We start from the raw sequence: 72089 nt of genomic DNA, 5'->3' as shown, positions 1-72089 counted from the left end.
ATCTTGAGAAGGTAGAGGGGTTATTTTTGATAGATCCTCATTCAAGTAAAGTATATCAAAACTCAGATATGAAAAGCAAATACATAAGGATATAAAGGAAACAACATGTAATACTAAAGTAGAAATAAAATTTTAGGAAAGTAATTATAACAATATTAATAAAGAAACAAGATAAGCGTGTCTTTTTGGTTTTTTTGGAAGTTTTTTTAGGAAATCTATTTTTATTTTCATATTTTGTTTTGAAATTACTAAATATATTTTCTAAAAAAAAAAACTTCTATTGAAGATTGATAAAAAAGTATTAACATATTGGAAAGTATTTTGATGATATTTCTACATGTTAAAGTAAATAATAATATGTGAGTGTCATTAAAGCATTGATATAATACTCAAAGTTGACATGATTGTAAAGAAAAATAACTTTATATGGAAAATGAGAGAAATGGTCATTTTTCCTGCTCCTTTGGTTGAAATTTATTTTCTCTATAAATTATTTTCTTGGAAAATCAATAAACATCAATAAATAAATAATTTTTTTAATGGTTTAAACCATACCAAACACACCCCTTAAGGAAATATGAAAAGTTTGAAAAGGAGATGTTTCAAATTAAAAATTGAGAAAATTGTAAAGAAAAAATGACTTTCGAAATTAAACAAGTGATCATTTTTTGAGCCCATTAAAACAAAAAAAAATCACTGGTCGAACATGGATAAAATACGTATTATATATACTCCTTAAAGATTAAAAATTTTTAAAAGGCCATATTTCAAACATATAAACAAAGAAAAGAGATGGATGAACCCCTTCAAGATTTTTAAGTTTTTCAATAAAGCTTCCTTGAAGTGATGAAAAATTTGTAATTGATTCTTTTCTCACCTTATAAATTAAAATTCAAAAAAATAGTAAATAAATAAAGGGAATATAAAATCAAACCTCCTTTGAAATCATGCCTGGTAGGGTATGTTGAAACCATTTGAAAATTAAATCTCTCACACATCCTTTGAAGTGCAACAATCCCTCTTTTAGCTCCATATGTGTCACGACCCAAAATGGGTGTGATGACGCTCGTCTTATCCCACCAAGACAAGTCAGCCTAAAACCTAATATCTAACAAAGTGCGGAAGTAAATGACAATCCAACAACAATTTCTATTATGAAACCAAGTCATATTAATTCAATCCCCAAAACCAGGTTGTCACGTGCAGAAGCCTCTAATGTAAATATTAGAATTGAAACAAAATAGAAGTCTAAAATGAAGTTGTCTTTCAAGTAAAAACAAAGTTATAAACTGGAGTAGGAAAGTTCGCTGAGACGACAAGCAGCTACCTCACAATCCTCCACAAGATGCCTCGGAAATGAAGAGAATGGAAGGTATCACAAAAATCCGGGACCGTAACCTACAAAAAATTGTAGAAGCAAGGGGTGAGTACCAAATCATGCGGTGCCCAACAAGCAAACCTCTAAACACAAGTTAAATGAATAAATACGGGTACTCCTTGCTCTATCTAAACTTCCACGCTACACCCTAATAGTTTACCAAACACACAACTTAATAACCACACTCTATCAGTTTACACATTCTCAATAACAACTCAATATTCAACAATCACAAGCTTCACAGAGAAACAATCAAAAGATCAGCAAGACACGTGTTCAAGTTCATCAATAATAAAATGTGAAATGCCATGAGATGCAATGTCAAATATACTGATGCATGTAATTCTTAAAGAAACACACCCGCTGTCTCTCAGTCCGGGACCCATGGGGGACATATCTGTCCATGCATCTGTCGCAGCGCACGACACGACCCTCGATAATAGTAACCGTTGCGACGCGTGATACGTCCCTCGAAATATAATATCCATCGTGACACGCGATACGACCCTCGAAATTGTACATCCTCTTACCACAACCATGTCTCAAATACAATGCACATGATATGCTCAAATGAAAATGAGGAGATAACCATTTTGATAACAAAGCACAATTCACAACAAGGAATACAACACCAACAAACAAGCAACAAGTCTCCAAGTCATTCTCAACACCACAGAAGGAAATACACGAATTTCATAAGCTTAACAAGGATTTAGAAATCCACTTGCCTCAAATAGTCGAACAATTACTTCAAAAATTTAATCTTCCCCTTTCTTTGAAGTTCCAATTCAAAACAATCTATTCAAATAAATGTCCATAATAATATGTTTAGACGAAAAATATCCACATTACTTTGTGTCTAGTCTAGACTCTAAACTCACTCAAATATATAATCAATTTCCTATTCTCGATGTCAATTAATATGTCAACTCCTTTAATTTTATCCAAATTTCAAGCCTAGGGTTTAGTCTTAATTCCTCCAAATAACATAAGTTTTATTGTATTCATATAATACATACACCTCATAATTAACTATATATCTCAATATATCAAAACTTGAATTATAACATGATAACTATAAGAAAATCAAGAAACTCAACCAAATCTATAACTAAATTTAATTTAGATAATTAATTTAGCAATTATTTTGTCAAATTATTTGAAAACAATAAACAAGATACTTACTTTCTATATCGGTTAATTAGCAGATATGCACTTTGTACTTTCAATATCGTCCTGACACCATTATTACTTAATTATTATTGGCCAATTATGATATCAAACTATTTCCTCCCCGAAAGAACGATCTAACAACATTAAATGCACTTTAATTTTAATTATTAAATTTAACTAAATTCTATTACTGTACATTCTATATTTGTATGCATAATACCAAGATGAAACGTGAGATCAACCTTACCTGAAGCCAAATCGTGCTCGTGATGATAGGGCTATATGATATCGCCTTTTTTCTCCCTCTCGTCAGTTTTTGATTTTTTTAAAATAAAAACAAACAACTGTTTATTAGAACCCACAAAATCCACTAACTTATATTTAATACATGTACCTAATGGTATAAGGTATTAAGTAATTGATCACTTAAGTCCACTAACTATCAATAAGTAATTCAAGTTACACTAATATTTAAATTTTCCAAAAATGACTTTCCTGGTTATTACATTATCCACCACTAAAAATCATGTTCGTCTTCGAACATAAAGTAAAACAAAGTACCTGAACCTTCAAAAAGTTCAGGATATCTGGCACGCATGTCAGACTCTTTCTCCCAAGTTGCCTCCCCCGCAGATTGGTGCTTCCATTGCACTTTCACCGAAACAATCTCCTTGGTCCTAAGCTTTCGAACCTGTCTATCTAAAATAGTTGTAGGCTCCTCCTCAAATGTCAAGTCAGGACCCAACTCCACAGAGTCAAGTGAAAGCACATGAGATTCATCCATAATATACTTCCGAAGCATCGAGACATGGAAAACAGGATGAACTACCGACAAACTAGGTGGAAAGGCCAACTTATAGACCACCTCTCTCATTCGGCTCAAAATCTTGAAAGTTCCAATGAACCTAGGGCTAAGCTTGCCCTTCTTTCAAAATTTCATCACACCCTTTATGGGTGATACTCCGAGCCAAACATCATAACCCTCCATAAACACTAAGGCTCTAACTCTCCGATCTGCATAACTCTTTTTCGACTCTGAGCTATCAATAATCTATACTGAATTATACGGACTTTCTCCATAGCATCTCTAAGCAAGTATGTATCCAAAGAGTCCATCTTCGCCGAATCAAACCAACCAATTGGAGACGTACACCGTCTTCCATACGACGCCTCAAATGGGGCCATCTGGATACTAGAGTGATAACTATTTTTATAGGCAAACTACGCTAAGGATAAATGTTGATCCCATCTAGCACCAAAATCGATCACACACGCTCGAAGCATATCTTCCAATACCTGAATGGTTCGCTCAAATTCACCATCTGTCTGAGGGTGAAATGTCGTACTCATATCTAACTGAGTACCCAGACCATGTTGTAATTCCTTCCCAAAATGAGAAGTAAATAGTTAACCCCGATCGGATATGATAGAAATCGAAACTCCATGTAGTCACACAATCTGACAGATATACAACTCGGCTAACTTTTCTGCCGTATACTTCACCTGAACTGGAATGAAGTGGGAAGACTTGGTCATCCTATCAACAATAACCCAAATGGAGTCATAACCACTCGCTGTGGTAGGTAAACCCACAACAAAGTCCATAGTAATCCGCTCCCACTTCCAAGTAGGAATAGACATCCTCTGAGATACACCCCCGGGCCCCTGGTGCTCACATTTGACCTGCTGGCAAGTCAAACACCTCGAAACAATGTCTATAATATCTCTCTTCATCCCACACCACCAGTAATGCTGACTCTGATCATGATACATCTTCTCTACTCCCGGATGGATGGAATACTGAGAACAATGGGCCTCCTCAAGGATCAATCTAATCAAATCACCTGTCTTGTGCGCACAAATCCTGCCTCCGATCCTCAAGACACCATCAGAATCAAGGACAGTCTCCTTAGCTTCCCCTCTAAATACATTGTCTCGAATGAGACATAAATTTTAATCATTTAACTGGTGTGCATAGATCTGCTCGACTAAAGAAGATCGAGCCTCAATAAAAGCAATCATCCCATCACTCTCCTATGAGATCTGCAATCGGACAAGACTGTTAGCTAACAATTGAACATCTGTAGCCAATGGTCTCTCCTAAATACTAAGAGATGCAAGACTCCCCATGCTATGAGTCTTCCTACTCAAAGCATCGGCCACAACATTGGCCTTCCCCGGATGATACAAAATGGTCACATCATCGTTCTTCAGCAACTCAAGCAATCTACGCTGCCTCAAGTTCAAATCTCTATGACTAAAGATATATTGGAGACTCTGATGATCAGTGAAGACCTCACAATGCACTCCATACAAATAATGACGCCATAACTTGAGTACAAACACCACAGCCGCCAACTCCAGATCATGAGTAGGGTAGTTCTTCTCATTGGACTTCAATTGCCTAGAAGCATAAGCAATCACTTTCCCCTTCTGCATCAACACTCCACCCAATCCAACTCCTGAAGCATCACAATATACTGTAAACTCTACACCCTCCTCAGGTACAGTCAACACAGGAGCTGAAGTCAACAAAGTCTTGAGTTTTTGAAAGCTCTGCTCACACTCATCAGACCACTGAAAACGCACATCATGTCGAGTCAATCTAGTTAATGGAGCTGCAATAGTAGAGAAACTCTAAAAAAATCATCGATAGTAGCCTGCCAATCCCACAAAACTCCGAATCTCAGTAGGTGAAATAGGTCGCGTCCAGCCTCTTACTGCCTGAATTTTGGACGGATCTACTCTAATACCCTCCTTGGACACCACGTGTCCCAAAAATGTCACAAAAGTAAGCCAGAACTCACACTTTGAGAACTTGGCATACAATTTCTCTTCTCTCAACCTCTGAAGAACAATCCTCAGGTGTCGGACATGGTCCTCTTCAGTCTTGGAGTAAACCAAGATGTCATCGATAAAAACAATCACAAAAGAATCAAGGTATGGTCAAAACACCCTATTTATGAACTCCATGAATGTTGTTGGGGCATTAGTCAATCCGAATGACATCACTAGAAACTCATAATGCCCATATCGAGTTCGAAAAGATGTCTTAGGGATATATGATGCCCTAATCTTCAACTAATGATACCTAGACCTCAAATCAATTTTAGAGAACAATGATGCTCCCTGTAACTGATCAAACAAGTCATCAGTACGCGGAAGAGGATACTTATTCTTCACTGTTACCTTGTTCAACTGTCTGTAATCAATACACATTCTCATAGTCCCATCCTTCTTCTTCACAAACAATACAGGGGCACCCCAAGGTGACACACTAGGGCGAATAAAACCCTTACTCAATAAACCTGCAACTGATCCTTCAATTCATTCAACTCTGCTAGAGCCATACGGTATGGAGGGATAGAAATAGGTTTAGTGCACGGCTCCAAATCAATCGCAAAATCGATATCCCTATCGGGAGGAACACCTGGAAGGTCTGAAGGAAATACATTGGGAAACTCCTAAACCACAGGAACAGTGTCCATGCAAGGTGGTTCAACATTAGTATCCCGAATAAACGCTAAGTAAGACAAACACTCCCTCTCCACCAATCTCTGAGCACGGATAAAAGAGATAACCTTGTTAGGATAAGAACCACTAACACTCTTCCACTCAACCCTCGGAACACCAGGCATTGCTAATGTCACAGTCTTAGCATTACAATCAAGGAAAGCGTAATAAAGAGAAAGCCAATCCATACCTAAGATAACATCAAAGTCTACCATCCCCAGAATGATTAAGTCTACCCAAGTGTCATACCCAGCCAAAGAAACAAGACAGGATCGATACACTCGATCCACTACTAAAGGCTTGCCAACGGGTGTAGAAACACGAATAGTTACAGTCATGCTATCACATATCATATCAAATTTAGTAGAAAAATACGTAGACACATAAGAGAATGTAGAACCTGGATCAAACAACACAGACGCAGGTCGATGGCATACTGGGATGATACCTGTAATAACAGCATCAGAGGTCTCCGCCTCAGGTCTCCCTGGGAAAGCATAGCAGTGGCCTCCTCGTCCACCTCCAGCCTGGGTGGTACCTCTAACCCCACTCTACTTAGCTGCAACACCACTACTAGAAACTCTATCACCTCTACCTGACTGAACATTGCCACGACCTCTACCCTGTGGTGTTGGTGGTCTAGTTTGGAATAAAGAATTAGGTCGAGGCCCACCACGGCCTCTTTGAGAAGTACACTGCCGCATTAGATGATCGGGATCTCCACAAGTAAAAAAAATCTCTGACCAGGGAACTACTGTGTGGACCCTGAAAACCCACTATAATTGCCTCGCCCTGTAGGTCGTTGTTGTGAACCGTACGAGCCCTGACCCGGGTTATAAGAACCCCTAGATGTCTGGCCACCCTCAAATGTCGGCATAGATGCATGAATAGGTCCCTGCTGCTGAAAAGAACCACTTACTCTTTGTGATCCCCTACCTATAGATGAGGCACCATGAAACTGACCTGATATAAGGGCCCTTTTTGGGTCCCCAACTCCTCTCTCTCCATCAATTCCGCCTCTTTGGCGGCGCTAACAATGGACTTGAAAGAAACCCCCTCCCTAGATGTCCGAAATACAGCTGACCTGATAGAGAAAGTCAATCCCCTCACAAATCTGCGAATCCTCTCTGTCTCATTTGGAAAAATGGCCAACGCATGCCTAGACAACTGGCAAAAACGCACCTCATACTCTGTAACCGATAAACCATCCTGTCTCAGACTCTCAAACCTCAAGCGACTCTCCTCTCTCACGCTCCATGGGATAAAACGATCTTGGAATGCACTAGCAAACTGATCCCAAGTCACTAGAGGAGATCCAACTGGAAAACCCCCCGAATAAGTCCTCCACCAGTCTCTCGCTAGTCCACGAAGCTGGTGTGTAGCATATCGAACCCCATGTGAATCATCTAATCCAACCACCTCTAGTAACTCTCGACAGGTAGTTAGAAACTATGAGCATCCTCGCTCTTCCCACCCAGAAACTGAGGTGGGTCCATCTTTCAAAATCTCTCATACCTACGCTGCTCATCCTCTGTCAGAACAACCACTGGTGCAATTTGACCCCCAACTGCTGGTGCAACATAATTCTGAACCGCGGGATCTACTGGTAGTTTCCCCACCGCATCATGAACAACTGGAGCTTGCTGCTGCTCTTGGGTGTGAGCCCCCTCTCTAGTACGAGAGTTAGGTGGTGTGGTAGTCGCACCAACGCCCTGAGGAAAGCCCTCTAGCACACATAACACCCTCAATAGTGTATCCTAAAGCAAGGGTGTTACTACAGGATCTGGAGGAACCTCGTCCTCTCTGCCATCAATCTGAGGTTTTGTAGAGACCTCTCTAGCACGACCTCTCACTGGTGCTGCTCCACGTCCACGACCTCTATCTACTATCGTACTACTAGCACGACCTCTAGCTCAAGATCTACCCCTACCCCTAGCTGGGGCCTCAACAACTGCCTCGGGAAGTGCCTCCCCTTACGACCACTAACATTAGTTCTATTCCTCGTCATCTGTCAAAAAGTATACAACAACTCTGTAGTAAAGAAGTGACTACACACGATGAAAAAAAATGAACAAAAGAAAGTTTCCTAGTAATATTTAAAGCCTCTCATAGATGAGTACATACGTCTCCGTACTGATCCTTGAGACTCTACGTAGACTCGGCTTGTATACACGTGATACCTATGAATCAAGGGCTCTGATACAATTTTTTCACGACCCAAAATGGGTGTGATGTCACTCGTCTTATCCCACAAAGACAAGTAAGCCTAAAACCCAATATCTAACAAAGTGCGGAAATAAATGACAATCCAACAACAATTTTTATTATGAAACCAAGTCATATTAATTCAATCTCCAAAATCAGGTTGTCACGTGCACAAGACTCTAATGTAAATATTAGAATTGAAATAAAATAGAAGTCTAAAATTAAGTTGTCTTTCAAGTAAAAACAAAGTCATAAAGTGGAGTAGGAAAGTTCGCTGAGATGACAAGCAACTACCTCACAATCCTCCACAAGATGCCTCGGAAACGAAGAGCATGGAAGGTATCACAAAAATCCGGGCTCGTAACCTACAAAAATTTGTAGAAGCAAGGGGTGAGTACAAAACCACACGGTACCCAACAAGCAAACCTCTGAAGACAAGTTAAGTGAATAAAATACGGGTACTTCTGACTCTCTATCTAAACCTCCACGCTACAACCTAACAGTTTACCAAACACAACTCAATAACCACACTCTATCAGTTTACAGATTCTCAATAACAACTCAATATTCAACAGTCACATGCTTCTTACAGAAACAATCACAAGATCAGCAGGACATATGTTAAAGTTCATCAATAATAAAATGTGCAATGCCATGAGATGCAATGTCAAATATAGTGATGCATGTCTTTCTTACCGATACACACCCGCTGTCTCTCAATCTAGGACCCATGGGGGATATATCTGTCCATGCATCTGTCATGGCGCACGACACGACCCTCGATAATAGTAACCGTTGCGGCACGTGATACGTCTCTCAAAATATAATATCCATCAGGGGGCGCGATACGAACCTCGAAATGGTACATCCTCATACAAGAACCATGTCTCAGATACAATGCAAATGATATGCTCAAATGAAAATGAGGGATAAACATTTTGATAACAAAGCATAATTCACAACAAGGAATACAACACCAACAAACAAGAAACAATTCTACAAGTCATTCTCAACACCACACAAGGAAATACACGAATTACATACGCTTAACAAGGGTTTAGAAATCCACTTGTCTCAAATAGTCAAACAATTACTTCGAAAATTGAATCTTCCCCTTTTTTTTGAAGTTCCAATTCAAAACAATCTATTCAAATAAATGTCCATAATAAGATGTCAAGACGAAAAATATCCATATTACTTTGTGTCTAGTCTAGACTCTAAACTCACTCAAATATATAATCAAGTTCCTAATCTCGATGTCAATTTAGATGTCAATTCCTTTAATTTTCTCCAAATTTCAAGCCTAGGGTTTAGTCTTAATTCCTCCAAATAACATAAGTTTTATTGTATTCATATAATACATACACCTCATAATTAACTACATATCTCAATATATCAAAACTTGAATTATAACATGATAACTATAAGAAAATCAAGAAACTCAACTAAATTCATAGCTCAATTTAATTTACAAAATTAATTTAGCAATTATTTTGTCAAATTATTTGAAAACAATAAACAAGATACTTACTATCTTTATCGGTTAATTAGCAGATATGCACTTTGTACTTTCAATATCGTCCTAACACAATTATTACTAAATTATTATTGGCCAATCATGATATCAAACTATTTCCTCCCCCAAAGAAGAATCCAACAACATTAAATGCACTTTATTAAATTTAACTAAATTCTATTACTCTACATTCTATATTTATATGTATAATACCAAGATGAAACGTGAGATCAACCTTACCTGAAGCCAAATCGTGCTCGTGTTGATAGGGCTATATGATATCGCCTCTTTTTTTTTCTCCCTCTCGTCAATTTTTGATTTTTTTAAAATAAAAACAAACAACTTTTTCCTAGAACCCACAAAATCCACTAACTTATATTTAATACATGTACCTAATGGTATAAGTTCTTAAATAATTGATCACTTTAGTCAACTAACTATCGATTAATTAATTCAAGTTACACTAATATTTAAATTTTTCAAAAATGACCTTCCTAGTCATTACAGTATGCTTCACGATTACTCAACAAATCTCTAAACATATGATTAACCTGATATTTTTCATTTACTTGAACATGCTCCACCCAAGTAACCTGCAAGAGTAAAAATAATGAAGAAACAAGAATAAAAATAATTAACTGAGTTGGAAAATAATGAGGAAAGCGTGTTTGAAATTTATGTTTTTTTAGCGATGGATGTCATTAGGCAAGAATTGGAAAGGTGTTAGGATAGAATCCCCACACACACTTGATGAATTAAGAACACAAGAAATTTAAAGAGAAAGAGATGAGAGATCTAGAGAGAGAAAGAGAGATCACTATTTCGTGGTAACACCCCATGAATAAATTTCCACAGCGGTGGGGTATATATATTAATAAATCATAGTATTTTTGGTTACAGAGAATAAATGGAGAATAAATAGTTATATATATTAATAAGGCTCCACAACCTAACAAAAGGACCATATGAGGAGAAAGAATAATCCTTGCTCTTTTGATTCAAACATCTGGGACATGAACAATAGTGTATTGGCCGGAGTTCAACATAAATATGATGACTCACAACTCTGATAGCATGTTCAAAGGATAGTTATTGAATCGAACCCAATCCTAAAATAATACTTATCAGGTTGTGGGAGATTTTCTAAGGTTATACACAAACGGAAAGAATATTTTCTAAAACAATATGGGGACACTTAAATATCCCCCCATGCAAGTCCCAAAGATGATCATTTGGAGAATAAATTAACAACATAACATGACGACCCAAAATTGGATAAATCGAGAATAAAGATAGTTTGACTCTTATATAATATTAGAAACAATAGACATCATGAAATAGGCATCACTACGAGTAAATTTGTACCTATGTAATATACCCTTTGAAAAATAAGCTACATATAAATAGTGATATGTATGTTACCCGTTTGACTTGTAGAATAAGGTTGCACTACTCAAACAACTGTAAAATATAGCTAGAAAGAAAGACTCTCTATGGATCCAATGGGTGCATACTTATTTCATAAAGAATAGGGGGATTGAAACTGTCACTTTACCTATTGTTGCTTTATTGGTAGTGCGAAAGACTTTGAGTACAAGAGATATGATAATCCCAAGGCATGATGGGCAGGGTGAGTTGATGATGGACTTTGCAAAGGTACAGAAATGTGGGAAGTTTTCTACCAAGAAAATGAATAACTATATCATGCCTACTTTTCCAAGAGTAGAATGGAATAGTATTACTTTGCAATGAGGAGTACATCCAAGATTCAAATTCATCTTGTGGCTAGATGTGCAGAAAACATTAGCAATTGTTGAAAGACATGAAAAGTTTGGTATTCAGGTGTCATCTGAATATGTGTTCTGTAGTAATAGAAAGGAAACCTTTGAACCTATTTATTTTGATTGCCAAGTGACAAAGCCATTATGAGAAAGAATGTGCAACTGTATAGAAATCGAAGATGTATTCACGACTGAATCAAGACTAGTGTTTTTGTGAAGATTGCATATATCACTTAGATAAAAAGAAACAAGATTATCTTCTTTCGACGAAGATTATATGCTGATAAGGTCTTTAGAGAGATTGTACTCCCTATTCATCTAAGAGGACAACACAAGGCAAGATGGAAATCTATTCTACAAAGACTTTATAAGTATCCTTAGAGTACCATTTACTTTGTAATAGATTAGTTTCTTGCTTAGTTTTATGTATGAGTAGGAAGTTAGATGGTAAGAAGAGAAGCTGTTATGGGTGTTTCTATGTAATGATTTGTTAGTACGTGAAAATCCTTGTGATATAAAAATAAAATAAATTTGAAGAACAAATGCATGATCAGACTACATACAATTGACCCAGTAATATGGACCACGTGTATAGAGGGAGCTTAATGTACATAATTTTCCTATTATATAAATATTGATATATAGAGAGGATATGATTCTTACCTTACTTTGGTCATTGCCCATATCATGAATTGCACAACCAGATGGGAACTTCCAAGAATAACAAGGTACACCACACTAAATGTCGTTGAACATATCATATGAAATATCCACAATGATCCATGTTGTTTCATTAAGTTGTCTACAACAACGTATGAAGAAAAATTCTCTAGCTTCAACTAGAGGAGATAAAATATGCAACTTTTCATACATCTGAATTCAAAAAACAAAAAAATGATCATTTTATGAGTCAATTTCAATATTGATTTAATTTCTAGGGAGAAAAATTTAAAAGATGCATTAATATTTTACCAATTGCATAGAGCCTCCCCAAGTACCAGAATCAAGAACTTCAATAGTCTTAGCTTTTGTGACTATAGTAGGAAACAAGTTCATCCATTTGACCTACATATAAAAAAATAATTACTTTTAAGCATATAATTAATTATTAAACAATAAGAATGACAACTATGTTTAAAATTAAGTACTGATTGTCCATGTCCATCACTCAATATAAACTCATCTTAATCAATATTGTATGGGAGAAAATTAAAAAGTGAAATGGTATCAACCTTTTGAGAAATCGCCAATTTTTGGAATTCATGACATTGAGTTAGATTTCAAAATATCATGACAGTTTCTTAGATCTCTCACTTGCTCAAGTTCGAAATCCATGATATTGGCATGGTATGTTTCCACAAGAGATGTGGTAAGTTTCCAACGAATTCTCACATACTGGCTACTTTTCAAAAATCAACTAGCACGCCCAATCTTTAATATACAAAGCATATATATATATATATATATATATATATATATATATATATAACATGAAAGTGTTCATGTTACTTACAGGATCAAGAAAATTATGGGTCAAATCAATTGCAGTCATTGACACAATTCCACAAACCTTTGATGATTCAATTCGACCTGTTGATTTTTGGGGAGGTAGAACTTGATTTGAAAATTTTCTTTCATAAACCTCACGATAAATAAAACACCGCCTATCACTTGATGAATCTATCGAAAATGGATCATTCATTTTCCAAAGTTCAACTATTTCATTCATAGAAGCAACAAAAGTCTCAAACATAATTGTTTGCTGCCTACTGTCATGATGACATTCATCATGTTCTTGTGGTGATGGAGATATCATTGAATGTGTATGAACATTACTATTATTATGATTATTTTCTTTACGAAGACGAGGATATCTAATAGCAGAGCCACATATGTCTTGGTTCAACAAACTTCCATCAGATGAATTTGAAGATGATCCAAGAGTCGATATTTGTGGTGCAAAATTTGAATCCATCACAAAAGGTCTTCCAACAACATGTGATACGAGATTTGATACTTTTTCATCTTGAAAAAATAAAATTTTAAGTTAGTTTACTTAAAATAATAGGTACATATCTGAATAAACATATTTGAGAAGTGTATAATTTGCTATTAGTGTATATAATTTAAATTCTATCAATCAATAAATTAATTGTGAGATCAAGATTATCTCTCTTATCAAAGAAGGGTGCAACTCATATGCACGGGGCGGAAACAAATCCAAGATATAATTTAACACATTTAACACTAGTGTAAATCTCATTAAAAGTGAATCACTTCCTACCGGGATCTTTGTACTAGAGCTCAAACCTAAGACCCTTTGTTAAGGATAGATGAATCTTATGTATACTATAACAACCCTTGGTAGTAGGATTCCAAAGATTAATTGTTGTATTTATAAAATTATCGATCCAAACATAATATTTATTTGATCTGACACCTTCATTTTTTTATTATAAGTTATGTTCTAATACCTTAAATACTGGATTAATTCATCGAGTTCTAACCGTGAATTTGCCTTGTCTTTTGTTATATATAAGTAATTCTTTTCAGGATAAATAGAAAAAATAACATAAAAATAAAATAAATAGGATAAATAGAAGGTTTAATTACTTGTTCTGTCAACCATCGATTTGCTGTTTTCATATTTTCTAAATTACGTTCTTTCTTCTTTTCCAATAGGAAGTCCATCACATGTTGGACACATAATATTCTTCGTTGCCTCTTTCATTGCCTTATATTCACAAATAAATCTTTCTTATTATTTTCGAAGAACATTGCTAATGGATTTCTCAATTTTAGTCTGATGAAATATATATAACAAAAATTAATCACATATGGAATAACAATACAAACTTATTTAAACATATAGGTAACTAAATAATTGTACAAATAATTATTGTGTTAAATTTTTATTATTCACAAATAAACGATCAATAGTGCACATTCCAATAAATTGAAGATTTATGTATTGAGCAAGATATTACTTGTATCAGAATAAGAATATTATAATAATTGAAGGACAAAAAATGCTACTTAGCGTTTTTATAATGCTTGAAAAATATTTTTTTCCATATCTTTGCTTATAAATTCAAAATTCCATTCTAATTTGAACCACATATACATTCTTCCTCGTATAAGAAATATATTTCAAAGAATTTTAATATAGGTGAAAAAAATAATCCATGAAAAATTAGTTTACTCAACTTCGCCAAATTTAACTAGAAGTTCTGAACCACATATTATCTGAATCACTACTACTACGCATAGCTCCCACAACTAAAAACTTCTCTATGATATCTACAGCATTGGCCATATTAAAGCTTCACCATTTTATCCTCGCTTTGTTACCTAGTATCCTCTTCTTCCTCTCCCTTACAATCCAAAATTCAATAGATGGAGTTAGTATTAGGTCGTTAAATTCTCAGTCGGGATAACCAACAGTCTTTATAAAGAACTTTATGTTCCTTCCTAAGAAGCAAATAGTCTATATGAGTTTTATCTACCGTGCTATGGGAGGTTATCAAGTTCTCCCCCTCCTTCAAGAAACTCGAATTGACTACTATCAACCCAAAAGTTCTTAAAAAAATTCATAAGTGAGACTCCTCCACATTCTAGTTTCTGAAACTAAAACCTCCATTGTGATCACTACACCCCATCGGAGTAGACTCAATGTGACCATTGAAATATCCTTCTATGAATAACTTCTTTGTATTTGAAACACCTCCACCCATCTCGTCCAAATCCTCCCAAAAAATCTTCTAGTCCTCCTTGTCCAAGACTATTTGCAGATCGTAAGCACAAACAATTTTCAAAGTGGACCCTCCAATTACTAATTTAATCATCATAATCCTATCATTGATCCTCATTACCTCAATCAATTCCTCCCTAAACTCACAATCCGCTAAGATGCCTACTCATTTGGTTTCCTTGATACAAGTTATCCTTCTCTTTTTGAGAATCTTCACTAGCTCTATGAAATTTCCCATCAAAGACCATACTCTTAGTTTAGATGTGATAAAAAATAGTCATGTTAAGGAAATTACATTGTTTGGTAATTGAACATTTTACGAGAAAACTAATTTTTCGATAGAAGTCAAAAATTTGGGTTGTGGTCTATTTTAAGACCAACCCAACCCAAATAATTTATTCATCCGCTCATTTATTTATACAAATTATTTTGACTAGTCAGGACTTCATTAAATTGGTCCATTTAATATTTCAAGATTTCCTTCATTCATCAAATAATCTTGAAAAGGAAAATCATTAGTTTTGAGTGGCAAAACCAAATTTTTTTGACTTTAAATTCTCAAAACCTAGAAGAGATTCAATTTTTTGTCCATTTTGTAATTCCTTGATAATTATGGAACTTGCTAGGGAGTTCATGCACTTTGAATTATTTAAAATGATTCTATTATTGATTTTATTAAGCAACAACTTAATTGACTTGGAGGTTAGATGATGAAAATAATCTAAATGAAAAGAAATTTCTTTAATAAAATTCATATATTAATGAGAGAACATATTTTCAAATCTATTGAACAATTTAACATGAAAAATCAAATTAGTGATTTAGGAAAACAATATAGAAATTGAAAAGTGAAATCATCAATGACGGAAATTTTTGTACGCAGCCCGAGGGGTGGGTGATAGTGGAAGTAAATAACTTGATTATTAAGAGGAATACATTATCATATTTATTCATACATTCTAACAACTTAACAAAATTTAGAGAAACAATTTATCAATAGATCACTGCTTTTCATTAAATTGATTCAACTTTTGTCATTACTTTTTCTAGATTTTTAAAAATTTTAATTTAAAAACATATTAATTTGTTGTTGTTCATAAACAACACCAACAACACCATCGCCAACGCCAACACCAACAGTAACAATAACAATATCCAATGAATTAAGTACAATTGACAATATATAAAAGAATTAAATAATTAAAATTACCTTTGATTGAGCTTTCTATTTTGGAACCAAAACATGACCTATATATGGTCAAGCCCTGCTTCCCTACCCAATTGTTTTTGTTGATCCTCATCTGGATGCGGACATTTCTTGAAGAATCTTCATTCAAAAATTCATGAAGAAAAAATATTATTCATCACTTTGAAAAAAAATAAACCAAAAAATTAAAATAAGAAAAAAAATGTCATGAATACATGGTGGATTGAAAAGTATTTCTCCATCATTAATCAGGTCTTAAGTTGGAGCATTGGAACTAAAACATTGGTAAGGAACATTCAACAATAAAATGGGACTTGATTCCTTACTTGAATTTGAATTTGTCGGGCCCTAGATCAACTACCAGATACTCACTAAAGACTGAAGAGTAGTAAGTACTCTTTTATCCTTAACTAGAAGCCTCGTGTTGAGTCATGGGACAAGAGTTGTCACCATTGATTGGGAGAGGTTTACAAGTGAGACTTTCTGATGCAAATCTGAACTAAGCAAATCCCAAAGTGTTATTTTTCAATGCAAATCTAGATTAGTCGGTCCCAAATGATAGATTTTTTAAGTTATCTAGATTAGTTGGGCCCTAAAATGAAATTTCTCGAACAAAGTTAAATTAGTCATGCCTCAAAATGGGTATCAAACATAAAGGGAAATAGATTGTTTGTGTTTTTGGTACAAAAATTAGAAAGACATTGAACATTAACGAACTCATCTTCTTATGCTAATCTCATAAATAATAAACCAGTTCATATATATATATATATATATATATATATATATATGTATGTATGTATGTATGTATGTATGTATGTATGTATGTATATATATGTATGTATGTATGTATATATATATAACAGATTAATCATCAAAATAAATTATTTCAAAACCATTTTAGCAACTCAACAAAAGAAAACAGGAAATGCGAAATCAAAAGTACAAATCTTTTATTAAATATCGTGGACATGTGGGGAACAAAAAAAAAGAAAAATCTATAAAAATAAATAAATATCAATTGATGCACAAAAAATACATACAAAAAGAAAATCAATTTATTCTATCACTAATAAAATTTAATTTTAGCACTGATGTAGTTTAAGAAAATAACATCATCTCTTTGAACAAACAAAAAAATTAAACAGATATATCTAAAGGATCAAATGTTTTCTTTTAAAAAAAGTTGATCTTACTCATCAAGTCTTTGAATTTGTTCCATAGAATGTTTGTGGTATTGTCCATTCCTTTCCGATCTTTTTTGTGAATTTGATGATTCTCCAGCACATTCTTCCCCAAAATATGTCATATTTTGTGATAATTTTCTGTTTAATACAACAAATTAACAAAAGAAACACAAAAACCAAGTCTTAGTCTATTTGATTTATTATGTAAACAATCAATTGAAACAACTAAAATAGAACAAAAAGATAAGAAAATATAAGAGACCACACCTTTTGATTGATGAGCAGCGATAGAGAAAATGAAATATAAGTGGTCTATTTATATAGTAGTTGATTGTAAATTTTAAAGATATATAGAATTTGATATAAAAAAAAAAAGAAGGGGTGGGAAGGAGGGGGGTGGGGGGGACTCTAAAGAATACTAAGGGTTTGTTTGGAAAGGCACCATTGTAATTCAATTTGGTGTAATAACATTGTTTGACCTATTACATGTTCAGGAGGTAATTTCTCTCTCCAATTCCTAAGAAGGAGATGTGAATTGTTGATAATTACATGGTGTAATTATAAGATGATTATTTTTTAATTCTTCTTTTCATTTTTATTTTTGCATTTTAATTTATTTTCTATTATTATAAATTCTTTTTCTATTGTTCATAATTTTAGAATTTTCTAAAAGTTTCTTTTTATTGTATACTATTTATACTTTATTTATTTTTCATTCTCAACCTTTACTTCATGTGATTCTATAAAATTATATTGCATTCTCTATTTTTTTAAAATACGTATTTATTTCATTAACATAATTTTGATAGTATATTAATATTAAATTAGAATTCAGAGTTAGATTATAGACTTATATTTTCGTATTCTTTTCAATCATATGTATGAATTTTATGTTGAAATTAAGCATAAAAATATATATTAAACTTTTTTTGAGTCTAGAACTTATGTTATATTTTTAGTTAGTATTGATTTGAAACTTCACATTGCAAGTTATTATTATTTTAATAGACTTGATATATTATCTTTTTGTCACATATTTTAACATTTTATGTGTCACGACCCAAAACATGTCGTGAGTGGCACCCACATTTATCCTTCTATGTGAGCGAACCAACCAATCTAAACCTCAACGTTTTAACCATAATAAACAGAATATAATGCGGAAGACTTAAAACTCATTAACGACATCAATAAATAACTTCTAAAACTCAATACTTATTATTCCCAAAATCTGGAAGTCATCATCACAAGAACATCTATCCTCAAATTACTAATCTAAGAGTATCTAAGAAGCTAAAATAAGTAAAAAGCTAGTCCATGCCGGAAGTTCAAGGCATGAACACATGAAGAGGAAGATCCAGTCCAAGCTAGAAGCATTAGCTCACCCTGAAATCCGGTGTAATGAAGACTGGCTAGAGTTGCGGTTGAGTTGAAGATGACGCTACGTTTGCTGCACTCTACAAATAACAAAGAAAAAAACATACAAGTAGGGGTCAGTACAAACACAAGTACTGAGTAGATATCATCGGCCAACTCAAAATAGAAAACTGTATATATCAGATAATATCATAAAATCAACTACAATACTCTACATGCGGCATTTACCATTACCATAACCCTTGGTCACAACACAAAGCACATCAACGAGGACTCACGCCTCCCCATCATACTAATTTGGGAATTAGGTTCATTAAATTGAGTATATTAACATTCTTCAAGATTCATTATTTTTATCCTTCTTGTGTCAGTACGTGACACTCCGATCCCCTAATTCAACGTGTCGGTTCGTGACACCCGAACCCCTAATCTCATTCTATTATTTTATCCAGCCTTGTTTTATACCAAGGCATCATCAATCTCATTACTTTAGTTCATCAAGTCTTCTTTTATACCAAGGAATCATCAATCTCATTACTTTAGTTCATCAAGACTTCTCTTATACCAAGGCATCATCAATCTCATTACTTTTTTTCATCAAGCCTTCTTTTATATCAAGGCATCATCATTAACAAGGTAAATTTAGGATTAGAGATTCAATAGACTCATCATGCTTATTCAACACAATTATATAATCACATCATGTAAGCACACAATTAAGCATATATAAGGTTTTATAATACTACCCAACACATATCATTCGCTATTAAGAGTCTACTACGAATAACATAAAAACCATAACCTACCTCCACCGAAGATTCGTGATCAAGCAAGCAATTTCCAAAGCTTTGTTTCCTCTTCGTTTCCCTCTTCTCGACCGTTCTCTTTCCCTCTCCTTGTTCTTTATATTTTTCTTATTCAAACCCTCTTTGTTTTACCCTAATTAGCATATAATTAAGTATAAAAGATGATGAATTAACCCATTAATTAATTCAAGGTTATCTCTTTTAACCCTCAAGAAATTGGATTATTAATATTCAACCACTAACTTTATAATTATAAGCAGGAATAGTCCAAAACGCCCCTTAAAACATTTAACAGAAATCCGACCCAGCCTGAGATTACGCAGTCTGTGACGGTTCGTCGTGCCTGCGACGGTCTGTCCTGCTGCTTCTGTCACAGAGTTCAGAGACTCAATTCCTTGAAGAGTCTGTGATGGTCCGTCGTGCCCACGACGGTCCGTCCTGCCATGTCATCACGAAGTTCAGAGAGTCACTTTTTATTTAAGACCCTGTGACGGTCCGTCGTGCCTACGACGGTCCATCCTGTTATTTTGTCGCGAAGTTCATAGAGTTGATTTCAGTACCCAAATTTCAGAATTCTAAGTGTTTTGGAACGAGACCCCCTCGACGGTCTGTCGTGCCCATGACGGTCCGTCGTGGGATCCGTCGACCAAGATAATTTTTGCAAAATAAAATCTGCTGCTCAAAACAACTAAACAGGTCGTTAGAATAGATACTAATTTACCCATTGTTCGTCCCTGAACGATCACCAGAAGAAAAACAAGGGCGAAAAGGAGTACCTGAATCTGTAAACAGGTGTGGATATCTTTCTTACATATCGGTCTCCTTCTCCCAAGTGGACTCTTCGACTGGTCGATTCTTCCATTGAACTTTGATGGATGAAATCTCCCTTGACCTCAACTTGTGGACTTCTCTATCTAAAATAGCAACAGGTTCCTCCTCATAAGACAAATTCTCATGAAGAAAAACTGAATCCCAACGGATAATGTAGTTTTCATCACCATGGTATCTTTTCAACATAGACACATGAAACACCGGATGCACTCCTGACAGTCCTGGGGGCAAGGCTAATTCATAAGCTACCTCCCCCACGCGCTTCAGAACTTCGAAGGGACCAATATACCTTGGGATTAGCTTACCTCGCTTACCGAACCGCATCACCCCTTTCATGGGCGAAACCTTCAGCAAAACTTGCTCACCCTCCATAAACTCCAAGTCTCTAACATTCCGATCTGCATATTCCTTCTGCCTACTTTGAGCCGCTAGAAGCTTTTCCTGAATGCATTTCACTTTATCCAACGATTCCCTCATAAGGTCAGTACCCCAAGGTCTAACCTCAAATGCATCAAACCACCCAATGGGAGATCTACATCTTCTCCCATACAGTGCCTCAAATGGGGCCATATCAATACTTGAGTGATAGCTATTATTGTATGAAAATTCTGCTAAGGGTAAGAGGTTGTCCCAATGGCCACCAAATTCTATCACACATGCACGAAGCATATCCTCCAACAGTTGAATCGTTCGCTCAGACTGACCATCGGTCTGAGGGTGAAATGAGGTACTAAGATCCAACCTAGTACCCAATTAAGCATGCAATGTTTTCCAAAACATAGAAGTAAATTGCGTACCTCTATCTAATATGATGGAAAGTGGAACTCCATGCAATCGAACAATTTATGAGATGTAAAGTTTGGCTAACTTCTCTGCATTGTAAGTCACCTTGACCGAAATGAAATGAGCAGACTTAGTTAATCTGTCAACAATTACCCAAATGGAGTCATACTTACTCATTGTCTTGGGAAGACCAACCACGAATTCCATTGCAATTCTTTCCCACTTCCATTCAGGAATGGGCAATCTCTGATGTGTTCCTCCGGGCCTCTAGTGTTCATACTTTACTTGCTGACAATTTGGACATTTGGCAACGAAATCAACAATGTCGCGCTTCATTCTACTCCACCAAAAATGTTGCTTTAGGTCACGATACATCTTGGTTGCACCAGGATGTATAGAGTACCTTGAACTATGAGTCTCTGTCAGAATAGTGTTGATCAAATCATCAACGCGGGGTACACATACCCTTCCCTTGATTCTCAAAACACATTCCTCATCGATTTGTGCTTCCTTAGCCTCTCCTCGCAATACTTTATCTTGGATCCAGATCAGTTTCTCATCGGTAAACTGCTTTCCCTTAATCTTGTCAAGAAAAGAAGATCTCGCCTCCACACTGGCCAAAAACCCTCCCTTCTCATTTACTTCTAACCTCAAAAAGTCATTAGCCAGAGTCTGAACTCTCTAGCCAATGGGCGTCTAGAAACCTGCAAATGGGCTACACTTCCCATGCTCCCTGCCTTTCTACTTAAAGCATCTGCCACAACATTAGCCTTTCCCGGATGATACAAGATAGTGATATCGTAGTCCTTCAGTAGTTCCATCCATCTACTCTGTCTCAAATTAAAATCTTTTTGAGTAAAGACATACTGTAGGCTACGATGATCCGTGTATACTTCACACTTAACCCCATATAGATAGTGTCTCCATTTCTTTAAGGCAAACACTACCACAGCCAATTCCAAATCATGGGTTAGATAATTACGTTCGTGCACCTTTAATTGCCTTGAAGCATAAGCAATTACGTTCTTCTCTTGCATTAGCACTGTACCTAAACCCGAATAGGATGCATCACAGTAGACAATGAAATTCTTACCTTCCACTGGCAGGTAAGGATTGGTGCAGTAGTCAACAAAGTCTTGAGTTTCTGAAAGCTTTCCTCACATTCGTCCGACCATAGAAATGGAACATTCTGCTTAGTCAAGTTCATCAATTGGGAAGCAATGGAAGAGAATCCCTTGACAAATCGATGGTAATAGCTAGCTAAACCAACAAAGCTCCTAATTTCTGACACATTAGTAGGTCTTACCCAATTCTTCACTGTCTCAATCTTGGAAGGATCCACCATCACCCCATCCTTAGAAACCACATGCCCCAAGAAGGACACTGCATCTAGCAAAAACTCACACCTGGAGAATTTGGCATAAAGCTTTTTCTCCCTCAACATTTCCAATACAATTCTCAAGTGCTCCTCATGTTCCTTCTTGCTCTTTGAGTATACCAATATATCATCAATAAATACAATCACAAAGTGATCCAGATATGGCTTAAAAATCCCGTTCATCAAACTCATGAAAGTAGCAGGGGCATTCGTAAGACCAAAAGACATCACTACAAATTCGTAATGCCCATACCTGGTCCGAAAAGCAGTCTTTGGCACATCCGTTGCCCGTATTTTCAATTGATGATAACCGGATCTCAAGTCAATCTTAGAGAAGACACAAGCACCTTGTAACTGATCAAACAAGTCATCAATGCGAGGAATGGGATACTTTTTCTTAATAGTTACCTTGTTCAACTGTCGATAGTCTATGCACATCTGAATACTCCCATCCTTCTTCTTAACAAATAACACCGGAGCACCCCAAGGAGATGCACTTGGTCTAATGAAGTCTTTGCTCAACAACTCTTGAAGTTGGGCCTTGAACTCTCTTAACTCTGCGGGAGCCATTCTATAAGGGGATATAGAAATGGGGCGAGTGCCCGGTTCATGATAGATGCAAAAATCAATATCTCTATTTGGTGGCATACCAGGAAGATCTGCAGGGAACACATCCAGAAACTCACGGACTACCAAAACCGACTCAATTGAAGGTAGTTGGGTAGTGTCATCCTTGAGATGTGCCAAGAAAGTTATACACCCCTTACTAACCATTCTCTTAGCACGGAGAAAGGAGATGATACGAACTGGAGTGGAAGTGTAGTCGCCCTCCCACAATAACGGATCTGTCCCAGGCTTGGATAACATTACAGTTTTAGCATTACAATCCAGGATCGCAAAATTCGGAGAAAGCCAAGTCATACCCAGAATTACATCAAAATCAACCATTTCTAAGATAACCAAGTCTACATAAGTATTGCTCCCCACAAAAGTCACCAAACAAGACCTATATACTTTTTCAACTATCAAAGACTCACCCATCGGAGTAGACACACGAATAGGTATGTCAAGCAATTCACAATGTAAATTAAGATCAATAGCAAATGAGAAGGATACATATGAAAATGTGGAGCCGGGATCAAATAATACAGAAGCCATACAATCACAAACCAAAAGATTACCTGTGATAACAGCATCTGATGTCTCCACTTCCGACCGCCCAGGAAAAGCGTAACAATGGGCCCTATCACCTGTTTGTCCATTGCCCCTACCATGTTGCGCTGCAGTAGTTCCCATTTGTCCGTCACCCTGGCCGTTTTGGTGATCGCCATTACCTCGGCCACCATGTCCTCCAGAATAACGACCTCTACCATGACCACCTCTACCTCTAGCTATTGGGGGTCTATAACTCTGTTTTGGACAATTCCTCCTAATATGTCCAGTCTCCCCACATCCATAACACTCTCTGGAGTCAAGCATAGGTCTCTCAGAGAAGTGTTGACCGGTCTGAGGTGGACCCCCAACTACAGACTGTAGTGAAGACTGAATTGGTCAGACTGAGTAACCTTCTGAACCTTGTCCTCTAGAGTAAGAACTATTAAAATCACCTCCCTTTCGAAACCTTTTTGATGTCTATGCCATGGAGAAGTCATCTGTCTTCACTCCATCCATCTCTATCACGAAGTCTACCACTTCTTGAAAGGATTTTGCCGTAGCCGCTACCTGTAAGGCTGAAATCCGCAATTCTTACCTCAACCCCTTCACAAAATGACGAATCCGCTCTTGTGGACTGAAACAAAGTTGGGTGGCATACCTGGATAATGCACGAAACATAGCCTCATATGCAGTAACCGACATCCTACCTTGCTCTAGGCTCAAGAACTCATCTCTTTTCCTATCCCTCAAAGTCCGGGGGATATACTTCTCCATAAACAAGCTAGAGAATGATGCCAAGTCATATGTGGTGCCTCTGTTGGTTGACACTCAACATGTGACCGCCACCACATTTTGGCGTTCCCTTGAAACTGATAAGTCACAAACTCAACACCAAACCGTTCTACTATACCCATCTTGTGTAGTAGCTCATGACAGTCAACCAGAAAATCGTAGGCATCCTCAGATTCAGCACCCTTGAAGATTGGAGGTTTCAATTTCAAGAACTTACTGAAAAGTTCATGCTGATCATTTGTCATTATAGGCCCTGTAGTCAGACGAGGAAACATGTCTATTTCCAATGAGGCATCCATGCGGGGAACCACAGTAGCTGCATGTTGTACCTCCGGAACCGGAGGTGCTGGTGCAGAAAACACTGGAGGTGTCTGGCCCTGATCAGATAACCCGCTAAGATAAGCAAGAACCTTATTGATCATCTCTGGGGTAGGTTGGGGTGGCAATCCCTCATTTTGTACTTGTTCATTCTCCCCTTCCTCACCCTCTCTTACCACTTCCTCAGTCGGTGGAGGAGTCACCGCCGTAGTACCAGATGGGCTAGGTGCTTGTCCTCTTCCTCAAAAGGACGTCCTCCCACGACCTCTTCCACGGCCCCTTGCCACTACTCCTCTTCGAGCTACAGCCCCAATGGCTGGCTCAGACGCTTCTTGTCTTGCCGGTGTTGGTGTTGGCGCAGTCGTTGCTCCAGTTCTAACCATCTGCGAGATAGAGTGAAGATGGTCAGATACCAATTTTTATCGCGTAGATACCAATTGGACCCAAGTAATAGCACGAAAGAAAGAAATAAAGAATGGAATTTTTCCTAAAGTCTTATAGCCTCTCAAAGAAAAGTAAAGGCGTCCCCCTACCGTTCCTTAAGACTCTACTAGACTCATTCTTGTGTGCTGAGACCAACGAACCTAATGCTCTGATACCAAGTTTGTCATGACCCAAAACGCATCGTCAGTGGCACCCACATTTATCCTCCTATATGAGCTAACCAACCAATCTAAACCTCAACGTTTTAACCATAATAAACAGAATACAACGCGGAAGACTTGAAACTCATTAACGACATTAATAAATAACTTCTAAAACTCAATATTTATTATTCCCAAAATCTGGAAGTCATCATCACAAGAACATCTATCCTCAAATTACTAATCTAAGAGTATCTAAGAAGCTAAAATAAGTAAAAAACTAGACCATGCCAGAAGTTCAAGGCATCAATACATGAAGAGGAAGATCCAGTCCAAGCTAGAAGCATTAGCTCACCCTGAAATCCGGTGTAATAAAGACTGGCTAGAGTTGCGGTTGAGTTGAAGATGACGGTACGTTTGCTGCACTCCACAAATAACAAAGAAAAAACATACAAGTAGGGGTCAGTACAAAAATAAGTACTGAGTAGATATCATCGGCCAACTCAAAATAGAAAACAGTATATATCACATAATATCATAAAATCAACTACAATACTCAACATGCGGCATTTACCATTACCATAACCCTTGGTCACAACATCAATGAGGACTCACACCTCCCCATCATACTCATTTGGGAATTAGGTTCATTAAATTGAGTATATTAACATTCTTCAAGATTCATTATCTTTACTCCTCTTGGGTCGGTACGTGACACTACGATCCCCTAATTCTACGTGTCGGTTCGTGACACCCGATCCCCTAATCTCATTCTATTAAATCATCCTGCCTTCTTTTATACCAAGGCATCATCAATCTCATTACTTTAGTTCATCAAACCTTCTTTTATACCAAGGAATCATCAATCTCATTACTTTAGTTCATCAAGCCTTCTCTTATACCAAGGCATCATCAATCTCATTACTTTAGTTCATCAAGCCTTCTTTTATACCAAGGCATCATTATTAACAAGGTAAATTTAGGATTAGACATTCAATAGATTCATCATGCTTATTCATCACAATTATATAATCACATCATGTAAGCACACAATTAAGCATATAGAAGGTTTTACAATACTACCCAACACATATCATTCGCTATTAAAAGTCTACTACGAATAGCATAAAAACCATAACCTACCTCCACCGAAGATTCGTGATCAAGCAAGCAATTTCCCAAAGCTTTGTTTCCTCTTCGTTTCCCTCTTCTCTCGATCGTTCTCTTTCCCTCTCCTTGTTCTTTATATTTTTCTTATTCAAACCCTCTTTCTTTTACCGTAATTAGCATATAATTAAGTATAAAAGATTATGAATTAGCCCATTAATTAATTCAAGGTTATCTCTTTTAACCCTCAAGAAATTGGATTATTAATATTCAACCACTAACTTTATAATTATAAGCAGGAATAGTCCAAAACGCCCCTTAAAACATTTAACAGAAATCCGACCCAGCCTGGGATTACGCAGTTTGTGACGGTCCGTCGTGCCTGCGATGGTCCGTCCTGCTGCTTCCGTCACAGAGTTCAGAGACTCAATTCCTTGAAGAGTCTGTGACGGTCAGTCGTGCCCACGATGGTCCGTCCTGCCATGTCGTCACGAAGTTCAGAGAGTCATTTTTTATTTAAGACCCTGTGATGGTCCGTCGTGCCTACGACGGTCCGTCCTGCCATTTCATCGTGAAGTTCAGAGAGTCGATTTTAGTACCCAAATTTCAGAATTCTAAGTGTTTTGGAATGAGACCGCCTCGACGGTCCGTCGTACCCATGACGGTCCGTCGTGGGATCCGTCGACCAAGACAGTTTTTCCAAAATAAAATCTGCTGCTCAAAATGACTAAACAGGTCGTTTCATTATGACATAATATTAATCTTTTTGTCTAACATTCCTTTCAATCATTTTGTAAGTTTCTTATTTTTCTAATCTAAATTTTAAATAATTGATTTTTAATTTTAAAATTTAATATAACTTTAGGATTGCATTTGTCCATCCAAACAACAAATGTGTAATTATAGATTAATTTCACTGTGTCAAATAAGCAAGTCGATGTCAAAAGTGTGAAGAGTGAAGATAAGAAAGAAATTTGTATGTGTTTTTGTTTTCTCTCTTAAAAGATTTGGTTTGATATAAATAGATATGGTAAGTAATTTATAAATTTTCTATTTAAATTGTAAGTTAATTCCTTAAATGGACATTTGAGAACAATATTTTCCTTCAAATCACATAATTATTGTTCTATAGTAAAATCACAAATTTTTAAACAGATTTTAAAATATTTAATCTAATATCTACCAAACTCGATTAAAAGAGGATAGACAAGACTTGACCCCTGAAGAATTTAGGAAAATGGACATGGTATATACCTCTCAAAATCAAAATTTAGAGTTGATATATCATTTGTTACAAAAGTGACTCGTATGCACTCCTATTATTACATAAATAGCTCAAATATATCATATTTGTCTAATGGGAGTAAAAAAGATAATTAAATTTATTTTATTTTTTTGATATAATATTAAAAACTAGAATCTATATAGGTATATTTGATTTGTTCGCAAAGTTAAGAGTTATTTCCCAAAAGTTAAGAGGTACTCTTGATCTTTCTCAACTATGAGTTTTTTTCTACGTTCTTTAATTCAATGAATATTTAAATTTTACTATCTTAACTAGGTAATTTTTCGACGCTTCGGGCGGTCATAAATAATAATTGCATTGAACTTCCAAATAATTTTTTACTAATATTCATAGATTAAAAATAATAGAAAAATTGATTCTTAAAAAAAATTAGCAATATTCCGAAATTAATTTTATTCTTTGTCATTATCACATAAGTCAAGAACCTCTAATGAATGAATTATTCACGATATAATAAATTATTGGTTCTTTAATTAACATTGAAAGAAAAATAAAGAAGAAAATATGAATATATATATACAAAGGTGTTTCGTAACGAAAAGAAACATTTAAGTTGTACAGATTATACAATTGTGATATATGTCCAAAGAGAAAATTCAAAATTTTGTTAACATATTCAAAAAAGAAATTATGCTTACACATGAAAACAAGTATAACTTTTGAACTTGCATAATAAATTTCTTCAATTGATAAATTAGAAATTTCATATTTATGTACGAAAAGATAATATGTAAACTTATATATAGTACTTTTACAATAATTATTTTCTGTACAATAAATATATGTACTATATATGTATATTTTCAATATAACCGAAGAAAATAACTTTGCATACATTAAAAACAAAGTTTAAAATAGGTACTCAAAAACAACAATTAATATCATAAACATAAACTAAAGAGTGTAAAAAAATACCAAGATATGTATAAATAGAATGAAATATAAAGGAAAAAATCGAGTCCATTGAATACAGAATGTCACCTTAAGAAAACTATTCCCCTCGAATACAAGAGGTTTAAAAAATTATATCCTCTCACGATGAAATAATTTTATTCACCAACTAGTGGTGTTAGTAAGTCATTCAAATGGAGCAAAGTACAAAATTAATTTTGCGGATGTAAAAGAAGAAGATCAGAATGTTTTGTTATTTTAAAATGAGATGAAAACTTTCTATTTATTGACAATAAAGGATAGTGTGAACAAATATTTATTGTGCCTTTTATCAGAAAGATTACAACTATTTGAAAAAGTTAAAATATTTTCGAAAAATTAACAACCTTTAATAAAATTCACAAACTTTTCATAAAGTCACAACTTTTCATTAAAGTCACACACTTTCATAAAAGTCACAACTTTTGATACAAGTCACAACTTTTCATTAAATTTGCAACTTTCCATAAAAGTCGCATCTTTTTATGAAAGATGAAGGCTAGTTTTGAAAATAAATAAATTTTAAAAAAAATTATTGCTTGTAGAGGTGCCACGTAGGCGGGCCTAGGGTTCTCTTCTATATAAAGGAAATTATTGCTTATGGTGGCGCCACCTAGTCGGGCCTAGGGTTCTCTTTTATAGAAATATATGATATGATGATGATCAAATTTATGTCTACACTTATTTTCTTATAAACCCCCTCCCCCCCCCCCCCCCTTTTTTTTTGCAAATAAAATGACTTAAAATGTAGCCTCAAAAGCAATTGTTTTGTTCTTTTCCCATAACGTTTCTTTATTTTATTTCTCAGATTTTCAGACTAAAAATTAAAGGGAAAAAGATCAGATATAACCATCAACTTTACGATTTATAGTTAATATATCACTTGTTGCAAAAGTCACTCATGTATACTCTTACCATTACACAAATGACTCAGACATGAAAATTTTGTGAATTTAAGGGATACATTCGAATGGAGTGATAAGTAAAACATGCAGCGAAAAATTAAGTGTTGTCAAAAATGAAAATTAGTTAAAAATAAATGGAAGATATTTGAAGAGTAGAGAATTTTGGGCTCATTTTAGGCTTTTATTATACCAAAAGTAATTCTCAATGTCTATTTACAACTTATTCTGATCAAATATATTTGTATTTCAGTTATGAGATAGTAAACAAAAAAGATCAAAAGTAGCAAAAAAACATAAGGAAATATGCAAAGTCTACAGTGAGTGTACCTAAGTTGACTCGGTAAATCGCGGAAGATTACAATTCTTAACCCTCAAGTGTTGGGTTTTAGCAAGTGTGAATGGAAAAAGAAAAGAGAGAATATGAAAAGTGAGGGAACTACTTTAGAGGGAAAATGAAAAGTCATTTGCAATGTGCAAATGAAAAGGCATTTCTCCCATATCGGCAAAAGATATGGAAATTGTTGTCCTTATAGAAGGTTACACTTCCTTTACTTCTTAAAGAGCTAAGAAGGAGATGCCCCCTCGCGCCGTCGTCATCGTCGTTCGCTCAGCTCGGCTTTGGATTTGAATTTGGAAAATGATGTGATTGATTGATAAACGGTTATGGTAACATTCGAAAAGTCGTTACTTTTCTGAAAAGTTGTTACTTTCCAAAAAGTAGTTATTTTCCTAACAGATACATTTTTTTGAAAAGTTGTTATTTTTTCCAAAAGACGGAACTTTCTTGAATAAACGGGTCTGAACAAATTTCTTTGAACAGACGCGTTTCTTGCTGAAAATGGCTATAAAAGGAAGTCAATTTTCGATTTTTTAAACACTGGAAAAAAAATTCTTTCTCTGCATTTATTTTTCACTCAAATAAAATCAAAGTGTCGATCGACTGAGTCTGTGTGACTTGTTGCTGTTCTTAAGTTCGTTGAAGTTAAAGAAGTTTGAGGTACATCTATTTCTTTAACAGTGTTAATTCGTTTTATCTTGGGAGAATTAATCCATAACCTTGGGTACAGTGAGGGGATTAAATTTCTTAAGGACACAAAATAATTTTTGTGGACTCGGATTAATTCTTGTATTTTATATGTTTTCTGCTTCATCTTATTTCTGTTTCTGTTGATTAACCTTATAAATACAGGTTATTGCAAGAATAATAATCTTAAGAAATTTATCAGTTTCTGTATTTGAGGTTTCTGGATATTAAAACATTTATGATTTTCTACTCTGCTTGAATTTTTAAAATTCATTTGATTAACGATGAAAAGAACATAAAAACTTTATCGTTAAATCAGAAACAGTTTGTGTAAAGATTTGTTCTTTACTGTTAGTATTTCAAATACTTAATATATCTGCCATTTGAGACAGAAAAAATGACTTATTCAAGACAAACAAATGCTGGAACAGTAAGAGCTGCAACAACAACGGTTGCACATAATCGTTCAAATGTTGCCTTAGCACCGGCTTAGAAACCTGCAAAGTTTTCTAGAGTCGACTTTAAGATATGGCAGCAAAAGATGTTCTTCTATCTTACTACGTTGAGTTTGCAGAGGTTCATCAATGAGAATGTTACTGTTATTTCAGATGAAACTCAAGCTAATGAACGATTCTTGGTAACAGAAGTGTGGACGCACTCAGATTTTTTGTGTAAAAATTATATTTTTGAGTGGTCTGCAAGATGATTTGTACAATGTGTACAGCAATGCCAAAACCTCAAAAGAACTCTGGGATGCTTTAGAAAAAAAGTACAAAACAGAAGATACCGGAATGAATAAATTCATTGTGGCAAAATTTCTAGACTATAAGATGATAAACAGTAAGACTGTCGTCACCCAAGTTCATGAATTGCAGGTCATAATCCATGATCTCCTTGCTGAAGGTATAAATTTATTTAATGCCTATATTAGAAATATCATGTTTTATCCTAATATTCACATAACCTTTAATGTAGGATTGATTGTGAATGATGCTTTTCAAGTGGCTGCAATTATTGAAAAGTTACCTCCATTGTGGAAGGATTTTAAAAACTACTTGAAACACAAATGCAAGGAGATGACTGTTGAAGATCTCATAGTAAGGTTGAGAATCGAAGAGGATAATAAGCCTGCAGAAAAGAGGTCATGTGGTAATTCAACAATATCTGGAGTAAATTTTGTTGAAGAAGATCCCCCAAATTAAAGAAAAGAAAGAAAGCATCTGGTCCAAGAAGCAATCCTCCTAAGAAGAAATTCAATGGAAACTGCTTTAATTGTGGTAAACATGGTCATAGGGCTAATGAATGTCGGGGTCCTAAGAAGGACAAGAAAAAGAAGTATCAAGCAAACTTGGCTGAATCCAAAGGAGAAATGGACGATCTCTATGCAATTCTTTAAGAATATAACTTGGTTGGAAATCCAAGAGAATGGTGGATAGATTCTGGTGCCTCATGCCATGTTTGTTGCAACAAAGAATTATTTTCATCATATACTCCTGCACTTACAGATGAAAAATTGTTTATGGAAAACTCCGTTGTTGCAAAGGTGGAAGGAACTGACGGAGTCCTATTAAAGATTACATCAGGCAAGGTGGTGACTTTGAATAGGGTCTCATATGTTCAAGAATTGAGAAAGAATTTAGTTTCAATTCCAGTTCTGACAAAGAATAGATTTAAATGTGTACTTTTTTCTGATAAAGTAGTAGTAAGAAAAAATGATATGTATGTAGGAAAAGGCTACCTTAGTGATGGCCTTTTCAAACTCAATGTAATTGCAGTTGATATGAATAAAGATTTTACTTCTTCTTACTTGCTTGATTCTAAATGTTTATGGCATAAAGGTTTGGGACACATTAATAACAAAACATTGCGAAAACTGATTAACTTAAATTTTTTGCAAAAATTTGAGTGCAATAAATCAAAATGTCAAATTTGTTTTAAATCTAAGTATGCTAAGCATTCTTATAAATCTGTTGAAAGGAATTCAAATCCTTTAGAATTGATTCACACTGATATTTGTGACATGAAGTCAACACCATCACGTGGTGGGAAAAAGTATTTCATAACTTTTATTGACGATTGCACTAGATATTGTTATGTCTATTTGCTAAATAGTAAGGATGAAGCAATAGATGCATTTAGGCAATATAAAATTGAAGTTGAAAATTAGTTAGATAAAAATATCAAAATGATCAGAAGTGATAGAGGTGGAGAATATGAATCTCCATTTGCAGAAATATGTTTAGAAAATGGAATAATCCATCTAACTACTGCTCCCTACACTCCTCGGTCGAATGGAATTGCAGAAAGAAAAAACCGAACTTTAAAAGAAATGATGAATGAATTACTTATAAGTTCAGGTTTACCACAGAACTTGTTGGGGAAGCTATCCTTACAGCAAATCAGATACTTAATAGAGTGTCTCACTCAAAGACAAATGTTATTCCATATGAGAAATGAAAGGTAGAAAACCCAATTTGAAATATTTCAAAGTGTGGGGGTGTCTAGCCAAAGTCCAAGTTCCTATACCTAAGAGGGTAAAAATAGGACCGAAGACTGTGGATTGTGTATTCATTGGATATGCCACAAACAGTAAGGCATGTCGATTTTTGGTTCATAAGTCTGAACATCTGGATATTCATGATAATACGTTAATGGAATCAGATAGTGCTGAATTTTTTGAACATATCTATGCATATAAAACAAGACTTGAGTCATCTAGTGGGGGATCTAAACAACCCAGAGAAGAACCAAAAGAGAATGAACAAAATTAATAAAGTTCAAGACGCAGTAAACGTCAAAAGACATCTACTTCATTTGGATCAGATTTTGTAACATTTCTTCTTGAAAGTGAGCCTCAAACATTCAAGGAAGCAATGTTGTCTAGCGACTCAACCTCTTGGAAGGCGGCTGTTAATAGTGAAATTGAATCAATCTTAAGCAATCATACTTGGGATTTGGTTGATCTTCCTCCAGGGAACAAACCCTTGGGTTCAAAATGGATCTTTAAAAGGAAGATGAAAGACGATGCAACTATTGACAAATATAAAGCAAGACTTGTTGTCAAAGGTTTTAGACAAAAAGAAGGTCTTGATTATTTTGACACATACTTACTAGTGACTAGGATTACATCAATTTGGATGTTAATTGCACTAGATGCGGTATACGGTCTTGAACTTCACCAATGAATGTGAAAACAGCCTTCTTAAATGGAGAGCTTGAAGAGGAAATTTACATAGAACAGCCTGAGAGTTTTGTAATTCCTGGTAAAGAAAAGAAAGTGTGCAAACTTATTAAGTCACTTTATGGGCTAAAACAAGCACCAAAACAATGGCATGCAAAGTTTGATCAAACCATGTTGTCAAATGGATTTAAGATCAATGAATGTGATAAATGTGTTTACATTAAAGATACTCCAAATCAGGAAGTTATTTTATGCCTATATGTAGATGATATGCTTATAATGAGCAAAGACATTCCTAATATAAAAGCTACAAAGTGTATGCTTGCTAGTAAGTTTGATATGAAAGATTTAGGAGTTGCTGATGTGATATTAGGAATTAAAATTCTTAAAACTCCTAACGGTCTAGCATTGGCTCAAACTCATTATTTTCAAAAGATACTTGAAAAATTCAAATTTTTGAATTTTAAAAGGGCAAAGACTCCAATTGATGTAAATCTTCATCTTGCAAAGAATAAAGGCGAAAGTCAGTCTCAATTGGACAATGCTAGCGTATTGGGAAGCTTAGTGTATGTCATGAATTGTACATGACCAGACATAGCTTGCGCTATCACTAAACTGAGTCGATACACAAGTAATCCTAATCATAATCATTGGTTGGCAATGAAGAGAGTTTTGGGAAACTTAGATGACACTCAAAACTATGTCTTACATTACAACAGAGATCTAGCCATTCTTGAAGGATATAGTGATGCAAATTGGATTACTAGGTCAACTGAAACAAAATCCACAACTGGATACGTTTTTACTATTGGTGGAGGAGCAATATCTTGGAAATCATCAAAACAAACATGTATAGCTCGCTCTAAAATGGAGTCTGAATTCATTTCTTTAGACAAGGCAGGTGAAGAGGCTGAATGGCTCCGGAATTTCTTAGAAGATAATCCATTTTGGCCCAAACCAATGGCCCCTATATGCATACATTGTGATAGTCAAGCTGCAATAGGAAGGGCTGGAAGCATTATGTATAACGGCAAGTCTCGTCACATAAGACGAAGACATAACTCTGTGAGACAACTACTCTCTACTGGAATTATCACAATTGACTATGTGAAGTCAAAAGATAATGTGCCGGATCCACTTACAAAAGGCCTAAATAGAGAGGGAGTTGAGAAATCATCGACGGGAATGGGACTATGGCCGAGAACAAATCATTGTGGCGGTTACTCTACCTAGAAGACTGGAGATCCCAAGATCTAGGTTAAAGGAGATAAAACAATGTCATTTATGGTGGTTCAACATTGTCAAAGAAAAAAAATATTATTATTATTATTTTATGGTCCATTCTCATGATGAGACAATGTTTAGTAACCAGGATAAACACATAAGGACTTTTTAATGGTTTCTAAGTTTGATACAGGGAATATCAAATTGTGTATCTTTGGGATAACACATTTAGAAATCACATATGTAAGTGTGAAGTGTAAGCCGCTTCGAGGAAAATCCAGTAAGGCCAGTTCTTTAAGCACTTAATATCCAAGATGTGTTCATGGCTGAAACGAACAAAACAATGAGAACTAAAAACAGTTCAAGGGTTGATTGTGTGACATATGTTGTTTAGGTATACACCAAAGCTCGACGGTTCAAAGATATCAAATCTATGGATTGACCGAGTAAATCTGATATATGTTCACTAAGGAAAGTTTAAAGGGAAACCTACTTATGCAGATGCAATTAACCTTTACCTACAAGACACACAAGTTTTTTCATGCATATGTTTAAACAATAGCCTTCCCCATTCATGTGGGGGATTGTTGGGTTTTAGCAAGTGTGAATGGGAAAAAAAAATAGAGAATATGAAAAGTGAGGGAACTACTTTGGAGGAAAAATGAAAAGTCATTTGCAAAGTGCAAATGAAAAATCATTTCTCCCATATCGGCAAAAGAAATGGAAATTATTGTCCTTATAGAAGGAAACAATTTCATTACTTCTTAAAGAGCTAAGAAGAAGATACCCCCTCGCGCCGCCATCGTCATCGCTCGCTCGGCTCGGCTTTGGCTTTGGCTTTGGCTTTGGATTTGGATTTGGATTTGGATTTGGATTTGGATTTGGCAAATGATGTGATTGCTTGATAAATTTTTTGGACAAAATTTATTTAATCAGTTTTTGTTAAATCAAATAAATCTTGTTAACATTATCTCTTATAAATTTGCGGGTAACGGTAACATTCTGAAAAGTCGTTACATTTCGGAAAAGTCGTTACTTTCTAAAAAGTAGTTATTTTCCTAACAGACACATTTTTTTGAAAAGTTGTTATTTTTTCCAAAAGACAGAACTTTCTGGAATAAACGGGCCTGAACAGATTTCTCTGAACAGACGCGTTTCTTGCTAAAAATGGCTATAAAAGGAAGTCAATTTTCGATTTTTTAAACATTGAAAAATTTTCTTTCTCTGCATTTATTTTTCTCTCAAATAAAATCAAAGTGTCGATCGACTGAGTCTTTGTGACTTATTGTTGTTCTTAAGTTCGTTGAAGTTAACGAAGTTTGAGGTACCGCTATTTCTTTAACAAGTTTAATCCGTTTTATCTTAGGAGAAATTAATCCATAACTTTGGGTACAGTGAGAGAATTAAATTTCTTAAGGACACATAGTAGTTTATGTGGACTCGGATTAATTCTTTTATTTTATATTTTTTCTGCTTGATCTTATTTCTATTTCTGTTTATTAACCTTATAAATACAGGTTATTGTAAGAATAACGTCAAGTTCATCTCAGTTTGGAAATATCAGGGAGAAGTCTGCGTATCGTCAATGTGATTCGGCGATGGTCATTGGTGTCGTAAAATGTAACAGGAAAAGAAAGAAATTAAAGTTGAAAAGTCTGAGTGATGATGAACTTTACCATTTAGCGTATAACCCGACTACTTGGCTGTCCCGACTTAGTTAAGTGAAATAACACTGAAATGATCCATCTCCATCATTATGAATATGTTAATTGTGAAAGAATTTAAGTTGAAAGCTTTACGGATAGTGTCTCATGAATTTTAGGCTAAGTCAATCTTGGAAGAAATATGGACTAGGTGCACTCTAGGACCATCTGATAACGAGTGCATGAGTTTGGTAAAAGGTTTCTTGTAGCCAAGACTATAATGAACCCGTAGGGCTTCAAAAGTGATTGTAGTTCTATGTATTGTTTGGTGTTAGTCTAATGTAGTAAATTGGTTACACTCATATCTTGGACGGACTGTATAATCCTACTAATGGTTTGTATTGGAAAAATATTATTTTATATATCTCAAAAAGAATCATTTTATATCCTGTTATATTTTTGAAGAGAATATTATTTTATATCCTAAATATTTTCCCTCCATAAATAGCCTTTGATTGACCATTACTCCTAATCGGAATATAACATTTGTCTCCATCTTATTAATCATTCATGAATGAGTAAATAATGAGAAGACCGTTTGTTTAACCAAAATAAATTGCTCATTTTGCCATAATGTTGTTCATGTGAAGGATAATTTGTTTTCATTATATATATATTTCTAATCTTATTTGGGTGTAGATTGATAGTAAGAGAAATCTCTTCTTCCCTTCTCTTTTCATATTCTATTGTGGTGGGTTTTGTTTAAAGAATCTTTTTTTGGTTTTTGGCTCCTAGTTTTATACTAGAAGAGCTTGGTGAATCCCAAGATATAGACGAATAAAGGGTGAAATATCCTTAAGGACAGTATCTTTCGACACGTCTCAAGCTATGAGAATTTCCTACAAGAGTTCGTGGTGAAGTACAAATTTTGGTAAATTCGGTAAGTATTAGTGACAAAGGTATTTTCGTAAGAATTTACAATAATCTTAAGGATATTTTATACTTTAATTTTATGAAAAATACTACTTAAAAATTTGGCGAAAAAAAATATAAATTAAAATTGAAAGGAGATGCACTAAGTTGGATTTGGATGGAGGATATTTCAATCTAATATTATATGTGATATATTATATGTTCATATTTTAATTGTGTGTGAGAAATTAAGTAATCATATCCCTCATTATAGAAAAAGATTCGGAGAAATGATAATCCCGCTAAGTAAAATTATATTTAATTAAACGGATGATATAATTATTGTGGTCATTTCTCAAGTGAATCTTCTGACTTATTGTGAATTTGAGTTTTTGTGCCTGAAAAATTAAGTTTGTACCAAATTGGAGAAGAAGAAAATTTTATATATAATATTTGATTATTCTTGAACTACTTAAGTTCTTAGAATAAAAAATTCTTCATAAAATTCAAATTTATTGGCATTATCTGAGGTGGTACATTATATTTATATCAGTGCAAATTGATTCACGTGGAATTGGGAGAAAAAATTAATGAATATTTATTTTAATTTGATAAGATGTCAAATTTGATGGTATATATTTTCAACATTCATTTTCCTACTGTATTCCATTTGATAATAATAAATGGTAAAAAGAAAGGAAAAAAAAAACTTGTTCATAATTGCATTTTGTTTTATGGTTGCTGCTGACACATTGATTAAGGTTAGTGAACTACCTTTCTAGCGAGTTTTATGCTTTGGAATGGTATAGTGGTTTATTTGTACTTATTGTTTTGAGACTGCTTCAAGGCCATTAAACTATCATTTGTGAATATTTTCTCTACATATACAAAAGTGTTTGTTGAGAAATAAAGAGATGATGTTGTTGATGTTTTAATTTATAAATGTGTGTGAAAACTTTATGAAAGTCTTATTCCACTATTAAGATATATTTGAATGTTTTAGGGGTATGTTGCTATTGTTGTGCTAGATGCTCCTAAAGGAAAATGTAAAGAAAAACATGGTCGAAGTTTTTAAATGTTGTGCATATATATATATTTGTGGTAATCAATTGTGATTTGATTGAATGCAATGTTAGAGTTAGGAAAAATAAAATAAAGTATTGTTGAGGTTATAAAAGTGAAAATACTCTCACTGTTCGTTTTGTTGAAAATGATATTGATTCATTATCTTGAAGAGAGATAATATAATACATGAGAGGTACTATAAGTACAATACTGAATATTTAAATATTTTGTTGTACAAAGAAGTACAATATACAATGAATAGGTCAATGGTGAAAGAATTTGGGTTGAATGCTTTTTGGATAGTGACTCACAATTTTTAGGCTACGTCAACCTCGGAAGGAGTCTGGACTACGTGCAGTCTAGGACCATCTGATAATGAGCGGGATTAAATGTCTGGGCTTCGTCAAAGGTTTCTTGTAGCCTAGACAATAAGGAACCTGTAGGGATTCAAAAGTGATTGTAGTTGTATGTATTGACTTGTGTTAATATAATGTGGTAAATTGTTTACACTCTTATCTTGGACTGGCCATATAATCCTACTAGTGATTTGTGTACTGATATTGTTCATGTTCTTTTCTTTTTACGTACAAGATATCTTCCAGTTGAAATGAGACCTTTATTAAGAGACATTTGACTTTAAATCCATGGGTGAACTACTCTTTCATGTTGTCACAAATTCTTCTATTATTTCTGTTTGTTCTTACATTGGACTAGTACATTATGTTTTCTTAGTTTTTAGGGTTGCATCCCCATTATTGATTATATTAGAGTTTTGATACTACCATTATAATTTCTTAAGACTTTATTCTGCATGAACGTTTTGACTATTGATTGAGGTTATTCATATTCTTAGTTTCTTTTAAAACTATTTTCTTAATATTTATTTGATGTCTTGGTTTTAGAAATTACATATTGGTTTAATTGTCAGTTAGTAGTTGGTTCTACCGATTGAGTACTAAAGGTGCGAACAAGAAATGAAGGGTTGCGACTCTTCTGAAGGGTTGTGACTTTGCTGAAAGACCCTGACCTTTTGTGAAAAGTTGTATTATCTAAAGGGTTGTGACCTTTTGAAAGGTTGTGCCTTTTCCAAAGGGTTGTGACCTTTCTGAAAGGTTGTCTTATTTTTGAAGAGTTGCGACCTTTATCCTTTGTTGACTATAAATAGAGGTTTTCTCTCAGTTTTCGGCATCAAAATTTTCCTGTCCTTTGCATACATTTCTTACAAAATAAAATCGATCGATCGTGTCTATGTGTGAGATTCATTGTTGTCATTGTGAGTTCATTGAAACCATCAAAGTTTGAGGTACCACTACTTCTTTAGTAATTAATCCGTTTATCTTGAGAGTAATAAGTCTGTAACCTCGGGTACTTGAGGGAATTAAATTTCTTAAGGACACACAGTGGGTTCTGTGGACTCGGATAGTTCTTTGTGTTTTTTTTCATCTTTTATATTTTCTAGTTTGTTAATTTGAATAGAGCAAATAACACTCCCACGAGGTAATATAGTGTGTGTCACTCACGATGGTCTAGGTCATGACAGACACAAAGAGAAATTGTGGCGAAATTTGTAAAAGTATAAATAATTTTTTGAAGTGACAGGAAAACACTTTTTACCATTTTGAATTTTCTAGTACTCTCTCCAAAAACCTTACTATTGAGGATTAAGCTTGTACTTGAAGGTTGTATAGAACCTTCTTCAGATTGAAGGTCTTTTGGATTGAAATATTATAATTTCGAATCAATTAGCTAAATCAATTAGCTACAATGAATGATAATTTTAGTTTATTTCTTTTACCTTCATTATTAATAGCTAATCTCTCTATTATTAGGGTTGTATAATGTACGAATCATTAAATTATAATTAGTTTATATTTAATTTCTTTTAAAATGTTGAAATGATATGGGTTGAACTCTCTCTCTCTCTCTCTCTCTCTCTATTAAATGATATATGTTTTCATCTATATTTTAAGGTTGCAATGTATTGTTACTTTAGATCTCTAAAGTTGCTTGTGAAATATCATAAGTGATAATGGCGGGATATAATTCAACAGACAATTCAAGCTATAAATAATTTTGTTGAGCTAAAGTATTAGATTTATTTTAGTGAATTACATGTTAGATTTGAAAAAACCCCACATGATTTGTAATAGTTGACTGCTAGATAGGTATCATTACTTATAATATAGTCAACTTTTTGATATTCTACAGAATTTAGCAATTAGCTATACTCAATTTACAAAATTATTATCCATACCAGCACACACTTAAGAGTATTCAATTTTAACAATCAAATCCATCGGACATTTAATTTACTGATGTCAGCTAGACTACATCATCTTATTATACAAATGCAGGTAATCAAGATCAGCATGCAGCACCTTGTTGATCCAGTCGAGAATTTAGAGTCAGTTGGTGAGCCTCCTTATTTTCAAGAGGGCTCCTTTTTCTTTGCTTTCTAGTATTTCAATTGTTAGGATGGTCGGGAGTCTTGTCCAGGCATCTGTCTTTATTTTAGAGGTTTCATAGATAGATAGTTATAGTTCTTTAGTATTATTCATTTCAGTTGTATAAGTTTAAGACTTGAGTTTCTATTTGTGTTAAGATATCATTTTATAAGTTATTGCATGAGTTTTATTTCTTGTGTTTAAGTCTTCCGCTAAGTAAGTAAATCAGATCAAAGGTTCATTGTGTTTATACTATATGAAAACTAATACAAAACAAAATTACTAAAATTGTTAAGGGAATAAATCTCCCCATAAACAATCCTTTTAAATGGCTACATTCTGGACGCTATTGTATTTTGCTATGAGAATAAGATCTTCAATTTATATATTTCATAAGTTTTCCTCTAAATAAATAATAAATAAAATATGAAAGAAAATTATATTTTATTTTCAGGAAAATTTAAAACATTTATGGTAGTACATTACCTTTTCTTTTAGAAAAAACAAACTTTAATAATGGTAAGCAAATCAGGAAAATTTCTAACAAAAATAGACTTAGCTGATCAAGAAAACTGAAAAATCGAATAATAAACTAGAAGGCAATACTAAGAAGAACATAGAGTGAACAATCAACTATATTATTAAAGCAGTAATGAAATCTAGAAAAACTGAAGAAGAAGTAAAACCATCGGTATAAATGAGCAACAACTAGTAAACATATGCAATAATAAATATGAGAACTACAAAATATGACAGAGGAAACAAATGATTAAAAACACTAGAAAAACTACTGTGTTTTTTTCTAATACTACCAGTCTCTCCAACCTTTCTCAATTAAGGGAATGAAAAGGGGTTTATATAGAACGAATCAAGGGGAAATTATTGGATAATGCTAGGGCGAATTCCCAATGTCAAAATTTGAATTATTTATGACGGACAAAGAATATACCGAGACTATCAACAAATTGGAATGGCTTAATGAACATAGTCATCTGATCTTGGCCTCCACCTAGTTTGTCTGTATACAAATTAATAAGGGTGAGGAGAGGACACACTTCTGGAGCTTGTACTGTCAAGGTCGTTGAGAAGAAGATAACGAAGGTATGGTACTGGGCTTTGGTTGCTCGTTGCGTATCCTATCATATCATTGTTGAACGCATGGTATGTTTGAAATTTGTAGACGCCTTAGCCGTTCGAATATTGGTGGGTTGCGTTGGGCTGGTGAAAATGAATTTGGTCGGCTGGGTTTGCCCGAATTTGGTCTGAAGTTTGAGTTTCAAGCGAGGTAGCAAAATAGTTAGATTTACAATAAATGTTTTAGATTTGAAATTATGACATGACCAAATGAGTTTCAATTATGGCCAATTGTAATAAAGAATGTTTCCAAATATATATATATATATATATATATATATATATATATATATATATATGAGGATCTTTAATCTGCCTATGTGGCATGCCTCAATGTTGAGAAAAAAAAATATATATATATATTTTTAAAAAATAGTTAGATTATTTCTTTTTACACAATAATATTAATGTATATGTATATATTGCTATTAATAAGTAACTTAATGAGCATTACACCTCCTAACCTTTTAATAATATATATAACGTCTAATTCTGATTTAATAATATAACTCCTAACCTTTCATATTCATAACCTTCAAATATTTAATATAAAAATTATAACTCCTAAATATTACACCTATAAAAACCCACTTTGAGACATTGCATGATGGTCATTTTATTTGTATTTTCCTTATTCGTCATTTTTTATTCCTTTGATTTGTTAATTTTGTTTGTCTTCTTTGATCTAATTTATGCAGGAGAGGGATGTATGATGAAAAATGTAATATATTTTGCATATTTTTATTTTGTGAGGTAAAATGATTTGACATGTCTAATTATCATTATCACTTTTGTTCTATTATAATTACATATAGATTTGATATTATTAGGTTGGATTGTTAATGATACAAATCATGATTTTTTTATAGAAAAAATAATTTGTTAATTTTTTTTGCTTCTCTTTGTAGTTTTTTGATACTTTTTTTCTTATTCTTGTAGTTTCTACCGACATTGATTGTCTTTATTCACTTCGTAAATTTGAAGAATCGAATTATGTTATGTTGAGAACATGATCCTTCTTTCCTCTTCAAATCATATATAACTTAAATATTTTAAATATTTTTTCTTGATTAGTTAACTATAATTTTATGTCTTTTTGTTGCTATTATTGTAAGGATTATAATTATGTTTATGTTGAGAATGTGATCCTTCTTTCCCCTTCAAATCATATATAACTAAATATTTTAAATATTTTTGCTTGATTAGTTAATTATTTTATGTATGTTTGTTGGTATTATTGTAAGTATTGTTTATAGTTCTCCGGTAAAACCTCTGGTGCAATAAGAGTTGATTGATTCCTTATCAAATTAATTAGTTAATTGAAAAAACGCAATTATATCTTATTTCTAATTTCGTCTAACAATATCTTCCTCCTCACTAGCTATAAAAATGTTATACAAATATATAATAAATATAAGTAATAAAAAAAGTAATATATCACATCTCAATATAAAGTAAATAAAATACTAAATATTAAATACAAATATTATATAACTAAGAATCAAATAAATCGATTCCTCTTATAATTTCGTATCTCACAATACATAACAATGATATGGTAAAAATAATAATTTTAACGTTGCACTATTTTTTATATTGTTTATATATATAAATTATTTATAAGCCAAATGTTTCACAATTTTGAGAATTTATTGAACAAAAAATTAAATATTTTTTAATTTTATTTTAAAACATTCGTACAATTACTTTTTTATATATATATAATTTCAAAAAAATTTCTGATTCCTTTTGATTAACTTTTTAATTTTATGTCCCTTTTTGAATTTATTTTAATTAATTTTTCTCTTAATAGATATCTCTCCGATAATATAAAATAAGAGAAAAAGTATAAATTGTTCAAAATAATAGTAATTACTAAAAATAATGTTTATTATTAGAAGCATATTTGGAGACTTTTAATAATTTGAAATTTCTAAAATGAGGTAAAAACAAAATATGTCATATAATAAAATAAATCATAAAAATGGTGGAGGATTTTACTTAAACATATTTTTGTTTATTAAAAAAATATGTCACATTTTTTTTTACCTTTTTGCTCTTATTTTTATATATTTATTTTTAATTAAATTTTTATTATAAACTCACACCTCTTCATCTTTCAAAACCTCTATACTTACTTAATTAATACTTATTAGTAATACCTATAACTTCCAGCTTTATACCTTCGTAACCCCAAATTACTTAATATTTAAATTTGTGATATCTGGAAAGCACATCAAAAAAAAAATTCTAACCAAATATATTTATGTTTAGATTAATTGTCCTCTACTTTAATCTTGTAATGCAAAATCTATCGACAAAGACTTCTTTATATAATTATTTTTACTTCTAATAAGAATGATACAAAATAAGATATATAAAAGAGAATAAATTGATTTATTTATTTTTTTTGCATGAAATTATAAGGGCAAGATCATTACTAAAAGTAAGACAAAAACAATTCTTGAAAACATTAAAATGTATTTGTAGATACGCTTAGCGGTGGGAGATAATCAAAACTATTATGAAGTTATTTTTAAATTTTCAATAAAATATGAATCATGAAAACTATAATAAAATTAATTAAGAGAATTCATTTAAACATTTTGCTTAAATTAATAAAAAGCTTAAGACAAGCTAACATGATTATGTTAAGATTTGATGCTAATTGTTACTGTTTTAAAAATATATATATAAATTAGTAAAAATACTAAAGACGAGCAAACATCAGTCTTACGATGCTAATTGTTTGTGTTTTCTTAATAGAATTAATAAACAAAGACTTAAAAAAAAGGAGACTAAAAAATAGAGTTGAAATAAATTTTTTAAAAAAAACATAGAATTATCGAAAAAAAATTCTTAAGGAAAAAATTAATACAGATAATCGTTTCAAATATACTTATTACTAATCATTCATCCTCCATTATAATGATTCTAAAAATTTACTTAACTTTTTCTTCTACACTTTAATTATAAGAAAATATTATTTATCGTTAATAATTATAAATATTGATATTATTTGTGAAAAGTTTTTTTATGTTTACTCTATTTAGAAAATTTTCAAGAGTCTAATTATAAGTTTTTAGTAGATATATAAGTTTTTTTTTAATCTTAACATAAAAACTTTTATCATTCATCTATAATTGTTCATTTATTACTTATTTTATTATGCATTTTAACAATAATATATTATTTTTAGGTTAATTCTATATCACTAAAAATTATTTTATCGAACTAAAATCATGTATCACCCATTTCCTTCCAAAGAATCAATATATAGAGAGAACTTTATATTTTAATATATAAATATTGAAGTACTTTTTTAATTCTTCAAATTATAGGTAGCTTATCTATTACGAATAGTTTTCATATTTCTAAGTCTGTTTTTGAATTTATTACTATTTTAATTCTTTTGATATTTCTAAAAAAATTTGAAAGACAAAAAATGTCACTTTAAATTTTTAACATAACATCAAAGTTAACCATATTTAATTTTGAGGACTCATTCAAATGGATAATGAAGTCATAAATTCTTAAATAAATATTATAACTAACATAAAAGAATAGATACTATTCAACCAAAAAAAGTATAGAAATTTAACCGTACAAGTTTTTATTTTTTGATAAAATTAATTCATGAATTGAGTTGAAAATACAAAGCTAAATGATAAAATTTATTAACTAATCTATTTAGATTTAAAAATTAAATAAAAATAAAAACTTTTAGATACCGCGCATAGCACGGTTAAGTTTACTAGTTTTGGATAAGTTTAAAGAAGATTAATCAATAAACTTCTTAATCTTAACAAAATAAAATCATTTGCTCATTTATAAGCAGTAGTAAAAAAAATTAATTAATTCAAAAATATAATCTACTAAATAACTAATACTAATTTAACAAAATATATGAATGAAACAAAATCTTTTTGGAGACAATTTTTCAATATTCATAAAATGTACTAATTATATAAAAGCGTGCACATTATTTAAAAATAATAAAAAGTGACAAGAATATTTTAAATTACTTTAAAATATTGTGAATTTTAGAAAAATAAATTATTTCAAATACAATAAAATTAAAATCCAAATTTCATTAGTTAGTTGTGCTTAATTAATTAAAAATATGAAATTATAATCAAATTTAATCAGTGTTTGGCACAATTAGTAGGCAGCAAACAGAGTTTCTGATTCACAATATCATATCCAATAAGAAAATTTATCCGTGCCAGGTTTTTTGATTCACAATATCATTTCCAATAAGGAAATTCTTCCATGAAGTTTCCATAAACACTATATAGACCCCCACTCCCCCCAATCAATTGTCAAACAAGTCATATCTTTATCCACTTTTGAAAATGTATTCTTATATAACTATTCGATATTAACATCCATCAAATGAAATACAATCTTAGGAAAATTGACAACACTTTTAGTCCTGTAACATATGGAAAGTTCATTCGATGGATATTTTTTTCTGTGTCCGATCGAGACACAATATAATAATTAAATAACTAAAAACGTATACTTAAAATAAAAAAAATTAATTTTACCTTTAATCATTTCCAACAAAGTCGATTCCAGTTTGTTGTAAATTTCCTCAAGGAGAAATGTTAATGTCATTCTAGAATCAATTATAATATTCCCGAATCCACATGAGGCGTGAAGACTTAAACTTTAACTTCTTACCTCCGAGCACTTTCAAGATTTGGAAAGTAGAGTATGTCTGAAAAACTAAACGTTCTAAATTGTAAATATACAGTAAAATGCATAAAGATAACCATTGATAGAGTATGTCGTTAAAAGATCTGTAAAATGTGTTTATAAAAAAAGATGAAAAACCATTAATCATTAGATGTGAAAATATAGTAGTTGAATTAATAGAAGAGATATATGCATTTCTAATAGGTTTTCATTGATTGTCTCAAATTAATATATATTTTGTCGTTGTTCATGTCATTATTGTTCTCCCATATGGTTTGAAGTAACTAAAAAGAGGGTTTGAATCAATAAGAAAATCAATTAGTGTCGGATTTATGATTTTAATTTGATAAGTTTGATAAATCTTTAATATTTTAGCATTGAACTCATTATACTTTTAAGATTCTGAATTGAAATTTAATTGTTGTTGAAACTTCTGTCATTTCTTACATACAAATTTATACTCCAAATAAAAGATGTTGAGTTTTGTGCTATAGCGCAACTAATATTTTATTGAATTTTGCAAGGTGCATGGAACCAAAAATGGAAAAAAGTTTATACCATTCAATATAATGTGATAATTGATGACAAAATTTTAATTCATAATCCATTTGCTTTTTGGTAAAAATAGTTAGCATATCTTCACTTATGTTGGTTTATTTAATTTCTCATGAAATATTATAGTAGATTCAACAAAAAAAATAATTATAGGATTAACATGATAACAATTAAATTTGAAAATAAGTATTAATGAATAACACTACATTATCAAGATACATGATTATAGACAGTTCATTAGGAAAGTTACTCCTTCAAGAGAGAGTAAGAGGCTATAACTATTTTCTTTTAATTTAACACTAAGATGAAACATTGGAATCTCATTGAAAGCTTCTAGAAGAACTTTACTCTTCCTCAATCATTATTTTTGTACACTCGATAGCATTTATAACATTTAACAACTCTTCGTTTTGCAAAGAAATATATATATATATATATAAAAGATGTACGTTATCATAATGTTAGCTTTAATATATGTATGATGAGATGAAAACTAACCTCTTCAACCTGTTGGTCAACCTCCTTCGATAGTTTTTCTTCGTTAAAAATTAAATAAGTAGATATACTCCTCTTCTCAATCAACATCGTGTATCTCATGCATATATATATATATATATATATATATATATATATATATATATATGTATATATATATATATATATGTATATATATATATATATGTATGTATATATATATATATATGTATATATATATATATGTATATGTGTGTGTGTGTGTGTATATATATATATATATAATATCTACATTATACACAATGTTAACTTCAATATATATATGGTGAGATGAAAACTAACCTCTTCAACCTGTTGGTCAACCTCCTTCAATAGTTTTTCTTCGTTAAAAGTTAAACAAGTAAATATACTCCTCTTTTCAAACAACATCGTGTATCTCATGCAGAGTAATGAATGTTGAAGCATACATGCCTTCTTTTCTATTTCTTTTAACTCTATATAAATAAATAGTAAGCAACATAACAAATATTTTTGAAGAATGTAAAATAAATAAAATTTGACATAGAAATACTTTAGCCATCCATAAAAAATACATGTACTGTGATTGTAAAAAAATTAACTATATTTAATAATATATACATAAAAACAACTTTTTGATGCAGTATTAATGGATGTTATTATTAGTTATGAGCAAGACGAGGAGAGAATATAAAAAAAAACTTACTTGATAAGTGCCACCCGTCTTTCTAATTCTCTATAAATTTTAAGAAGAATAAAAAAAATCCAGGAACATATGAAATAAATAAGAGTAACTTATATACATTAATAATGTAAGGAAACACTCACTTGATGACAAGTTCATGTAGTAAACCCCTTTCTTGAAGGATCCATTGAAACAAAAGAGAAAATTAAGAATCAAAATGGTGTTCGTGTTCTTATTATTCGTATGACTTGGTTCTAGTGAGAGGATAAATCCATTTAAAATAAATAAAATTCGACATAGAAATTTTAGCTATATATTAGTTTACAGAAGATCTGAATTTAACTTATACAAGGAAACCTAACCATTTCCTATCTAGTAGCCACAAAGTAGATGTTAAAACTAAATAAGAACATGTGCCACTAACAACCATAAAAGGGGTCACTAATAACCATTAAAGGGGACACTAACTTCAGAAAGTTGAGAAAACAAAGTTGACTAATTCTAGCAAGAAAATAGAAAACACTAAACTGAAATAAGTAAGAAACAGTAAAAATAATAAGCTGGAAAAAATGTCAATTGTCTACACTCCTCCTTGACATTTTTGTGGCAAACACCACTTATTTGCATCATATCTTCAAACCTTTCCTATGACAATAACTTAGTGAAAATGTCAGTTATTTGGTTCTCAGATGAACAAGCAAAACTTCATTGGATTGGTGGAATTCTCTATTAAAATGAAACATGATCATGATATGCTTAGTTCGACTATGAAACACTAGATTTTTTTAGATTGAAACTGCAGAACAGAACTGTTGTCACACATGACCTTGATAGCGTCTTTTTGTTCATGGTCCAAGTCCTTCAACATCTTTCTTAGCCAGATAGCTTGATTCACAACAGATGCAACAACTATGTACTCAGCTTCTACTGTTGATTGAGCTGTAGTTTCTTGTTTCCTAAAGATCCAACTAAAACAACTTGTCCCCAAATAAGAAGTATATCTAGAAGTGCTTGTGGATCATCTACTTCACTACCCCAATCACTATAACAGTACTCGATCAGGTTCATAGTTACTTCGGCAGGTGTTGGGAAAAAAGTTCCAAACTTAGTGTGTGTATTTAGGTGAATGCGAAAACCTAGAGAGCAAAATTACAACAAATAGAATGCCAGGTCTGCTTGCGGTTAGATATAAAAAACTGCCAATTAAGCTTTTATGCATACTATCATCCACTCTCTTGGAATCCTCATCCTTGCCAATTTTCGCACTAGTAGAGATTAGAGTACTCACATGTTTGCAATCCTGCATTTCCAACCTGTTAAGAATATCTGAAATGTATTTCTGCTGACATATGAAAATTACATCATTGGACTACAACACTTCCATTCCAAGAAAGTACTTCATGACTCCAAGATTAGCCATTTCAAATATTTTCTCTATTTCATCCTTGAACCTTTGGATTATTTCAATTTTAATTATGTCACACACATGTTATCCACATGAATTGAGACAATTAAAGACTCACATGCAGTGAATTTCACATACAAAGTAGCTTTAATTTGACTTCTACTAAATCCAAGTTAGATGAGATGATTGTCCATCTTATCATACCACACCCTTGGGGTTTGTTTTAGTCCACACAAGGCCTTTGTTAAGCTATAAACTTAATCCTCTTTTCCATGAATTGAGAAACCATCAAGTTTCTCTACTTAGATCTCTTTAGCAAGCAAACGATTCAAAAAATCAAATTTGACATCAAGTTAATGAATCTTCCAGGAACTATGAGATGCAAATGCAAGAATAAGCTTGATTGTGTCATACCTTGCTACTGGAGCAAATGTTTCCTATAATCCATACCATTTTGTTTTGTGTATCCCTTCACTAACAATCTTGTCTTATGATTGCAAATTGTTCCATCATGATTGAGTTTTGTCTTGAAATCTATTTTACACCAATCACCTTAACATTTCTAGGTCTGTCAACAAGCTGCTAGGTTTCGTTCTTCTCGATCATGCCTGGTTCATCTTGTATAGATCTATTCTATGCCTGAGAGTCTTGTTCTTTGTCATAGATTGTTGGTTCATAGTAACCAAGTTATAGTGCTGATAGACATCTTATAAGGATCAATTTTCCCTTATAACACATCATCCACTAGTCCATCTTCAGAAAGTTGAGGTTGCTCTTTGAAAATAAATAAAAATAAGAGGTATTCTAATTTTCCAATACCAACCATTTTCTTAATCAAACTTCACTTCTCGGTTGAGAATTATTTTTCTGATTTCGAACAGAAAACCCTATAACCTTTGGATGAACTATAGCCCATAAATATGGCTTTTATTAACCTTGTTGTCTACCTTATTCCTCTTTATTTCTAGAACTCAATAATAACATATACACCCAAAAATTTTGAGATGTTGTACTGATGGTTAATTCCCAAACCAAGCTTTATATGGAGTCATGTCCTGCAAGACCTTGGTAGGTAATCTTTTCAACAAATATACAGAGGTACTGACTACCTCTGCTCAAAATTGATTAAGGATCTTTCATTCGAGGAAAAAACATCTGACCATCTTCATTGTTGTCTTGTTCTTCCTTTCAGACATTCCATTTTATATTTGAGAGTATGGTAATCTCAATTGGTGTTCAATAGTTGTGCTATCAAAAAACTCCACAAAGTGAGAAAATGTATATTCTCTTTCATTCTCTGACTTTAACGCCTTAATACTATGATTACATTGATTTTCTACTAAAGCTTTAGATTGTTAAAAATATCAAACACTTCACTCTTCAATGTTATGAAATAAAACCAACACATTCAGGTGTAGTCATTAATAAAGTGGAACAAGTATTTGGTACCACTCAATGAATCTCTTTTCATTGGGCCGCAAATATCCCTATTAATGAGCTGAAGTTTCTGGTTAGCTCTGCATATTTGATTTGATTGAATTGAAAATTTTGTTTGCTTTCCCTGTTGGCAACTTTCACAAACTTGAGCATAGAACTAAATTCAGGCATATTTTCCACTAGCTCATTCTTTTTCATCTCTGCGATGCTTCTCAAATTGAAGTGACCAAACCTTCAAATTGAAGGCTTTTACATGTTTGTAAATTTATAGTGTAAGCATGCTCTATTATTTTATTCCAATCAACTTAAAACATTTTGTTGCTCATATTGAAATAAAATAATTCTACTCCAGAAGGATAAAATACAACACATTCACGATTCTTAAAGTACAAAAAATAATTATTTTCAAGCATTTGTCAAACACTCAACAAATTTTGATTAATACAATGTGTGTATAAAACATCAGGAATAGTTTTGATAACTCATATTGTTTAGATAGACATTGTACCTCTGGATTTGACTTCTATTGTCTCACCGTTTCCACTGCATTTTTAGATTATAAGTACCATAGAGGAATTTGAACATTTCAGCATGATTGCACAACAACCTCTATCAAGAAGCCATGAATCATAGGATACATTGCTGAAAAGTATGAAACTTCAAAGAGTTTCTCTTCATATGCTTCTGCAGCTTCTGCTACTTGTGCTTGCACCAAAGGCCTTTGCACTTGATTTGCAGACGTCGGATATGTGTCGCGTTTCTTTACAATTGTCGCATATAGCCTTTACTCTCCACCAACAATACTTTTCCATATGTGTAGTTCTTTTATAATGTTTGCACGGAGGAAACTTCTGCTTCTCATCTCCACTATTGTTTCCTCCATCATACTTGTCCTTATTATTTTGGTTGACCGGTTGCTTTCCTTAACCAAATATTTGTTTTTGCACAGAGAAAACTCCTTCAGTGAACTTGTCCGATCTCAGTCTTCCTTTACTCTTGTACTTGAAGAGAATTGCCCAGGTCTTTGGATTCTTCAAGAGAAGAAATCTTAGATCCAAAGCTCTCAGGAAAATTCACAAGAACTTTATCTAAAATTAATTTGTCAATAAATTCTTTACCAAGAAGTCTAATTTATTAACAATTAAGGAGATTCAATTTACTAATTGTTTCACCCTCTTGCATATTCAAGCACTCGAATTCTCTTTTCAGGTTCAACACTTGCATTTGACGTGTTATGTTGCTTCCCTGATATTATTCCTTGATTTCAACCTATCCAAGCCTTTTTTATTGTTTTGCAAGCCATGATTGCATATAACACAGTATCTTCCACAATATTCTAAATAAGAGACTTGGCTTTAGATTTCTTTGTCTTCTCTTCGTTATTGGATTTGATTTGAACCAAGGTAGGATTTGCTAGTAGAATAGCAAGTGGTTTATCTTCCATCACAGTTTCCCAAAGTTCATATGCTTCTAGAAAAGCTTGCAGCTTCACAAACTAGATTTGATAATTTTCACCGGGGAAAGTGAATGGTGGATTTAAAGTTTGGTTGTTGGTGAGATTTGTATTGTAGGTTAGAACTTTTTGATCCTGTTAGATCAACTAGAAGTTCTGATACAACTATTAGAATAAAAATACTCAAGAAATTGATTTGACGAATAAAAATAGAGTGAACTTAAGAAATTCCAGCTATATACTAATATGCAGAAGATCTGAACTTTTTTATACAAGGAAAACCTAAAGCATTAACTATCTAGTAGCAACATAAAAAGTGAATGCTAAAACATAAGAATATGTACTACTAACAACTATAAAAGGGGCCACTAACAACAATTAAAGGGAACACTAACCTTACAAAGTTGAGCAACTAAAGTTGACTAAGTCTAACTAGAAAATAGGAAGCATTAAACTGAAATAAGTAAAAAAACATGAAAAATAGTAACCTGGAAAAAATATCAATTATCTAACAATTGGAAGGAGTCAAGTGCTAAAGTTGCAGGTCCAATTCCATTCCCTGTGACCGACCCCCTTTGTGAGGAAGCACCCCTTTTGTCAAAGTTACCCGGCTATATTAATGAGTTCCTTAGAGAGAATTGTCTCGTGCCCCTAGGTATTCTGTATCTACTCATCTATGTCAGTGGTACAGGTAACCTCTTGATCAAAGTCATTTGAGGTTTTTTTTGAGAATATGGTATGGGTTAATTCGGCGCCTCTGTGCCTGATATAGTAGCTTGTGGTGGTTTTTTCACATACCATGATGGTAATATGAATATGATCTTCGTCTATTATTTTTGCATCAACAATATTGTAAACATAAACCTCTTGATTTTCACAAACGTGATAACAGACAAGGCTAAGGTCAGTGTTTCCAAATAAGGCATTGTTATAGAGAAGATAATTGTACAGCTGACTGCCATACTAATTTTGGTTCAAAGTATACAAGATTAGGTTCTTCTACATAAGATAGATATTAGTATAGTAAATTCTGTGATCTTGAAATTTTGTTAACTGTGGTAACTGCCGCATAAATCCTCACCATATGCACAGGCTTGAAAAACACACAAAAATTTTACTTCATGAAGGAAAAACATGTTTGGTAACTACTGCAAAACATAATTAAACTACACCACTTAATGCTTCAGGCACTAAGTTCTAGAAGTATTAGTCTTTCTGATTCTATTATCACCACCTTGAACATGATATCTATTAGGTAGGAAAATTCGGAAGGGTTGTTTTACTTGAAGATCTATTCTGCTATCCTAAAGTGAACCTTTACGTTTAACCAGGAACAAATATGAAAGTGAACCCTTGCAATTGTATCACTAAATTTAAAGAGATTGATCATTACATTTCACTACCAAAATGTTTTATAGAATTTATCATATGTCAGATTCACCTGAAAGAGCAACATACACCGAATCTCAAGATGCTATCAGGTATGTACCAATTTCAAGGCAAATTCAATGATACACTTTTATCCATTCCCACCATGCTTAATGGTAAATGGTCGTAGTGACAGGGAATCTGAAGTAGAGATGTCATGCTGCATTGACGAGACATTCTTACACAACAAACATGGAAATGAAAAATGCAATGAATTTAGATCCCTCATCATCACACTAGCATGTGAATCTCTGTATCCAATTCCATGCTTCCGAGTATTTCAAGAAAAAGTTCTAAACTAGCGCACACATGTAGAATAAGATATTTAAGGGAACTGATGCACAGAGATGGAAACCTCTTAAGCATTTTACAATTAAATAATATTATTTAACAGAGATTTTTGAGAAATCCCAGGGACTGATGAATCACTTAAAGATTTTTCGCAGCCTTACCTTGTATTTGTGCAAGAGGTTGTTTCCACGACATGAACGCATGACCTCCTGACCAAATGGAAACAACTTCAGTAGTTACGCTAAAGTCCACCTGTGCGCACACACACACACACCATGGAGGTGGATTAAAAGAATTAATTTTCTTTACTTTAAAAGTATGAAGCCAACTTTCATACTTTCATTAATAACATTCATAATAACATGCTTTGAAAGTTTAAAAGAACATTACTTCACAAATTGATAACATGTAGGGAAAAAAAGAGTTAGCATCAAATACTCTGTAGCTTGTATATAAATCTTATCGTATTTGATCGTCCGATTTGGAAGCTGCCACTTATCCAAATTATAGTTGCAGCAGATTCTGATTAATGGAGATATAGGCAGGGTATGTTAATTCTATTTCCTTCTTTGAAACACGTCCGCTACTTGATTGGCCTAATCTGTAACAGAGAAAAATCTCTATTGTTAGGAATAGATAACTCATAACAACTTTCAAGTTGCATATGGATATCCAACGACTTTTTTCTCCTTAAATAAAGATGGATTTAAATTTATCTATGATAAATAGGGCATGTGTTTAGAGGTGTCAAATGAGTTTGTAGAGTCGAATTAGGTGAGGGCAATATAAAACGTGTTGAATTAAAAAAAAGTAGTTGATTATTAATCCACTCAAATGTTACTAATTGGGCTGAAACATTAAAATGGGCTAAACAATTGTCAATAGGTAGTCCAACCCGCTCAAAACTTACTCATGTGTCTGAAGCCAAGCTTTTAGATAGGCTGAAGTAGATTGATCAAAGTAAGTTAAAATAGTCCAATCAGTCTGGCCCATCACAAAAAGGGCATATATAGTAGAAAGTCTTAGAACTGTAGGAAATGGAAATAAGTTTGGTGGAACAAGGAAAGGTTATTTAGCCATGGTTTCTCTATTTCAGTTCAATGTAGCAGTAGCAATATCGCTAAATGAATCTAGTGCAGGCAGAGTTTGAAAAAAATGTAAAGAAATGAAAGGATATATCTAGAATGATTGTTCCTTAGAAAAAAATATAGAAACATTCTAGAAGGGATAGTTCTTGAATTAAGTAGTTGGAGGAACATGCTAGAGTATAATAGTACATATCCTCCGCTAGTCCTTCCATCAATCAACCTATTAATAGAGGTGACAATTTGAGTTCTAGCAAAGAAAGTATGAAAAATCTATTGCCACTACATGTCTCTTTTGTTGAAGAGTGAGTGGTCGTCTAAGCCATAATTTCATCCCTTTTAAGACACACAAAAAGTGAACAAACAGGTCTCGTCTATGCTACGCAGATGACACTGTTGATCCTTAAAACTTAATTTCCTTGCTTGAACTAAAGAAGTAACTGGAAGGAATTATGTGCTAAAGTTGCACAACAAATTCAATTCTTATTATTAGATAGAATAAACCTAAACAGTCATTTGGGCCTGGTCATTGAGACCCCCTCTCTGAGGAAGCACCCCTTCTTTCAAAGTTATTGGGATACATTGTTGAGTTCCTTAGAGAGATTTGTCTCACGCCGCTAGGTATTCTCTACCTATTTACCTGTGTTGGTTTCAGATACAGGTACCCTGTTTCTTATAGTTGTTCGACTTTTTTGTTAAAGTATGACATGTTAGTACTTTTGTTAATGATGATATGGTCTGTATTACGTGGGTCCATTATCCCACTAAATAAACCCATTATCCCACTAATAGGAAGGTCGTGAACTACCCATTATCCCACTAATGGAAAGGTAGTTAACTATCCATTATCCCATTAATGGGATAATGGTTAACTACTCATTATCCCACTGCATGGGTCCATTATCCTACTACTCTAGCAGTTGGTAACTTTCCATAACCTCTGTTCTTGATGGAAGCACCGTTATAAATATGTCATTTGGTTCAAAAGTTTCTAAGAACATTACTTCTAAAAACTCCATACCATCAAAGAGTTTGGTTTTGAGTGCTTAGAAGATCTTTGAAGAAAATAAGAATTGTAGACTGTGACGATATTGCTAAAAATGGCTGGAGGTATGTCGATCACTTTTTGTTCCGCTTTGTCATTGTTCAACAATATCGTACATTTGGAATCAGAGCCGTTGAATTTCCTATTCTTTGTTAATTTTAGGAATTCTCGAAAAACCCTTAAAATGGTTCTTCAAAATTCAAATCTTGTTTTGAAACTTTTGAAAACATTTTATAATAATAAAAATTAAAGAGATTGTTGTTTTGTTGCATAATGTTCAACAATAAATCTTGTATATGATTTTGAATTAATATTTAGTGATTCATATAATTTTAATTTATTGAGATTTAGCCACAACGGTCTTAATGAGATGATATTATATATTATATTTTGGATCACTTAACGAAATAAATGTCTAAGTGATCTAGAATTTATTTGGTTAAAGTATAACCACAACATCTTTAACTGAATAAAGTTTTTAAAGTTAAGGATCACATAAAGAAATTTTTAGAAATTAGAATTGTAATTAACTATGCATGATATGATAACTTAATTTCTTTATTATTAAGTTGCATAATTAATAAAGATGAAATATTAAATACTTTTCATAATTATCCACATGAACTATGAATGAGAGTTTAATAGTTTTGTCATAAAGACAGAATATCATGCTATTAAATTGATAATTTTATCATAAATATGAATTTAATTGAATTAAAAATTTAGCACACAGACAATTTTTATGTAAGTAGATTCAACTTTGTATTATTTGCCTCAAATTTATGTGAAGTATGTATGTATATTTTTTGCAGTTATGCAAAATGTAAATTTCTCCTATATTTTGATATTCCTGAACTGAATGGTAAGAACTATAAGATTTCAATGTAGAGAACCCTCCGCCACTTAAGGTGCATGGATATTAATTATGCTATCCGGAAAAACGAGCCACCTATTAATGAAATCAACACTCAAGATGAGATTTTTCTTCATGAACAATGGGAACTCTCTAACCATTTGAGTGTTATGTTCATTAAGACAAAAATCTTTGCTCGTATTTGTGGTTCTATCGAACAACACAACAATTTCAAGGCATTACTGAAGGCTATTGATGAACATTTTGAGACTTCAGATAAGGCACTTGTCAGCACCTTAATTATGAAATTCTCATCAATGGGGCTCACTAGTGTGAGAAATGTGCGTAAGCACATTATGAAAATGCAAGACTTAGTGGCTCAACTAAAGATTCTTTGAAGTATCTGAAACTCTTCTTGTGCACTATATCCTGAATACTCTATCTGCACAGTATGTTCCCTTTAAGATCTCTTATAACACACATAAAGATAAATGGTTTATTGATGAACTCATGGTCATGTGTGTTCAAGAGGAAGGTCAATTACTGATGGAAACAGGAGAAAGTGCATTCATAACTACTCATGAAAAGAAGACCAATCAAACCAACAAGAGGTCTAAAGGAAAGGCACCACTTGAAACGAACATAAAAAAAGAACATAAGGAAGGATTGTGTCAAGTTTCAACAGTGACTTGTTAAGGAAAGTACTTCTAGCTCTCTTGTGTGTTATGAAGACAATATGATTGGTGTTAATCGTAACACGTGGTGGATTGAATCTGCTTCTACAATCCATATTACAAATTTCTTGTAGGATTGGGCAAACTTGCGGAAGTCACTGGGAGCTGAGCGAAACATTTATTATGGAAACAAGATGCATTCGCATATGGAAGCTATTGGGACATGCAATTTAGTTCTTAGTAGTGGTTTTTTTAGAGTTGGAAAAGACTTTTTGTGTTCCTATGTTTTCTATGAATTTAATTTCAGTAACTAGACTTGTACCTTTGGTATATTCCTTCTTTCTAGAAGGTGATTCCAAACTATTTTATAAATCTAAACTTATTGGATATGGTACATTGTCTAATGGTCTTTTCTCTCTTAATTTACAAAATGATTCCATTTACTGTTATGCACATATGAACTGGCACTAAAAGATGTGTTATAAATGAAGATTACTCTATCTCATGACATCGGAGATTGGACATAACTCCATCAAAATGATTAAGATATTAGTAAATTACGGAGTACTTAGTACTTTAATTTTACTGATTTTGATACTTGTATGGACTGCATAAAGGCAAGAAGACCAACAAGTTAAATAAAGGTACCAAAAGGAGTTCAGCCGTATTAGACATCATACATTTAGATATATTTTGTCCAGACATGTACACATATGGTAAGAAATACTTTATCATTTTTATAGATTATTACTCACGATATATGTTCACTACATGCTTCATAATAAAATAGAAGCAACAGAATCCTTTAAAGTTTTCAAGGCTGAAGTAGAGAAACAATGTGAAAAATATGTGGTGAGTATTTTGGTAGATATACATAAGATGGAAAAGCACAAGGTCCATTTACGAAGTTCTTTAACAAAATGGGATTGTTGCCCAATATATTATGCAAGGTCCATTTACGAAGTTCTTTAACAAAATGGGATTGTTGCCCAATATATTATGCATGGCTCTCCTGTTCATAATGGTGTAGCAGAAAGAGGAAATCGAACATTATTGCACATGGTTCATAGTATGTTATGTAGCTCTAAGCTACCTATGTCTAGTAATGGTGAGCACTTGGTATGCAAGTTAAAGAGATCCATATATGGACTAAAACAAGCTTCCCGTCAATGGTATTTCAAAATTTCATAAGATTATCTCTTCATTCGACTTTGTTGAGAACATTATGGATCAATGTATATACCATAAGATCAGTGGGAGTAAAATATGTTTCTTAGTTCTATATATGGATGATATCTTACTTGCATTAAATAATAATGGAATGATACATCAAGTGAAACAATTTCTCTCTTAAAGTTTTTATATGAAAGGCATGGGTGATGCATCTTATGTTATTGGTATTAAGATTCATCGAGGTAGACATCAAGGTACGTAGGTTTATCTCAAGAATCCTCTATCAATAACATTTTAGAGAGGTTTTGAATGAAAGATTGTTCACCGAGTGTATCTCCTATCATGAAGGGTGACAAGTTCAAGTTGAATTAGTGCCCGAAGAACGATCTTGAGAGGGAAAAAATGAAGGAGATTCTTTACGCTTATGTTGTCGGAAGCTTGATGTATGCTCTGGTTTTTACAAGACATGACATATCATTTATTTTTAGAATTTTAGGAAGATATAAGAGTAATTGAGCTCTTTACCACTTGAGAGATGCAAAGAAAGTCTTATGATATCTTCAAGGAACAAAAGACTACATGCTTATGTACAAACGATCAGATGACTTGGGAGTCATTATCTACTCTGATACATACTTTATTGGCTATGTTTATTCATGAAAATCAACTTCAGGATACAGATTTATGTTAGCCGGTAGAGATATATGTTGGAGAAGTGCCAAACAGACTCTAGTTACGACTTCTACTATGGAGGCTGAGTTCATTTCTTGTTTCGAGGCTACCTCACATGGTGTATGGTTAAAGAGTTTTATTTCTGGACTTGGAATTTTCGACTCTATATCTAAGCCATTAAGGTCATATTGTGAAAATTCAGCTGTTTTCTTTATGGCTAAGAATAATAAAAGTGGTAGTAGAAGAAATCACATCGATATAAAATATCTAGGCATAAGAGAACATGTTAAAGAAAAGCAAGTGGTCATTGAACATGTTAACACTGAAGTAATGTTAGCTGATGTTTAACTAAAGGCATGCCCCCACAAAAATTTAAGAATCATGTAGTCACAATGGCACTTAGTCCCACTATGTAAAATTTCATTGTAACAATGAATGTTTAAGAAACTCTATTTATATGATATTTCTCGTTAACTGTGCGCACATTCAGTTTTATTTTCAAAAATGTCACTAAAGTATGGACCTAAAAAAATATTAGGTTTATTCATTAATTTAATGGGTTAAAGTTTAGAGATATAGTGCAATGTGATACATAGAAGATACTACTCACTGCAAGAGAAAATATCGCCATGATTCGTGTATTATATTTCATTAATGGGATTAGAATATATGGACCAAGTTGGAGAATGTTAGCATTTTTTTTAATGTTGATATTGTCCGTATTACATGGGTCCGTTATCCCACTTCATGGACCCATTATCCCACTAATGGGAAGGTAGTTAACTACCCATTATCCCGTTAATTTAAAGGTAGTTAACTATACATTATCCAACTAATGGGAAAGTAGTTAATTACCCATTATCCCACAAATAAGATAATTGTTTAATTACCCATTATCCCACTACATGGATCCATTATCCTACTATTTTAGTGGTTGCTAACTTCCCATAACCTCTTAAACATTCTATAAATATGTCATTTGGTTCAAAGGTCCCTAAGCACATTACTTCTAAAAAATCCATACTATCAAAGAGTGAGGTTTTGATACTTAGAAGATCTTTTAAGAAAAGAAGAATTGTAGGCTCCCACAATATCGCTAACAATGGCTAAAGGTATGTCGATCACTCTATATTTCCGCTACGTCATTGCTCAGCAATATCTTACATGACATGGGTTACTTCAGCACCTAAGCGCCTAGTGATGAAGCTTGAGGTGACATTTTCACAGACCATTATGGTAACATGAATATGGTCTTTATTTCATACTTAGGCATCTGCACAAATATGGTTGAAAGTCTAGCTTGTTTGATAGAGATACTATAGTGCGTCCAGAACCATATTTTAATAAGGACACTCAAACATACTTCTTGATTATCACTAACATGATAACTGAGAAGGCTAAGGTCATGTAGACGGTGACAGTTTCTAAATTAGACAGAAGCTATTGTATAGCTGACTGCCTAGCTAATTTTTGTTCATCATATACGTGAATAGGTTCTTTCGGATAAGATGATTATCAGCATAGTAAAAACCCGTGATATTCAAATTTAGTTAACTGTGGCAACTGCCTCATAATTTCTCAGCAATGCACAGGCATGAAAAACATACTAAAATTTTACTTCATGAAGGAAAAACTAGTTTGTTAACTGATGCAGGACATATTTAAATTCCAAATAAATATCAAACGACTTTTTTCTCCTTATATAAACATGGATCTAAATTCATCTATGATAAATAGTGCACGTGTTTAGGGGATTCAGATGAGTGTGCTGAGTTGAGTTTGGTGGTGTCAAAATAAAACGTGTTGAGTTAAAAAAATGAGTTGGTTATTAATCCGCCCAAATGTTACTAATTGCGCTGACACAAATTGAGTTAAAATGGTCTAAAAAATGGGTAGTCCAACCTGGACAACATTACTCATGTTTCTTAGCCAAACTTTATAGATGAGCTGAATTAAACGGATTAAAATAAGTTGAGTTAATAAATGATGATGCTAATGATTATATTTATAATATCAAGCCTGGCAAAACATTACTCATGTTTCTTAGCCAAACTTTATAGATGAGCTGAATTAAACGGATTAAAATAAGTTGAGTTAATAAATGATGATGCTAATGATTATATTTATAATATCAAGCCTGCTCTGAAATAGAATAGTTTAATCAGTCCGGCCCATTACAAAATGGAGATATATAGTAGAAAGGCTTAGCACTGTAAGAGATGGAAATAAGTTTAGTGTTACAAGGATCCTTATGGCACAATCAATGTGAACACTGGTGGGAGTTTTCATTAAGACAATATATGTTGTATCGTTAAAGATAGTGAAGGACGATCCTTTCTACCTGAAGTTGTACCAGTTTGTGTAGAAAATCATTAACTACAAGAAGCGGGTTGGAATCCAAATCACTCTCCGCTGCAGAGAAGGAAACCAAGCAGTAAATTTTATTGTTACCTTTTTCATTCTAAGGACACAAGTAGAAACTAAGGGCCAAAAAACAAATACTAGTGGGCCTACTATACTCAAACATTTAAGAACAACAACGTACAGATCATAGAGACAAAACGAACTAGTAGAAGAGAAATGGAGGAGGCGATAGAGGTTTGTCTCAAGTATGTCAACATGGGCTACAAGATTAATATTGTTTTGAAAAAACCCAAAAAAATGTACAACGTTAAAAGCATGGAAGAAACTGTAAGAGATGGAAATAAGCTTAGACTCTATAAAGTGTTAAGAATTCATCACCAACTTAGTTAATATCTATGTCATGCCAGATTAGTACCTAGAATATTAAAAGTTGTAAAGAAATGAAAGGATATATCTAGATTGACTCTTCCTGAGAGCAAGTAGATATTTTGTAGACGTATAAATAAATGGGGTAATTAGGGTTGTAGCCAAGAAAGAAAGGAAGTAAGCAAGCAAGTAAGGAGTGTGCACACAAGAAAAGAGTGAGTGCTCAACCTAGAAGCCAAGTAAATATAATTTTCGGCCATCAAATTCTTGAGCCTTTTCGTGGCTTAGCCTTAGGCCCAACGACTTGGCTAGCCTATGGGCTATCCGTGTTCACAACATATACTTCCATCCACACATGGATACTTTTTATATACTATTCGATCTACAAATGGATACTATTTCTATGCTACTCCACTAGATAAAACTTGAAAAATCAGGAAGACATTATGTTGTAACATGACAAAAAGCCAAAACAATGATTAGAGAAAACCATACAGAATACAAATGGAAAAAACCAATTAAATGAGAATTCTCAAATAAATGTATCATTATAAATGAAAATTGCAACAACACATATCTCACAATCTTGAGATTTTCAAAAGTCACAAAGAAGGGAATGCATCATCTTTCAAAACCATCAATTGTCTAAGTTTCCAGATCTTCAAAACAAACAACATAAATTAAACAATAAAAAATCAGAGCAACCCAATGTTGCTTTGATTTTTAAAATTGTGTTGTTCAAGAGGTAATGAACAGAAGTCACTACCTCCATTCGTTGCTTCTGGGAGGTTTGATTATTATGACAACTAATCAACATTTGAAAGGTCGCTGTCAAAATTGAACCATTCTCTACATTTGCAGTACTATCCCTATCCGAGGAGAGGCGACCATCAAGACTTATGATGATACCTGAGGGAAAAACGGAAACTTTTGTTGCATCACCTCCATTGACAATTGAAGTGACCCTTGGTAACTCTATGGGTGCATAGACTAAAAATGCTCCCATACTACCAATGTGTGTCTCTTGCAGCACTAACATTTCCTTTTACATACAAGGCTTCACATACATTACAACAATTTAAAAAAATGTTAGTCGAAGTACTAAAAGAGATAATGTGAAGAAGTTTTTCAAATTATCAGTGTTTATAAATTAAATGTGAAAAAAAATAGTCTTTATTTTTCTGTGTATTTTTATTGTTAACTGACTAAAATTCAAAAGTGAAACTGGACCATAGAAAATGTCTTTTGATTCAATAATCAAAGATTAAGGATGAAAAGATACAAGTTAGAAACGTTGGTGTTTCTAAAGATGAAAAAAGAAGAATCCATCATAAATAATATTATTTGATTGTTGAAAAATGTAATTATTAATAAATAATTTAAGCAAAAAATAGTAAACTATAAAATAATAAATATGAAAAATACCTGAACCATTGTAATACTATTTTCTTGAAGAGTTCCTGTTAGTACTCCAGCTAACTCAATCACATTATTCCCACAAGTCAAAATATCTCACTTAAAAAAATCAAAGGATAAATAATATCATAAAATAATTGTTAAAACTTAGTTTGTGAGATGAGAATTGTTTATAATAATATGTACAATTAATGCCAAGGCTAGCAATCATGTAGTTAATATAAAATGGGAATACAATATTTGCAAATCAATCAAATTAAAAACGTCAACATAATGGCTTAAAAAGTTCTTAACGTTGAATTCATTCTATTTTTTATTTAAAAATTATGATTTTTGTTGAAATATTTGAGAGTTTTACATAAAAACATATTCAAGGATTAAAAAAGTTAAATTTTGAGTATTTTTAGGGACCATTTGATTTTGGTTGTTATCTTAACAGGTTAAATAAATGAAACTTGCAAGCAATTTATGTAAAATAAATAAAACTGTAGGCAATCATCTAATTATGCAGTAAAAAGCATATGAGTTTTTAATATAAGTAAAGCATGCTTATACTCATATTGTTCTTGTATTTTATACATGCTCATCTCATAAGTTGAGATAATTAAATTTCCATACCTATAATTAGTATGTTCATATACTTTTTCCATTTGGAAAATTGCTTTTTTTATATGATGTAAAGCTATCTTATGCTTCCATGCTCTTTTTCTTACGCTATGTAAGTGTATTTCTATATTTTTTATTTTTATACGTATTTATGCAAATAGTATGATATATTTATACAAAACATGTTGTTGAATCATAATATGATTTAATCCCTACAGGTACTAAGTAATTTTTATGAATGTCTAATCAAGATAAATACTTATAACATGTATATAAGATTATAATATACGTAATAAAAGATAGTTTTTATACCTTCTTCCTCTAGTTGATTATTAGTCCTCTCAATGCTTCAACATTTCTCCTCTTCGGTCATGAGTAGCTTTTTTCGCCTTCTTCTCTCTTACGGCTACTTTTTTTCGCTATTCCTCGTAAAGGCTGGAAATCGCAACTTCCACTTTGAACTACTTATCAATTTTGAAGAATATTGGTATATAAACAAACTTTTATTTCATATATATAATCTTACTTACATATAATAAGTATATATCTTAATATGACATTTAATAAAAAATACTTTTCCCTAGCGGGAGAAGTTAACTTACTCACTCATATTAAAACTTTCTCACACTTATTTTTTCTTACTCTAAGACTCACACTTGACTGACTCTACCTATTACAATAATATTTCTCCCCTTTTATAGATGATAAGGAGGGACTTATTTACAATTATTTATCTTTAAAGGTCCTCCTTTAAAGATTCTATTATTGACTCGTCTGAGTCAATTTTCTCTCTTTCTTCACATGGGCTGCTTCTTTTGTTGTGGCCGACAGAGCATCTTCTTTTTCTTTTGTAAAAGAAAAAGTATTTTGTCTTCTTCTTCTTTTGTAAACGTAAGTACTTACGTTTTTGTTTAACTACGTAAGTGCTTACGTCTGTCTTCTTCATCGATCTTCTTTCATCATCAATTGTGTTCATGTTCTAACATTTTACATGCTAGCTTCCAAGTCTCCTCTGTTGCCCCTAATCTATGGAGCTCGATATCAAGGATCCTTTCTTTAAGTAATTCTGACTTTGAATTTCTCTTGGTGATTAATACCCAATCAGAATCTTGATCAATTACTTTGAAATTATCTCGGTAAAATCTGTTTAGAATGGCATATAAGGCTTTTATTCCTAATGCCCTTCTGGTTTGTATCCAAGTTTTGTTAAGAAAAGGAAGTTTTTTATCAACTCCTATAGCCTTAAGGTTGAAATCTTTTATTTTCTCAACTGTTATGTAGTTGAGAGTAGGATAGTATGCCTGAGAGTCTTGACATTCCATTGCAATACTATAGAATCTACAGTATACTCCTCCATCGCCTTGGCTGAAATTATTGATTGCGTTGAACAATCTGGATGGTAGTTGAGATAACTCTTTGAGGTCTGCACCTGTGTAAACTCGATCCAAAAATACGAACTCAAATAATTGAGTTGTAAAGCTCGGAATTCCATTTGGGAATATGGAAATTCTAGGGAATAAACTAGTAGTTCCCAAAACTCTATATGTTTCTCCACTGTGTTCTGGGAGATTGTAAATGTATTTAGTGAATTTTAAATATTCTTCTTCTTTTGGATGGTCCTGCAAAGAAGAAAAAAATTTTGCTCCAGAAGAATCTGGGTTAGTTTTATTTTCTGGGTTTCCAGATATTTTTTTAGTTTTAACTGATGATGAGCTAGAAGCTTCATTTGCTCGGCTTTCTCTTATAACCTTTTTGGATGAAGATGGCATATCCGTGCATACCATCGAGATGTTTTTTACACTAGATGTTGGTGGGACATCTCCTGCCACCTTGTTGAGAATGATATTCTCTTTCAGATTTGAATTCTGAGTTGGACATGAGTCCAAATGTTCACAGAGAAGTAAAAATTCTCTCATGTTTTTGGTTTGATCAGTGCCAAGTTGGTTTATTTCGAACTGCAGCATTCGAGATTGTACTGATAGTTTAGAGAGTTATCTCTTATTTTGAACAATTTTTGTCCTTTCTCGTCAATGGATTCATCCACCTTTTTCATCCTTTCATATATCCTATTAATTAGGATTTTCGTCTGATTGTCCATATTGGACGTTTCTTGATAGGAATCTACAAGAAGATTGTCAATTTCTTTTATATATTCAATAGAAAAGGTATAAAAATATAATAACACTTGCCATCTATGAAGTCTCTTGTATTGAGGTGCAGAGGGCAATCTATTATTTAGTAGTCCCGCAACTTGAGTGTTATCAGTTCTAATAATGAATTGTTTTGGTAAAAGAAATGTAGAAAACTTTCTAATTCCTTTTACGATTGCTAATAATTCCTTTTCGTTTGTGAAATATCTTGTTTCTACGTCATTGAATGTACCGCTTGTGTACCTGCAGATTTCATTAAGATCTGTTTGCAAAATAGCACCCCAATGATAATCTGATGCATCTGTTTGTAATACGAGATTATCATTTTCATCTGGTAGTCTTAACTTGGGCAATTTTGCGCATTCTTCTTTAAAGTTTTTTACACATTTTGTGTGTTCTTCCGTCCAACCAAGTCTGTTGGATTTTATTATTAACATATGAAGTAAATTTCTTTTCTTTGCTAAATCAGGTATAAATTCTCCTGCATAGTTCAAACAACCTAGAAATTTCTGAATTTCTTTTTTTGTTGTAAGTTTATCAGGAAATTCTATAATCGTTTTGGCAATATGTGCTTGGAGTTCTATTCCGTTTTTTTGATATTATCATTCCTAAAAATTCTATTTCATTTTTATTTATCTCAACTTTTTTTTGACTTAAGATTATTCCATTTTTTAAACATTTTTCTGAAATTTTTTCAGATGTTTTAAATGATCTTCATATGTTTTAGAACATATTAATATATCATCAATATAAACTATTAAGTAGTTATCTTCTGAGAAGATTTTATCCATTCTTCTTTGGAATATTTGTGGTGCATTTTTTAATCAAAAAGGCATTACTAACCACTCGTAATGTCCATTAGGAGTACTAAATGCAGTTAATTTTACTGAATTTTCTTCTAATTTTATTTGTCAAAATCCACTTTTACAGTCAAATTTTGAAAAATAAGTTTTTCCTTTTGCTAGGTTGATTAGATTATTTTTATTTGGAATAAAATATCCATCAAATAAACAGTTTTTATTTAATTCTTTATAGTTTATCACCATTCTTGCTTTTCCTCTTTTTAATTCAGCATGATTTCTTACCAAGAATGCTGGACTACTATGAGGACTTTTACTCATTCTTATGAGTTTTAATTTTAGTAACTCATTAATTTGGACTTTAAATTCCAATTTATCTTCTTCGTTATATAACATAGGTTTTACCCTAATTATTATGTTTGGAGCTTTTAGTGTTTAAGTAGCTCTTTCATGGCTTTGTTCCCATTTTTCTAATGGATTTTCTCCATATGATTTTTGTAAATTTTCCTTGATTTTTTCTAAATTAAGACATTTACAAGTAATTTTTCTTAAATTATCTAAGTATTTTCTTTTATATTTATCTTTATCTTTTTCAAGATTATAGACATTTTGTATTCTCGGAACTTTGATATAATGTCCACAAGGCGTTTTCAGATTTATCATATACAATGTTTGTTGATAATTCTGAAATTGTTGTATAAAATCATTTCCTAATAATAAATCTGTTTCCAGTTTATCATAAGCAAATAATTTGTTTATAGAAACAATTTTTTATCCTAAAATTATTTCTACTTTTTCTTTTGATTTTGTTAATTTTTCTTTATCTCCTGTGATTCCTATCATAGAGATATTATTTTTATTTAAGTCCCAATATTTTATTAAAAAAGACTTAGCTAGACTTGCTTCTGATCTATTATCTATTTGACAACAAGTTGTCAATTTTGTATCATAAATTGTTATTTCTATAAAAACTGAAACCTAAAAAATCGTTTCTTTAGGCATTTTTATTTTTGATAAGAAACAAGTTTCATTTTTATATATCATTTCTATTTCATCTTTTCCGATGCTATAGTCTTCTAAATCATTTAGAAATAAATTTCCTAAGATTATTTCTTGATTACTTTCATGATTTATAATATAACACGGAACTCTTATTCTTATTGTATCTAGTTGTATTGGTAAATCTACCATATTTTTACAACTAAAATTATTACCTTCAAAGGTTTTGTGTATGTATTGTTCTCCTTCGTAAATTGTTAATCCATTTATAAGATATTCTTTAATATGATTAGCAGTTGCTCCTGTTTGTATCAGTATATCCTGATTTTTCCATTCTAATCCATTAAAAATTCTTCCTCTTATTTTCAATATATTTGAATGTTCTTTTTTTAAAGGGTATCAGTTAGATATAGTTTTTCTAATGGAATTTCTTCCATATTCCAATGAAAGCCTAGGATTACTAGTACTTCCTATTTCATGTGTTTTTTCAAATAGAATTTCATATTCATCCGGAATTTGTGCTTGTTGAATTTCTACTTCAATAATTCTAGCAATTCCTGCACATTCTCTATCTATTTCAATAGATTTTTTATTTTTATACACATTTCCATAATTTGAATTTGTAACAGTGTATTTATCATATTGCATATTATATCTTTCTTCTTCTTTTTTGTTATGCCAGATAATTATCTTTACAATTTTTCTTTTTAGATCTTCATCTAAATTTTTTAGTACTTGAAAATTGTAACAAGTTTTTCAGTTCCTATATACCACAAAGGTTTAATATTTTTGTTCATTTTGTTCTTTACTAGGCTCTGATACCATTTGATTGGTATTATTCAGAATAATGAGTTTAAAAGAAATATCTAATTTATTAAAATACCTCATAGAGAGTAATAAACAAATATCTTTAAGAATAAGAATGATAGAAATAGAAATAAAATATATTAAAGAAAATATTCCAGGAAAGAAAAAGAAGATGCTCTGTCGGCCACAACAAAAGCAGCAGCCCATGTGAAGAAAGAGAGAGATTTTGACTCAGACGAGTCAATAATAGAATCTTTAAAGAAGGACCTTTAAAGATATCTTTTAGTGATATACAATATCTTGGATAATAAGTGAATAGAAGCTTTGTGTAAGCTAAATTTCCTTCTACTATTCCAAGATTTCCTTCTCTTGCGTTCATAAATCTTTCATCAGATAAATTTATCACTATTGGACAATTTATTCCTTCTTTAAAACTTGATTTTACCAATATTTGAATTCCTCCTAAATGAACGTAATTCATTTTCTTTCTTTTCTTTTCAGGAATTTTTCTTAATATTTGATTTATCATTCATTTTGTTAATAAGTTTAACTTATGTTTTCCTGTATTTTGGGTAATTTCTATTACCTTTTCAACTTCTTGATATTCATGATAAGAGATTTTATCTCTTGTGAAAATCCTTTGCATTCTGCTTAATAAGTTGTCTTCTATTTTAAGATTTAATTTAAATCCTTGGATTTTCTTAAATGTTTCTCCATCGAAAGTTTCTTTTAAAGCATATCCATGGTGATCTTCTTCTGTATCTAATATCTATACAGAATCTTCTTCTTTTTTTTTGCATTTCTTTATTCATTTAATCAGACTCTTCTAAACTAGTTGAATATTCTTCATAGATTTCTTCAAAGAAATCATCACTTTTTATAGATTTTATAGACTCTAAGTCTGAATCTATTTCTAATCTATCTATTTTCTTTGCATATTATGTGACATACATAACTGCCCTAATCTATTATTTAGGAAACTTATCCATTGACCAAGAGTGTCTCCTTTTACGTTTTCTTTTTCATATTCTTCTCTTAAATATTTTGCCCAAAAGCCTGGTAGTTTTTTATAGTATTTTTCCAAATAAGGCAACATTTCTTTACCACTATCAAATATTTTATAATAATATTATTCGAATTCACAAGTGTTTTCTCGAATATAACTCATTTTACATATCTGTAATTTTTCTAATTTTTCTTTTGCTAAATTTTTTATTATTTTTTTGTTTTCCTTTTCATTTCCTTGTCCTCCAAAGAATTCATTTGTAATATATTGCTTAAGGTTATTTATACCTTCTTGTAAAGAATTTTTAATCCTTCTAAGGTATTATTTTTAATTATATTTTCAGCATCTTTAGTTAATCCTGAAAACCAATCATTTACTTTTCCCGTAAAGGTATTTATCATTATGAAGTATTTTTCTTCATCTGTATAATTTCCTTTTCCTAGTAGGAAATACATTAATATTTTTTGAGACCAAAGGTCTAGACTATTTTCTGAATTCCTTTTACATTCTAAATCTAAGAATTGTATGGTAATGTCTCCTGTAGTGTAACGACCTGTTTAGTCGTTTTGAGCAGTAAAGTTTATTTCTAGTAATAGCTGTCTGGGTCGACGGATCCCATGACTGACCGTCATGGGTACGACGGACCGTCGAAGGGGTCTCGTTCCAAAACACTTAGACTCTGGAAATTTGGGTACTGAGATCGACTCTCTGAACTTCACTATGGAATGGTAGCACGGACCGTCTTAGGCACGACGGACCGTCACAGACCTCTTAAATGAAATTGAGTCTCTGAACTCTGTGACGACTCTGCAGGACGGACCGTCGCAGGCACGACGGGCCGTCACGAGTGGCGTAATTCCACCTAGGGTCGAATTTCTAGTAAAGTTTTTAAGGGGCATTTTGGACTATTTATGACAAACTGTATGGAATTAGGGGATAAGTTTAATAACTTATTTACTTGGGGGTTAAAGGAGATAACCTTGAAATAAATAGTGGGTTAGTTTTATCATCTTTTA

The sequence above is a fragment of the Solanum lycopersicum genome, chromosome 9 (assembly GCF_036512215.1).
Source record: "Solanum lycopersicum chromosome 9, SLM_r2.1".
Classification (NCBI taxonomy): domain Eukaryota; kingdom Viridiplantae; phylum Streptophyta; class Magnoliopsida; order Solanales; family Solanaceae; genus Solanum; species Solanum lycopersicum.
The sequence above is the reverse complement of the archived record's forward strand: the minus strand, read 5'-3'. Positions refer to the sequence as shown.